This window comes from Arachis stenosperma, chromosome 6 (assembly GCF_014773155.1).
Source record: "Arachis stenosperma cultivar V10309 chromosome 6, arast.V10309.gnm1.PFL2, whole genome shotgun sequence".
Lineage (NCBI taxonomy): Eukaryota > Viridiplantae > Streptophyta > Magnoliopsida > Fabales > Fabaceae > Arachis > Arachis stenosperma.
Genome location: NC_080382.1, coordinates 79,061,774 through 79,133,862, shown reverse-complemented (window position 1 = coordinate 79,133,862; position 72,089 = coordinate 79,061,774). Strand labels below are relative to the sequence as shown.

Sequence of the window (72,089 nt, the reverse complement as noted above, 5' to 3'; positions counted from 1 at the left end):
ATAACCAAACCACTGTTCAAAATCCCTCTGAGGACAGTAAGAGCCCAGAGAGGAATGTTATTGGCGTTCAAACGCCAGAAAGGGAAGGAAAGTTGGCGTTAAACGCCCATTCCTTGCCCAGTTCTGGCGTCCAAACGCTAGAAAAGGGAGAGAAGTTGGCGTTTAACGCCCAAACTTCACCCATTCCTAGCGTTCAAACGCCAAGGGAAGATCAGACACCTGAGAGTGCTGACAGTAATCCCTCTAAAAAGGCTTCTTCAACCACTTCTGTAAGGAATAAACCTGCAGCATCTAAGGTTGAAGAATATCAAGCTAAGATGCCTTATCCTCAGAAACTCCGCAAAGCGGAATAGGATAAGCAATTTGCCCGCTTTGCAGACTATCTAAGGACTCTTGAAATAAAGATTCCGTTTGCAGAGGCACTTGAGCAAATACCCTCTTATGCTAAGTTCATGAAGGAAATCTTAAGTCATAAAAAGGATTGGAGAGAAACTGAAAGAGTGTTTCTCACTGAAGAATGCAGTGCAGTCATTTTGAAAAGCTTACCAGAAAAGCTTCAAGATCCAGGAAGCTTTATGATACCATGCACATTAGAAGGTGCCTGCACCAAGATAGCCCTATGTGATCTTGGAGCAAGCATCAATCTAATACCTGCATCCACTATCAGAAGGCTTGGGTTGACTGGAGAAGTCAAACCAACCCGGATATGCCTCCAACTTGCTGATGGCTCCATTAAATACCCATCAGGCATAACTGAGGACATGATTGTCAAGGTTGGGCCATTTTCCTTTCCCACTGACTTTGTAGTGCTGGAAATGGAGGAGCACAAGAGTGCAACTCTCATTCTAGGAAGACCTTTCCTAGCAACTGGACGAACTCTTATTGATGTACATAAAGGGGAAGTAACCTTGAGAGTCAATGAGGATGAGTTCAAGTTGAATGCTGTAAAAGCTATGCAGCATCCAGACACACCAAATGACTGCATGGGCGCTGACATTATTGACTCTCTGGTAGAAGAGATCAATATGGCTGAAAGCCTAGAATCAGAGCTTGAGGACATCTTCAAAGATGCTCAACCTGATCAAGAAGAACCAGAGGAGGCAAAGGAATTTTCGAAAATTCCTCAGGAGGAGGATAAGCCTCCTAAGCCTGAACTCAAACCACTACCACCATCCCTGAAATATGCATTTCTGGGAAAGGGTGACACTTTTCCAGTAATTATAAGCTCTGCTTTAAATTCACAGGAAGAGGAAACACTGATTCAAGTGCTAAGGACACACAAGACAGCTCTTGGGTGGTCCATAAGTGATCTTAAGGGCATTAGCCCAGCTAGATGCATGCACAAGATCCTATTGGAGGATAATGCCAAACCAGTGATCCAACCACAGAGGAGGCTAAATCCTGCCATGAAGGAGGTGGTGCAGAAAGAGGTCACTAAATTACTAGAGGCTGGGATTATTTATCCTATTTCTGATAGCCCCTGGGTGAGCCCTGTCCAAGTTGTCCCCAAAAAGGGAGGCATGACAGTGGTTCATAATGAAAAAAATGAACTGGTTCCTACAAGGACAGTCACAGGGTGGCGCATGTGTATTGATTACAGAAGACTCAATACAGCCACCAGAAAGGATCATTTTCCTTTACCATTCATAGACCAAATGCTAGAAAGACTAGCTGGGCATGATTATTACTGCTTTTTGGATGGCTATTCAGGCTACAACCAAATTGCAGTAGATCCTCAGGACCAAGAGAAAACAGCATTCACTTGCCCTTCTGGCGTGTTTGCCTATAGGAGGATGCCTTTTGGTCTGTGCAATGCACCTGCAACCTTTCAAAGGTGCATGCTATCTATCTTCTCAGATATGGTAGAGAAATTTCTGGAAGTCTTCATGGATGACTTCTCAGTATATGGAGACTCATTCAGCTCTTGTCTTAATCACCTAGCACTTGTCCTGAAAAGATGCCAAGAGACTAACCTGGTCTTAAACTAGGAGAAATGTCACTTTATGGTGACTGAGGGAATTGTCCTTGGGCATAAAATTTCAAGCAGGGGAATAGAGGTGGATAAGGCAAAGGTAGAGGTAATTGAAAAATTACCACCACCTGCCAATGTTAAGGCAATCAGAAGCTTTCTGGGGCATGCAGGATTCTACAGAAGGTTATAAAGGATTTTTCGAAAATTGCAAAACCTTTGAGTAATCTATTAGCTGCTGACACACCATTGTGTTTGACACACAGTGTCTGCAGGCATTGAGACCCTGAAAGCTAAGTTGGTCACAGCACCAGTTATCTCTGCACCAGATTGGACATTGCCATTTGAACTAATGTGTGATGCCAGTGACCATGCCATTGGTGCAGTGTTGGGATAGAGGCATAACAAGCTTCTGCACGTCATTACTATGCCAGCCGTGTTCTAAATGACGCACAGAAGAACTACACAACCACAGAAAAAGAGTTCTTGCAGTGGTCTATGCCATTGACAAGTTTAGATCCTATCTAGTGGGATCCAAAGTGTTGTGTACACTGACCATGCTGCTCTTAAATACTTACTCACCAAAATTCAGGAAGCTCCATGGTTTGCAGATATTGCAAATTATAAGCTGTGAGGTTCAACCCAAAGAGTACAGCTACGTGCAGAGAAAGAAATTAATTTCAGATGCCAAGTACTACCTCTGGGATGAACCATATCTCTTTAAGAGATGTGCTGACGGAGTGATCCGCAGATGTGTACCCAGAGAAGAAGCACAAAGGATCCTATGGCACTGCCATGGATCACACAGAGGACATTTGGAAGTGAGCGAACAGCCACTAAAGTCCTCCAATGTGGCTTCTACTGGCCTACTCTCTATAAAGATTCCCGAGAGTTTGTGCGTAACTGTGACAGTTGCCAAAGAGCTGGTAACCTGCCTCATGGATATGCCATGCCTCAACAAGGGATATTAGAGATAGAATTGTTTGATGTATGGGGAATTGACTTCATGGGTCCATTCCCACCATCATACTCAAACACTACATTCTGGTGGCAGGGACTACGTATCTAAGTGGGTAGAAGCAATTGCTACACCCACTAATGATACCAAGACCGTGCTAAAATTCCTCCAGAAACACATTTTCAGCAGGTTTGGCGTTTCCGAGTAATAATAAGTGATGGGGGCACTCATTTCTGCAATAAACAGCTATACTCCAGAGTAATAATAAGTGATGGGGCACTCATTTCTGCAAACAGCTATACTCTGCTATGGTTAGATATGGAATCAGCCATAAAGTGGCAACTCCGTATCATCCACAGACAAATGGGCAAGCTGAAGTCTCTAACAGAGAGCTAAAAAGAATCCTAGAACGGACTGTGATAGCCCCGGAGAAAGGATGGGCAAGAGCTTGGATGATGCTCTGTGGGCATACAGAACAGCATTCAAGACTCCTATAGGAACCTCTCCATACCAATTGGTGTATGGGAAGGCCTGTTCTGCCCGTGGACTGGAACATAAAGCCTATTGGGCAACCAGGTTCCTAAACATGGATGCACAGTTAGCTGGTGAAAAAAGATTGCTCCCTAAATGAGCTAGAGGAGTTCAGACTCAATGCCTTTGAAAATGCAAAAATTTATAAGGAAAAAGGCAAAGAAATGGCATGACAAGAAGTTGTCAACCAGAGTCTTTGAGCCAGGACAAAAAGTTCTGCTCTTCAACTCTAGGCTCAAATTGTTTCCAGGAAAACTCAAATCCCGGTGGAGGGGTCCGTATGTGATTACAGGAGTTTCACCATATGGATATGTTGAGCTTCAGGATATTGATTCTGACAAAAAGTTCATTGTTAATGGACAGAGAATCAAGCATTATCTTGAAGGCAATTTTGAGCAGGAATGCTCAAAACTGAGACTTGAATAATTCTCAGTGAAAGTCCAGCTAAAGACAGTAAAGGAGCGCTTGCTGGGAGGCAACCCAGTCATTAGTAGATTATATGTTTGTTTTTACAAAGGCAAGTATCAAAATGAAGGAATTCACAGAGTTACAGAAAGATTCAGCTCAAAAAGGCAGAGAAAATGAGCTTACTGGCGAAAAAAACGCCATTAAGGGGCATTTTGGCGTTAAACGCCAGAATGGGTACCATTCTGGGCGTTTAACGCCAGTAATGGTACCATTTTGGGCGTTAAACGCCAGAATGGGCACCATTCTGGGCGTTTAACGCCAAGTGTGCAGCATCCTGGGCGTTTTGGAAAAACGCCCAGTGATAAAGGAATTCTGGCGTTTAACGCCAGCCAGGGCACCTGGCTGGGCGTTAAACGCCCAAAAGGGGCATCAATTGGGCGTTAAACGCCAGAATGGGTGCCATTCTGGGCGTTTAACGCCAGTAAGGTGGGGGGACCACAATTTTGTTTTCAATTCAGATTTTTTCAAACTTTCCTTTTCTTACCCATATTTTTCTACAAAAATACATTTCAATCTCTCATCATTCACTTTCAAATTTTCAAATATCTAAAATCACTCTTCAAATCTTTCAAATCATTCCCAAATTTTGTTCAAAAAAAAATCACCCTTTTCTCAATTTCTCTCCATATCTTCTCAAATCTCCTTTCAATTTTTCGAAAAACTCCCCTCCCCACCTTATAAATACACGTTTGGTTCCCTCTCTCCACCACACCATTCGAATTTCCTCTTCCTCCCCCTCTCTTCTCTCTTTTCTTTTGCTTGAGGACAAGCAAACCTCTAAGTTTGGTGTGCTTTTCCGTGATCACTAAGCCAAGATTCATCAATATCATGGCTCCTAAGGGAAACACAAACCAATTAAGAGGCAAGAAAGAGAATCCAAAGAACTTTGGAATCAGAGAAGTTATTAACCAAAGAACATGAGACCATTATCACAAAATAATGGGCCTGAGTCAGTGATCCCGGAAGTGAAATTTGATCTGAAAGAAGATGAATATCCGGGGATCCAAGAGCAAATTCGAAACAGAGGATGGGAAGTTCTAACCAATCCTGAAATAAAGGTTGGAAGGAACATGGTTCAGGAATTCTACTCAAATCTGTGGCTAACAGATAAGCAGAGAATGACTGGAACTGCTTCCATACCTACAGAACCATGGTCAGGGAAAGTTATGTACTTCCATCTGGACAAAATAAGAGAAATCTTCAAACTACCTCAACTGCAAGATGATCCTGATTCCTTCAATAGGAGGATGGTGAAAGCAGATAAAGGGTTGGATCAAGTTCTAGAGGACATATGCCTCCCTGGGACTAGTGGTAACCAATTCAAAGGGTGTCCCAAACCAACTCAAGAGGAGAGACCTCAAGCCAATTGCAAGAGGTTGGCTAGACTTTATTGGGCGTTCCATATTGCCCACTAGCAACCGTTCTGAGGTCACCATCAAGAGGGCAGTGATGATTCATTGCATTATACTTGGAAAAGAAGTGGAGGTCCATCATGTGATTGCTTGTGAGATTTACACAATTGCAAATAAGAATTCCACTGAAGCCAAACTGGCTTACCCAAGCTTGATCTCCTTGCTCTGTAAAGAGGCTGGGGTGAAGATGGGAGTAGATGAGTTCATACCCATTGAACACCCAATCACCAGAAGTCAATGGAAGGACAATGCAAGACAACTCTATCAAAAGGAGGGGCGCAGGAGTTCCTCCCTGAATTCCCTAAAATTGGCTATTGGGCCAGCCTAGAAGCATCTATCACCAAGTTGCAAGAAACTATGGAGCAACTGAAGGAAGAACAGCAGAATCAGAACTGCATGCTCTGCAAATTGCTGAAGGAACAAGAGAAGCAGGGGCGTGAACTCCAAGAGATGAAACGCCAAAAGCTCTCCTCTCAAGCTGAGGGAGCATCCACTTCTCAAAATCAAGGTTGTTGAGACCTAACTCTATGAAAACCTCTATCATTAGGAGCCTATTTTTGAGTCTTGTTCTTAATTCATAATTAATAAAATTTAAAGACTATGCCTCTAAGGACCTATTTTTGAGTCTTGTTCTAATTCATAATTAATAAATTTAAAGACTATGCCTTAAGGTTATGAATGTCCTATGAATCCATCACCTCTCTTAAATGAAAAATGCTTTGATCACAAAAGAACAAGAAGTACAGGATTTTCGAATTTATCTCTGAAACTAGTTGAATTAGTTTGATGTGGTGACAATACTTTTTGTTTTCTGAATGAATGCTTGAACAGTGCATATGTCTTTTGAATTTGTTGTTTTGAGAATGTTAAAATTGTAGGCTCTTGAAAGAATGAGGAGAAAGAGAACTGTTATTGAGGATCTGAAAAAATCATCAAATTGATTCTTGAAGCAAGAAAAAGCAGTGAATACAAAAAAAAATTCGAAAAAAAAAAGAGAGAGAAGAAAAAGAAAAAGAAAGAAATAAAGTTGTGAACCAAAGCAAAAAGAGTGTACTTAAGAACCCTGGACACCTCTAATTGGGGACTTTAGCAAAGCTGAGTCACAATCTAAAAAGGTTCACCCAATTATGTGTCTGTGGCATGTATGTATCCGGTGGTAATACTGGAAGACAGAGTGCTTTGGGCCACAGCCAAGACTCATACACTAGCTATGTTCAAAGAATCAATATACTTAACTAGGAGAATCAATAACACTATCTGAGTTCTGAGTTCTTATAGATGCCAATCATTCTGAACTTCAAAGGATAAAGTGAGATGCCAAAACTGTTCGGAGGCAAAAAGCTACTAATCCCGCTCATCTAATTGAAGCTATGTTTCTTTGATATTTTGGAGTCTATAGTATATTCTCTTCTTTTTATCCTATTTTGATTTTCAGTTGCTTGGGGACAAGCAACAATTTAAGTTTGGTGTTGTGATGAGCGGATAATTTATACACTTTTTGGCATTGTTTTTAGTATGTTTTTAGTATGATTTAGTTAGTTTTTAGTATATTTTTATTAGTTTTTAGCTAAAATTCACTTTTCTGGACTTTACTATGAGTTTGTGTGTTTTTCTGTGATTTCAGGTATTTTCTGGCTGAAATTGAGGGTCCTGAGCAAAAATCTGATCCAGAGACTGAAAAGGACTGCAGATGCTGTTGGATTCTGACCTCCCTGCACTCGAAGTGGATTTTCTGGAGCTACAGAAGCCAATTGGCGCGCTCTCAACGGCATTGGAAAGTAGACATCCTGGGCTTTCCAGCAATATATGATAGTCCATACTTTGCCCAAGATTTGATGGCCCAAACCGGCGTAGCAATTCGGCCTCAGAAATTCCAGCGTTAAACGCTGGAACTGGCATAAAACTTGGAGTTAAACGCCCAAACTGGCATGAAAGCTGGCGTTTAACTCCAGAAAAGGTCTCTACACTTGAAAGCTTCAATGCTCAGCCCAAGCACACACCAAGTGGGCCCGGAAGTGGATTTTTCTGTCATTTACTCATTTCTGTAAACCTTAGGTTACTAGTTTACTATTAATAGGATCTTTTGACATTGTATCTGTACCTCATGACACTTTACACGTTTCTTTGTGTACCTTCCACAGTATGAGTCTCTAAACCCCATGGTTGGGGGTGAGGAGCTCTGCTGTGTCTTGATGGATTAATGCAATTACTACTGTTTCTCATTCAATCATGCTTGCTTCCATTCTAAGATAATACTTGTTCTTAATCCGGATGAATGTGATGATCCGTGACAATCATCATCATTCTCAACTATGAACGTGTGCCTGACAACCACCTCCGTTCTACCTTAGATTGAGTAGTTATCTCTTGGATTCTTTAATCAGAATCTTCGTGGTATAAGCTAGAACTGATGGCGGCATTCAAGAGAATCCGGAAGGTCTAAACCTTGTCTGTGGTATTCTGAGTAGGATTCAATGACTGAATGACTGTGACGTGCTTCAAACTCCTAGCAGGCGGGGCGTTAGTGACAGACGCAAAAGAATCGATGGATTCTATTCCGGCCTGACCGAGAACCGACAGCTGAATTCCGCGTGCTGTGACAGAGCATATGCAATCGTTTTCACTGAGAGGATGGGAGGTAGCCATTGACAATGGTGAAACCCTACATACAGCTTGCCATGGAAGGAGCCTTGCGTGTTTGATGAAGAAGATAGTAGGAAAGCAGAGATTCAGAAGATGGAGTATCTCCAAAACCCCAACCTATTCTCCACTACTGCAATACAAGTAACCATTTTATGCTCTTTTGCTTTTTTACAATCAATCCTGGTAATTTCTGATATCCTGACTAAGATTTACAAGATAACCATAGCTTGCTTCAAGCCGACAATCTCCGTGGGATCGACCCTTGCTCACGCAAGGTATTACTTGGACGACCCAGTGCACTTGCTGGTTAGTTGTGCGGAGTTGCAAAAGTGTGATTGCAATTTCGTGCACCAAGTTTTTGGCGCCGTTGCCGGGGATTGTTCGAGTTTGGACAACTGACGGCTTATCTTGTTGCTTAGATTAGGACTGTTTTATTTTTGTTAGTTTAGAGTCTTTTAATTGAGTCTAGTTTCATATTTTAAGTTTGGTGTCAATTGTATGCTTTTATTTTTTTCTTTTGATTTTCGAATTTGCATATTCTTAGTCCCTTTTTGATTCATAAAAATTCTAAGTTTGGTGTCCTCTTTGTGTTTTCCTTTAAAATTTTCGAAAAATTAGTGTTTGATTTTCTAAAAATTTTAAGTTTGGTGTCTTTTTGTGTTTGTCTCTTTCCTCTTTTCAAAAATCAAATATTTTTCACAAAAAATTTTTCAATCATATCTTTTTAATTGCTATTTTCAAAATCTTTTTAAGTGACTAATTGATTCAGTTCTCAATTTACTTTGATCTTATTTTCTTTTTGATTTTCGAATTTTTATTTTAATTTTCCTTTGTTTTATTTTATTTTTTTTCGTTAATTCAAAAAAAAAAAACAAAATTTATCTGTTTGCAATCTTTATCATTTCCCTTTTGTCCATTATGGACATAAGTGGGATTGATCAGTCCAAAAGGACTCTGGGGTCATATGCTAACCCCATTACAGCTGCATATGGGAGTAGCATCTGTATACCTCCCATCAAAGCACGCAGCTTTGAGCTAAACCCTCAACTCATTATCATAGTGCAGCAAAATTGCCAGTATTCCGGTCTTCCACAGGAAGAACCTACTGAGTTTCTGGCACAATTTTTACAAATTGCTGACACAGTACATGATAAAGAGGTGGATCAGGATGTCTACAGATTATTACTGTTTCCATTTGCTGTAAAAGATCAAGCTAAAAGGTGGTTGAATAACCAGCCTACAGCAAGCATAAAGACATGGAAACAGTTATCAGACAAATTCCTGAATTATTTTTACCCTCCAAAGAGGATGACACAGCTAAGGCTGGACATCCAAGGCTTTAAACAAGAGGATAATGAATCCCTTTACAATGCCTGGGAGAGGTATAGAGGTATGCTAAGGAAATGTCCCTCTGAAATATTTTCAGAGTGGGTACAGTTAGACATTTTCTACTATGGCCTTACAGAAAAAGCTCAGATGTCTTTAGACCACTCAGCTGGTGGATCTATACACATGAGGAAGATAATTGAAGAAGCTCAAGAGCTTATAGACACTGTTGCTAGAAACCAATATTTGTACTCTAGCAATGAGTTCTCTCCAAAAGAGGAAGTCATGGCAGTAGTCACTGACCCTAATCCTCAAGAACAGATAATTGAGCTTAATCAACAACTACTCCTGATGACAGAACAGTTAGCAGAATTTAAAGAGATGCTCTATGAAACTAAAGTTGCTAACAAGAGCATAGAACTACAGTTGAATCAGGCAAAACAACAAATATCTAAACAGATAACAGAGGAGTGTCAAGCAGTTCAACTAAGGAGTGGGAAGACACTGAATACCACTGCTCAAAAGAACAAAAAGCCAAACAGGGAACAATTGACAGAGGATAACCAAACCACTGTTCAAAATCCCTCTGAGGACAGTAAGAGCCCAGAGAGGAATGTTATTGGCGTTCAAACGCCAGAAAGGGAAGGAAAGTTGGCGTTAAACGCCCATTCCTTGCCCAGTTCTGGCGTCCAAACGCCAGAAAAGGGAGAGAAGTTGGCGTTTAACGCCCAAACTTCACCCATTCCTGGCGTTCAAACGCCAAGGGAAGATCAGACACCTGAGAGTGCTGACAGTAATCCCTCTAAAAAGGCTTCTTCAACCACTTCTGTAAGGAATAAACCTGCAGCATCTAAGGTTGAAGAATATCAAGCTAAGATGCCTTATCCTCAGAAACTCCGCAAAGCGGAACAGGATAAGCAATTTGCCCGCTTTGCAGACTATCTAAGGACTCTTGAAATAAAGATTCCGTTTGCAGAGGCACTTGAGCAAATACCTTCTTATGCTAAGTTCATGAAGGAAATCTTAAGTCATAAAAAGGATTGGAGAGAAACTGAAAGAGTGTTTCTCACTAAAGAATGCAGTGCAGTCATTTTGAAAAGCTTACCAGAAAAGCTTCAAGATCCAGGAAGCTTTATGATACCATGCACATTAGAAGGTGCCTGCACCAAGACAGCCCTATGTGATCTTGGAGCAAGCATCAATCTAATACCTGCATCCACTATCAGAAGGCTTGGGTTGACTGGAGAAGTCAAACCAACCCGGATATGCCTCCAACTTGCTGATGGCTCCATTAAATACCCATCAGGCATAACTGAGGACATGATTGTCAAGGTTGGGCCATTTGCCTTTCCCACTGACTTTGTAGTGCTGGAAATGGAGGAGCACAAGAGTGCAACTCTCATTCTAGGAAGACCTTTCCTAGCAACTAGACGAACTCTTATTGATGTACATAAAGGGGAAGTAACCTTGAGAGTCAATGAGGATGAGTTCAAGTTGAATGCTGTAAAAGCTATGCAGCATCCAGACACACCAAATGACTGCATGGGCGCTGACATTATTGACTCTCTGGTAGAAGAGATCAATATGGCTGAAAGCCTAGAATCAGAGCTTGAGGACATCTTCAAAGATGCTCAACCTGATCAAGAAGAACCAGAGGAGGCAACGGAATTTTCGAAAATTCCTCAGGAGGAGGATAAGCCTCCTAAGCCTGAACTCAAACCACTACCACCATCCCTGAAATATGCATTTCTGGGAAAGGGTGACACTTTTCCAGTAATTATAAGCTCTGCTTTAAATTCACAGGAAGAGGAAGCACTGATTCAAGTGCTAAGGACACACAAGACAGCTCTTGGGTGGTCCATAAGTGATCTTAAGGGCATTAGCCCAGCTAGATGCATGCACAAGATCCTATTGGAGGATAATGCCAAACCAGTGGTCCAACCACAGAGGAGGCTAAATCCTGCCATGAAGGAGGTGGTGCAGAAAGAGGTCACTAAATTACTAGAGGCTGGGATTATTTATCCTATTTCTGATAGCCCCTGGGTGAGCCCTGTCCAAGTTGTCCCCAAAAAGGGAGGCATGACAGTGGTTCATAATGAAAAAAATGAACTGGTTCCTACAAGGACAGTCACAGGGTGGCGCATGTGTATTGATTACAAAAGACTCAATACAGCCACCAGAAAGGATCATTTTCCTTTACCATTCATAGACCAAATGCTAGAAAGACTAGCTGGGCATGATTATTACTGCTTTTTGGATGGCTATTCAGGCTACAACCAAATTGCAGTAGATCCTCAGGACCAAGAGAAAACAGCATTCACTTGCCCTTCTGGCGTGTTTGCCTATAGGAGGATGCCTTTTGGTCTGTGCAATGCACCTGCAACCTTTCAACAAAGTTCAAAATGAACGAAGAAAAAGGGGAAGTTACAACAAAGAAACAGAGAAGAGAAACTATTTTTGTGAAAAGTTCAAAATGAACGAAGAAACAGAGCATTAAAAGTATTAATGAGGTTATTAAACCCTCGCGCATTCCCAAAGCAAGGAGACGCACATTTTGAAAAGAATAAAAATTCAAAAGAAAACGTTCCACATTCAAAGGAGAACTCTACAAAGAAGAAGTGGACAAAATGCTCGAGTTCGACTTCACCATAAAAGGATCGAAGTCCTAAAACTGAAGACTCGACCTCAAAACAGAAGACCGAGCTCGAGCAGGGGCACTGTTCATACCCTGGGTCGAGCTGTTCGACCCGAGATGTTATACTGACAAGTCGACCGACCTCTTCAGGTCAGAACAATCCGACCTCTTCTCAAAGAGCTCGGTCAAATCACCAAGAAAGCCCAAAAAGGGCCCAAACGGAGGACCACACCCTAAATCCTAAGGCAGCCCAAGCCTACAGAGAGAAGGGCAGTTCCCTTGAAGATAAGATGACGTCACTTGAAGATAAGATAAAGATAAGATAACTAACTTATCTTATCTAAGAAGGTCACTCTACGCCATTATAAATACAATGGAGCACCCAGGTATAACTCATACTCTGATTCTACTATAAACCTGCTTAATACCCTTGCTAACTTAAGCATCAGAGTCCCTTGCAGGTACCACCACCCTCCGGTGACGAAGGATCAACACCATCACCAAGTCCAACAAGTCGGACACAGCGGCTCCGACTGCCACCATCAAGTCGGACACAACAGCTCCGACTAGTACAGAAGATCTCGTCCGAGATCGACCTAGAGTTTCAGGTAACCCTCGGAACAAGGCTCAAGATTTTCTTCCAAACTACGCTCTTCAGTTGATCCTTCATATTCATCAACGGGAGTGCTTTGATCGCTCGAACGTAGGAAGACTAAGTGGTTCACGGCTTCGGCTATGGTAGCCATCATGGTTTCTTGCCTCTTTTGCTCTTCTTCTTGCTCTTGGAGAAAAGAGCGAAGCTCTCCTTGTTCTTGAAGTAAGGGTTGGAGGACTTCATATTGAGGTGAAAAAGAGAATTCATTGTTTGGGAAAGAGGTTTCATATGTGGGAGATGGTTGATATTGGAGATTAAATTGAGGTGGTATATATGGGAGTGGTGGTTCTTAGGGATATTGGTGTTGGAATGGTGGTGTTCTAAATATGGTTTGTATGGAACATATGGTGGTTCTTGAGGCATATGTGATAAACCCCATTTTTAGGGATTATCTTGTATTGAATTTAGAGTATTTTGATGACCTTTTCTTGCACTTAGCCTATGAATTAGCATGGTTTTGTAATCTCTCCCGTATTTGTGCTCAAGTGTAAAAACATGCTTTTTAAACCTTATTTTGATGAATTCTAATTCCTCCTTGATTCCATAAGATGCCTTGATGTGTTTGCTAGTAATTCCAGGATTGAAATAGGCTAGGCATGGATCAAAAGGAGCAAGGAAGAAAGTATACAAGTGGAGAGAAGCATAAAAAGACAAAGAAAAGAAACCAGCCATGCACGTGCACGCGCACAAGGTGCTCGCGCGCACATTGCAGAATCGGCCAGGGACGTGCACGCGTACCGTGCGCGCACGCGTCGCAATCCGCACATGACTTCATTAAAGCAGCACGTGCCTGGCGATCTTGGGGAGTTTCTGAACCAACTTTGGTGCCAAAATGCATTAAAAGGACCAAGGAATTTAGCATCATTAGGATTAGGATTAGTTAGTTTTAGAGAGAGAAGCTCTCACTTCTCTCTAGAATTAGGATTAGGTTTAGGTTATTCTCTCTTCTTAGATCTAGGTTTAATTCATGCTATGATTCACTTCTCCTTTATCAATTCTCACTCTTCTCATTTCCTCTTTCTAGTTATGTGCTTTGATAATTGTAATTCTTCATTTTGTTGTGGATAGATTATTGTTCCTTTGTTTTCTTTCAATAATGCAATTTGAGGTAATTCATGATAATTGTGATTTTCTTGATTGTTGTTGTTAATTCTTTGCAATAATTGTTGTTATATTTTGTTCTTGTTGTTGATTCACTATGCTTTCCTTTTATACCTTCCAAGTGTTTGATGAAACGCTTGGGAGAATGTTAGAATAGAATTTTATGTTCTTGGCTTGAGAAAGTAACTTAAGATTTCTTGAATTACTAGTGTCCAATTGATTGATAGTTGATAGCCATTGACTCTAGCCTTCACTAATCCAATTAGTGAGAAGCTAGGATTTATGGACTAGGATTGATATAGCTCACTTGACTTTCCTTTGTTAATTGATTTAAGGATAACTAAGTGGGATTAATCCTTGCAACTACCATACTTGTGGCTAGTGATAGTGATGAAAAACCTTGACAACCAAACCTTGCCAAGACCGTTTTGTTAATAAAATTCCATTGCCATTTATCTTTCATGTTTCTTATAAAAACCCCAAAATAACTCACAGCCAATAACAAGACACTTCATTGCAAGTCCTAGGGAGAACGACCCGAGGTCCAATACTTCGGTTTATAAATTTTAGGGGTTTGCACTAGTGACAAACAACTTTTTGTATGAAAGGATTATTGTTTGGTTTAGAAACTATACTTTACAACGAGACTTCATTAGTGAAATTCTAAACCGTCAAAAATATAATCATCAAAATGGCGCCATTGCCGGGGACTTGCAATGGTGTTATGTTATTGGTTATTGTACATATGTGAATATTGTAAATAGCTTGTCTTTTGCTTGTTTACTAGATTTCGTTAGTTTTATTTTGTTTTTCCATAATGAATTCTCACTTTGGCTATAAGTTTGGTTCTAATTGTGCTGTAGGAAATGTGGACTTTAATGGTAACATGTACCAAGGATGGAACCAACAAAGATGGGAGGAGCCTCAAGGAATTGATCACTCCTATTGGCAACAACCTCCGGATACTTATAGGTATAATTCACATCCTAATGCATGTTAACTCAATGGCTATGGTGACTCTTTTTGTGACAATCAACCACCACCATATGCCTATGAATCTTATCCTCAACATGAACCTCAACCGTAATCACAAGCCTTTCCATACCAAGCACCTTCCTATGATCCATATCCACCATATGACCAATCACCCATACCATATTCTTATGACCATTATGAGCAAGAACCCTTAGAACCACCACAACCCTATCAAGATTACTACCAAGAACCACCTCAGTACTCACCATCTACATACCCTTACCAAGAAGAACCACCTTCCTACCATGAACCCTCTCTCCAAAATAATGAACCTTCCTACTCACCCCAAGCCCCAATAGACGATCCTCTCATTTTGTTACTCTAAGGACAAGAAGCCATGAAGCGGGATACACTTGAGTTTGTGACCAATTTGACCAAGGTGGTGCACACTTTAGCCCACCAATGCTTGAATACTCAAGGTACTTCCGTGACCACATGTGAAAAGTCAAAAGAAGAGCAAAGCATGAAGAAGAAATTGGAAAATCCGGTGGAGAAGGAGGAGTCGAATTTTATGTTGGAACAGTTGGAGGAGCCTATGATCATTAAAGAAAAGGAAGAATTGGTTGAAGATTTAGGAGATGTTGAAAGTCCATGGGAATGTAGCATCATGGAGAACTCTTCCAAGAAGCTTGATATTGATGTTGAGGAGGGTGCGCAACCTCCAAGGTGTGTCATAGTTGAAGACTTGGAAGAGGTTTATCAAGAGATGGATTCAATCATGGATGAATTTCTATCTACAATCGAATCCTCTCCCATTGGACATGGAGTTGAAATTATAGAAGAGCGTGCACAACCTCCCATACCCTTGGTGAGCAATGAGAAAGAGAGTGAATCGAAAGAGAGCTACCAAGAGGAAAAAGTTGGCATGGTGTATATTGAAATTGAAGAATATGAAGAGGTTGATCAAGATATGGATCTATTCATCAATGAATTAATATCCAAAATTGAATCACCTCCCATAGGGCAAGAAATCGAAGTTCTTGAAGACAACACCAAGCCAAGTAATAAAAGGAAAAAAATTGAAATTGAAGAAATTTGTCAAGAGGTGGAAATACACAAAGAAGAGCACAAGGAAGTAGACCTCGCATTGTCTAAGTGTGGGGAAATCTCGCTTCCCAAGTCACCATCCAACACAACATTCAAGTGGGTAAAATTCTTATCCCTAACCTTTACTTTCTCACTTGAATATGGTTTAATTGAAACAGATGGCCAACTTAGAGCTTTTTGTAAAATTAAAAGCAAGAACGAGCTATGTAGTGGTTGGAAAGTAGGAATTAGGCTCGTTGAGGTCAATGTTCCAAGGTATAGGAACCATGATTGGAAGAATGCCACTTTGTATGGGTCTAGAAAGAAGCATTGGTGGACTAAAGAGAATTCTACGTGTCAACCACATTTAAGTCAACCACCCGTACGGAATAGTCATGAAATCCAACTCACGGATGGGTGTGAAGACAAGATATGGGATCCCGGTTTGCCATATGACGATCAACTATGGGGACTCATATCTTGGGTGGAACTCTACCCAAGCTTGATGAAGATGGTTGGAAATTATGTCAATCAATTGAGAAGCAAAGATCCTTAGAGATTCAAGGATGATTACAAGCACAAGCCACCATGACAATGAGCTCCTCAAAAATGTCCAAATTAAGGACTTAAAATAAAAGTGGTAGGTGGGAGACACCCCACCATGGTAAACTCTTTCCACTCTCTTTTAATTCTACTTAATAAGTGATTTGAGTTGCCATTGTAGGTAGATGTTTCATATAGATTTGTTTGTACAACTTAATTGTTAGCATAGTCACATGTATATTGTGTTTAGTAGTAGATGAATAAAATCAAATTGCATTTTTTGTGAACTATATGATTTTTTTTATTGAATAAAGAGTTGTGAGCATTATAGGAAGCACTGGTGCACAATTTTTCTGCTTCAAGGGTAAAAAAAAAAGAAAAAAGGGGGGGTGGACGCGCGCCCACGATGTACGCGCACGCGTCCCTGAGTAGGTGCATCATTACCCAAATTCCAGAGAGTTGAGCCTCTCCTAGGCCAACGTTGTGCCTCGCGCCCAACTCATTACACTCTGACGCGCACCACGTGCGTGCGCGTCCATACAGCTATAAGGAAATGCACGCGGACGCGCACCTACCGCGTTTGCGTCGATCTACTGCTGCAACTTCTGACTCAATATCCAGAGAGTTACGCTGGATCTGTGCCAACTTTAAGCCCACAGCCCAACTCACCTCGCGCGGACGCGCACTTGCCGCGTGCGCGCCGTTTTGACGGTTTATCTTGTATTGATTTTAAGAGATTTTAATACCTTTTACCCTCATTTATTCAATGAATTAGCATAGTTTTGCGATTGTCTCCTTATTTGTGCGTGCTTAGATGTGAAAACATGCTTTCTAGACCTTAAAGTAGCTAAATTCAATTCACCTTTGATTCCACTAGACGCCTTGATATGTTTGTTAGTGATTTCAGATTGAAAAGGCTAGGAATGGATCAAAGGAGTGAAGAGGAAAGCATGCAAAGTGGAGAAATCATGAAAAGTCAAAGAAGTTGAACTCGCCCATGGACGCGCGCGCGCACCTTGCGAATTACCCCATGGACGCGTACGCGTGATGTTCGCGTACGCGTCAGTGTTGGTTTATGATTTTTTAATAAAAACATGGCCAACAAATTCTCAAGGGTTGTGGGGCCCAATCCCAACCAACTTTGGCGCCAAAGATGCTATTTAAAGCCAAGGATTGAAGAGCAAAGGGACATTAGTTCATTCCCACTCATTAGGATTAGTTTAGAAGTAGTTTCTAGAGAGAGAAGCTCTCACTTCTCTCTAGGATTAGGATTAGGATTAGGTTTTGTGGTGGACGAAATTGTGATCATCAAAGTTGGTCTCTTTCTTATTGTATGGAATCATTATTGTGGCTCTATGCTATGTGTGGACACAACTCCGTTCAACTTAACCAGCAACTGTACTGGGTCATCTAAGTAATACCTTACGTGAGTAAGGGTCGATTCCATAGAGATTGTTGGTATGAAGCAAGCTATGGTCACCTTGTAAATCTCAATCAGGCGGATTATAATTGATTATTGGGTTTTCGAAAATAATAAATAATAAACTTAAAATAAAGATAAAGTTACTCATGTATTCCCATGGTGGGAATTTCAGATAGGTGTATGGAGATGCTGTGCTCCTTCTGAATCTCTGCTTTCCTACTGCTCAAATTACAGTTTTCTTACATCATTCCTTTCCATGGCAAGCTGTATGTAGGGCATCACCGTTGTCAATGGCTACATCCCATCCTCTCAGTGAAAATGGTCCAAATGCTCTGTCACAGCACGGCTAATCATCTGTCGGTTCTCAATCAGGTTGGAATATAATCCCTTGATTCTTTTGCGTCTGTCACTAACGCCCAGCCTTCAGGAGTTTGAAGCTCGTCACAGTCATTCAATCCCGGATTCCTACTCGGAATACCACAGACAAGGTTAGACTTTCCGGATTCCCATGAATCCCGCCATCAATTCTAGCTTATACCACGAAGATTCTGATTAAGGAATCCAAAAGATATGCGCCCAGTCTAAGGTAGAACGGAAGTGGTTGTCAGTCACGCGCGTTCATAGGTGAGAATGATGATGAGTGTCACGGATCATCACATTCATCAAGTTGAAGTGCAACGAATATCTTAGAATAGGAATAAAGAGAATTGAATAGAAAATAATAGTAATTGCATTGAAACTTGAGGTACAGCAGAGCTCCACACCCTTAATCTATGGTGTGTAGAAACTCCACCGTTGAAAATACATAAGTGAAAGGTTCAAGCATGGCCGAATGGCCAGCCCCCATGATCTGAGAACTAAACGTCCCAAGATGTCTAATACAATAGTAAATTATCCTATTTATACTAGACTAGCTACTAGGGTTTACATGAGTAAGTAATTGATGCATAAATCCACTTCCGGGGCCCACTTGGTGTGTGTTTGGGCTGAGCTTGATCTATCCACGAGCTGAGGCTTCTTTTGGAGTTGAACGCCAAGTTGTAACGTGTTTTGGGCGTTCAACTCCGGGTCATGACGTGTTTCTGGCGTTTTACTCTAGACAGCAACATGGAACTGGCGTTGAGCGCCAGTTTACGTCATCAATTCCCGAATAAAGTATGGACTATTATACATTTCTGGAAAGTTCTGGATGTCTACTTTCCAACACCATTGAGAGCACGCCATTTGGACTTCTGTAGCTCCAGAAAATCCATTTCGAGTGCAGGGAGGTCAGATTCCAACAGCATCAGCAGTCCTTTGTCAGCCTCCTATCAGAGTTTTGCTCAAGTCCCTCAATTTCAGCCAGAATTTACCTGAAATCACAGAAAAACAAACAAACTCATAGTAAAGTCCAGAAATGTGAATTTAACACAAAAACTAATGAAAACATCCCTAAAAGTAGCTTGAACTTACTAAAAACTACCTAAAAACAATGCTAAAAAGCGTATAAATTATCCGCTCATCACAACACCAAACTTAAATTGTTGCTTGTCCCCAAGCAACTGAAAATCAATTAGGATAAAAAGAAGAGAATATACTACAAATTTCAAAATATCAATGAATATTAATTTTAATTAGATGAGCAGGACTTGTAGCTTTTTGCTTCTGAACAGTTTTGGCATCTCACTTTTTCCTTTGAAGTTCAGAATGATTGGCTTCTCTAGGAACTTAGAATTTTGGATAGTGTTATTGATTCTCCTAGTTAAGTATGTTGATTCTTGAACACAGCTACTTATGAGTCTTGGCCGTGGCCCTAAGCACTTTGTTTTCTAGTATTACCACCAGATACATAAATGCCACAGACACATAACTGGGTGAACCTTTTCAGATTGTGACTCAGCTTTGCTAGAGTCCCCAGTTAGTGGTGTCCAGAGCTCTTAAGCACACTTTTTTTCTTGAGCTTGAAAGGGTCCTCTAGGATCACCTTCTTCTTTGCCACAACATCATAGAAGTGGTCTTGATGGCTTTTGGAGATGAATCTTTCCATCTCCCATGACTCGGAGGTGGAAGCTTTTGTCTTCCCTTTTCCTTTTCTAGAGGATTCTCCGGCCTTAGGTGCCATTGATGGTAATGGAAAACAAAAAAAGATTATGCTTTGACCACACCAAACTTAAAATATTTCTCTCCCTCGAGCAAGAGAAAAAAGAAGAGAAGAAGAAGAAGAAGAAAATATGGAGGAGAGTGAGGGGAGATGGATTCGGCCAAGGTATAGAAGAGGGGGTTTTGTTGTGTGAAAATGAAGTAGAATGGAAGGGTATATGTACGTAGGGGAGAGGGTGTAGATTCGGTTATTTAGGGTGGGTTTGGGTGGGAAAGTGTTTTTAAATTTTGAAGGTAGGTGGGGTTTATGGGGAAGAGTGGATGGATGTGAGTGGTGAAGGGGGTAATTGGGAAGAGAGATTGAAGTTGTTGGGAAGTGTGTTTTGGGGAAGAGTGTTATAGGATTAGGAGGTAAGGTAGGAATATGTTAGGTGGGGATCCTGTGGGGTCCACAGATCCTGAGGTGTCAAGGATTTACATCCCTGCACCAATTAGGCATGTAAAATGCCTTTGCATACCATTCTGGCGTTTAAACGCCGAGATGATGCACACTCTGGGCGTTCAACGCCCATGTGTAGCATGTTTCTGGCGTTCAGTGCCAGCTTTCCTCAAGGCACATTCCTAGCGTTCAAACGCCAGAATGTTGCTTGTTTCTGGTGTTCAGCACCAGATTCATGCTCTGTTCTGGCGTTGAACGCCAGTATGTCCTCCCTCCAGGGTGTGATTTTTCTTCTGCTGTATTTGATTCTGTTTTTAATTTTTATATTTTTTTCGTGACTCCACATGATCATGTACCTAATAAAACACAAAATAACAATAAAATAAAATAAAAATTAGATAAATAAAAAAATAAAAAATTGGGTTGCCTCCCAACAAGCGCTCTTTTAATGTCATTAGCTTGACAGTGGGCTTTCATGGAGCCACAAAGGTGATCAGGTCAATGTTGTATAGTCCCAACACCAAACTTAGAGTTTGGATATGGGGTCTTAACACCAAACTTAGAGTTTGGTTGTGGCCTCCCAACACCAAACTTAGAGTTTGACTGTGGGGGCTCTTCTTGACTCTGTACTGAGAGAAGCTCTTCATGCTTACTCTCCTTTGTCACAGAGGGATGGCCATGTGTCTTAAACACAAGGTAGTCTCCATTCAATTGAAGGACTAATTCACCTCTGTTGACATCTATCACAGCTCCTGCTGTGGCTAGGAAAGGTCTTCCAAGGATGATGCACTCATCCTCTTCCTTCCTAGTGTCTAAGATTATGAAATCAGCAGGGATGTAAAGGCCTTCAACCTTTACTAACACGTCCTCTACTACTCCATAAGCTTGTCTTAATGACTTGTCTGCCAATTGTAATGAGAACAAGGCAGGTTGTACCTCAATGATCCCCAGTTTCTCCATTACAGAGAGTGGCATAAGATTTATCCCTGATCCCAGATCACATAGAGCTTTTTCAAAGGTCATGGTGCCTATGGTACAAGGTATTAAGAACTTTCCATGATCTTGTCTCTTTTGAGGTAAAATTTGCTGAATCCAGGTATCTAGTTCACTAATGAGCAAGGGAGGTTCACTTTTCCAAGTCACATCTTCATGCTCATCAGAGGAAGAATAGTCTTCAGAGCTCATGAATGGCAGAAGGAGATTTAATGGAATCTCTATGGTCTCTATATGAGCCTCAGATTCCTTTGGATCCTTACTAGGAAACTCCCTCTTGCTTGAGAGACGTCCCAGGAGGTCCTCCTCACTAGGATTTTTGTCCTTCTCCTCCCTTGTGCATTCGGCCATATTGATCACATCAATGGCCTTGCACTCTCCTTTTGGATTCTCTTCTGTATTGCTTGGGAGAATACTGGGAGGAGTTTTAATGACTTTCTTACTCAGCTGGCCCACTTGTGCCTCCAGATTTCTGATGGAGGATCTTGTTTCACTCATGAAACTGAAAGTGGCTTTTGACAGATCAGAGACTAAATTTGCTAGATTAGAGGAGCTTTGTTCAGAATTCTCTGTCTGTTGCTGAGAAGATGATGGAAAAGGCTTGTTATTACTGAGCCTATTTCTTCCACCATTATTAAAGCCTTGTTGAGGCTTTTGTTGATCCTTCCATGAGAAATTTGGGTGATTTCTCCAAGATGAGTTATAGGTGTTTCCATAAGATTCACCCATGTAATTTACCTCTGCTATTGCAGGGTTCTCAGGATCATAAGCTTCTTCAGAAGCTGCCTCTTTAGTACTGTTGGATGCATTTTGCTATCCATTCAGACTTTGAGAGATCATGTTGACTTGCTGAGTCAACACTTTGTTCTAAGCCAATATGGCATTCAGAGCATCAATTTCAAGAACTCCCTTCCTCTGAGGCATCCCATTATTCACGGAATTCCTCTCAGAAGTGTACATGAATTGGTTATTTGTAACCATGTCAATGAGTTTTTGAGCTTCTGCAGGTGTTTTCTTTAGGTGAATGGATCCACCTGCAGAATGCTCCAATGACATTTTCGAAAACTCAGATAGAACATAATAGAATATATCTAATATGGTCCATTCTGAAAACATGTCAGATGGACACCTTTTGGTCAACTGCTTGTATCTTTCCCAAGCTTCATAGAGGGATTCACCATCTTTTTGTTTGAAGGTTTGAACATCCACTCTAAGCTTGCTCAGCTTTTGAGGAGGAAAGAATTTATCCAAGAAAGCCGTGACCAGCTTATCCCAGGAGTCCAGGCTATCCTTAGGTTGTGAATCCAACCATATTCTAGCTCTGTCTCTTACAGCAAAAGGGAAAAGCATGAGCCTGTAGACTTCAGGATCTATTCCATTTGTCTTAACAGTCTCACAAATCTGCAAGAACTCAGTTAAAAACTGGTAAGGATCTTCAGATGGAAGTCCATAAAACTTGCAGTTCTGTTGCATTAAAGCAACTAGTTGAGGTTTAAGCTCAAAATTGTTGGTTCCAATGGCAGGAATGGAGATGCTTCTTCCATCAAATTTGGACGTTGGTTTTGTGAAGTCACCAAGCATTCTCCTTGCATTATTGTTGTTGGGTTCGGATGCCATTTCCTTCTCTTGTTCGAAAATTTCTAAAAGGTTACCTTTAGATTGTTGTAATTTAGCTTCTCTTAGTTTCCTCTTCAGAGTCCTTTCAGGTTCAGGATCAATTTCAACAAGAGTCCCTTTTTCCTTGTTCCTGCTCATATGAAAGAGAAGAAAACAAGAAAAGAAGAGGAATCCTCTATGTCACAGTATAGAGATTCCTTTATGTTAGTAGAAGAAAGGGGAGAAGAGTGAAGAAGAATGGGTTCGGATTTTTAGATGAAGAGAGGTGAAGAGAAGTGTTAGTAAATAAATAATTAAATAGAATAAGAAAAGAGAGGGAGAATTTGAAAATTAATTTTTGAAAAGGAGTTAGTAATTTTGAAAATTAAAGATAAGATATGATTAAAATTAAAATTTAAAACAATTAAAAAGAATTTTTGAAAAAGAGAGAGGTATTTTCGAAAATTGAAGAGGGAAAAGTAGTTAGGTGGTTTTGAAAAAGATAAGAAACAAACAAAAAGTCAAATAGTTAGTTGAAAAAGATATTAAAATCAAATTTGAAAAAATTAGAAGATAAGAAGTTAGATAAGATATTTTGAAATCAAATTTTGAAAAAGATAAAATTTTGAAAGAGATATGATAAAAGATAAAAAGATTTAATTTTTAAATTGAAAAAGATAAAATTTTGATTTTTTGAATTTTTAATGATGAGAGAGAAAAACACAATTATGACCCAAAACATAAAAAATTTTGGATCAAAACACATGATGCATGCAAGAACACTATGAATGTCAAGATGAACACCAAGAACACCTTGAAGATCATGATGAACATCAAGAACATATTTTTGAAAAATTTTTGATGCAAAGAAAACATGCAAGACACTACACTTAGAAATCCTTAATGCATGGACTCAAACAAACGAAAAATGCATATGAAAAATAACAAACAACACAAAACAAGAAATCATCAAGATCAAACAAGAGGATTTACCAAGAACATCTTGAAGATCATGAAGAACACTATGAATGCATGAAATTTTCGAAAAATGCAAGAAAAAAAATTTTAAAGCATGCAATTGACACCAAACTTAAAAATTCACTCAGGACTCAAACAAGAAACACAAAATATTTTTTGTTTTTATGATTTTCTAATTTTTTTGGATTTTTATTAATTTTTTTTCGAAAATATTTTTGAAAAAAAAACGAAAAAGAAAAGAAAAATTTTGAAAAAGATTTTTGAAAAGTTTTTTGAAAAGAAAATTACCTAATCTGAGCAACAAGATGAACGCCAAGTTGTAACGTTTTGGGCGTTCAACTCCGGGTCGTGACGTGTTTCTGGCGCTTTACTTTAGACAGCAGCATGGAACTGGCATTGAGCACCAGTTTACATCGTCAATTCCCGAATAAAGTATAAACTATTATATATTGCTGGAAAGCTCTGGATGTCTACTTTCAAATGCCGTTGAGAGCGCGTCATTTGGAGTTTTGTAGCTCCAGAAAATCCATTTCGAGTGCAAGGAGGTCAGATTCCAACAGCATCAGCAGTCCTTTGTCAGCCTCCTATCAGAGTTTTGCTTAAGTCCCTCAATTTCAGCCAGAATTTATCTGAAATCACAGAAAAACACACAAACTCATAGTAAAGTCCAGAAATGTGAATTTAACATAAAAACTAATGAAAACATCCCTAAAAGTAGCTTGAACTTACTAAAAACTACCTAAAAACAATGCCAAAAAGCGTATAAATTATCCGCTCATCATTTAGTTCTTAGATCTAGGTTTTAATCTTTGCTTTCTTCCACTTCTATCTCTCAATTCTTTGTTGTTAGATTCATTCTTCTTCTATTCTTTTGTTGTAATTTCCTTTATGTTGTTTCTATGTTTTGTTGTAGATCTACTTTTGTTCTTTCTATTCTCTTTCAATTCAATTAGAGGTAATTCATAATAATTGTGTTCATTTGATTTGTTGTTGTTAATTCTTTGCAATTAGTTGTTGTTAGATTCTATTCTTGTTGTCAATTTACTATGTTTTCCTTTTGTGCCTTCCAAGTGTTTGATGAAATGCTTGGTTGGATTTTAGTATAGATTTTGTTCCTCTTGGCCTAGGTAGAGTAATTAGTGACTCTTGAGTTATCTAATTCCTTTGTTGATTGATAATTAGAAGTTGCTAATTGATTTGAATGCCTCTAAAGCTAGTCTTTCCTTTAGGAGTTGATTAGGACTTGAGGAATCAAATTGATTCATCCACTTGACTTTTCTCCATGGTTATAGGTTAACTAAGTGGGAGTAATGGACAATTTGTTATCACAATTGAGGAGGATAACTAGGATATGACTTCTAGTTCTCATATCTTGCCAATAGCTTTGTTAGTTGTTAGTTTATTTTCTTAGCCATTTCTATTTCTTGTCTAAAATCTCAAAAAACCCCAAAATAACTCATAACCAATAACAAGACACTTTATTGTAATTCCTAGGGAGAACGACCCGAGGTTCAATACTTCGGTTTATAAATTTTAGGGGTTTGTACTAGTGACAAACAACTTTTTGTATGAAAGGATTATTGATTGGTTTAGAAACTATACTTACAACGAGAATTCATTTGTGAAATTCTATACCATCAAAAATCTAATCATCAAAATGGCGCCGTTGCCGGGGAGTTGCAATGGCGTTATGTTATTGGTTATTGTACATATGTGAATAGTGTGAATAGGATTGTCTTTTGCTTGTTTTCTAGTTTTAGTTAGTTTTATTTTGTTTTTCCACTATGAATTCTCACTTTGGCTATGAGTTTGGTTCTAATTGTGTTGTAGGAAATGTGAACTTCAATGATGACGCTCATTGTGGATGGAACACTCCAAGATGAGAGGAGCCTCAAGGAATTGATCACTCCTATTGGCAACAACCTCCGGACACTTATAGGTATAATTTTCATCCTAATGCATGTCAATTCAATAGCTATGGTGACTCCTTTTATGATAATCAAACACCACCATATGCCTATGAACCTTATCCTCAACATGAACCTCAACCATACTCACAAGCCTCTCCATACCAAGCACCTTCCTATAATCCATATCCACCATATGACCAATCACCCATACCATATTCTTATGACCTTTATGAGCAAAAACCTATAGAACCACCACAACTCTATCATGATTATTACCAAGAACCACCTCAATACTCACCATCTCCACAATTCTACGAAGAAGAACCACCTTCCTACCATGAACCCTCTCTCCAAAATAATGAACCTTCTTACTCACCCCAAACCTCAATAGACGATCCTCTCACTTTGTTACTTCAAGGACAAGAAGCCATGAAGCGGGATACACTTGAATTTGTGACCAATTTGACCAAGGTGGTGTATACTTTAGCCCACCAATGTTTGAAGACTCAAGGTACTTCCGTGACCACATGTGAAAGGTCAAAAGAAGAGCAAAGCATGAAGAAGAAATTGGAAAATCCGGTGGAGAAGGAGGAGTCGAATTTTGTGTTGGAACAATTAGAGAAGCCTATGATCATTGAAGAGAAGGAAGAGGTGGTTGAAGATTCAGGAGATGTTGAAAGTCCATGGGAATGTAGCATCATGGAGAACTCTTCCAAGAAGCTTGATATTGATGTTGAAGAGGGTGCGCAACCTCTGAGGCATGTCATAGTTGAAGACTTGGAAGAGGTTTATCAAGAGATGGATTTAATCATGGATGAATTTTTATCTACAATTGAATCCTCTCCCATTGGACATGGAGTTGAAATTATAGAAGAGTGTGCACAACCTCCCATACCCTTGGTGAGCAATGTGAAAAAGACTGAATCGAAAGAGTGCTACCAAGAGAAAAAAGTTGGCATGGTGTATATTGAAATTGAAGAATATGAAGAGGTTGATCAAGAGATGGGTTATTCATCAATGAATTCCTATCCAAAATTGAATCACCTCCCATTGGGCAAGAAATCAAGGTTCTTGAAGACAACACCAAGCCAAGTGATGAAAGGGAAAAGATTGAAATTGAAGAAGCTAGTAAAGAGGTGAAGATAGTCAAGAAAGAGCACGAGGGAGTGGAGCTTGCAAGATCATTGAGACCACCCCTTCCCAAGTCACCATCCAACACCACATTCAAGTGGGTAAAACTCTTATCCTTAAGCTTTAATTTCTCACTTGAATATGGTTTAATCGAAAATGACGGTCAACTTAGAGCTCTTTGTGGAGATAAGAGTAGGAAAAATTTGTGTAGTGGTTGGAAACGTCATTCTAAGCTCATGACGGTTGTAAGCTCAAAACTCAAGAGCAATGGTTGGTGTAGAACCAAATTGCATGGGTCTAGGAAGTTGTTTGGAAGCTTCTTTGAGAATTCCAAGGCCATGCCACCCGGATGGAATAATGATGACCAACTCAAGGACGGGTGTCAAAACAAAGTGTGGGACCCCAGATCGCACAAGAAAAATCAAATTTGGGAGCTCATAGCTTGTGCGAAACTCCATCAAAGCTTGAAGATGTTAAAATTGAAGAATGGAGCTTATTGGAGATTCAAGCATTGGTGGATGTTCAAGGATAGCTTCAAGCACAAGCCACCTTGAGAGGAGCTCCCCATAAGTCCAACTTAAGGACAATAAACAAAAGTGCTAGGTGGGTGTTCCGAGGGTTACCTGAAACTGTAGGCCGATCTTGGATGAGATCGTCTGTGTTGGTCGGAATCGACGTGTCCGGTAGGTGTACGGCGGCCGGAGCTGATGTGTCCGACTTGTTGGACTTGGTAGTGGTGCTGATCCTTCGTCCCCGGAGGGTGGGGGTTACCTGCAAGGGACTCCGATGCTTAAGTTAGCAAGGGTATTAAGCAGGCATTGAGTAGAATCAGAGTATGAGTTATACTTGGGTGCTCCAGTGTATTTATAATGGTAAGATGTGGCCTCCTGCGGATAAGATAAGTTAGTTATCTTATCTTATCTTATCTTTAAGTGAGGTCATCTTATCTTTAAGGGAACCGCCCTTCTCTCTGTAGGCTTGGGCCGTCTTAGGATTTTGGGGCGTGTTCCTCTATTTGGGCCCTTTGTTTGGGCTTTCCTGTGACTTGGCCGAGCTCTTTGAGAAGCGGTCGGGTTGTCCTGACCTGAAGAGGTCGGTCGCTTTACCTGTAGAACATCCCGGGTCGGACAGCTCGGCCCAGGGTATGAACAGTGCCCCTGCTTGAGCTCGGTCTTCTCTTTTTTTTAGGCCGAGTCCTTGACTTCGGTCCTTTTTTGACGAAGCCGAACTCAAGCATTTTGTTGATTCCTTTGTAGTAGCTTTTGAATGTAGAACGTTTTCCACTAGAAAATGCGCGCCTTTTCACCGGCGCTTTTTTGGGAACGCGCGAGGGTTTAATGCTTTTAATTTTGAGCATTAATTGCCCCGTTTCTCCTAGGCTCTTTACTTTCGATTTTTAAAAAACCTGAAAACGGTTTCTCTCCTTTGCTCTTTCGCAACTTCTTTTCTCAGTTCTCTCCACTCTCTGCTTCTGTACTTCTGTTTTCCTTTCGTTGCGGCGTCATTTGGTGTTCTCTGGCGCTTGGATCTTGCATTGGTTCCTGCGACATTTACTTTTGTGCGCATTCTTCGTGAGAAGGCATTTCCAGATTTCGTCTTCCCTCTTTGAAGCTTGCTGCTCTTTTCCAGGTTGGTACTAGCTTTTCTTGCTTTTTCCGTAGCTTCGTCTTTAATTTTGGTGAATGTTCTGGTTTTGCATGTTTGAAAGTTTTGGATCTTTTTGCGATCTTTTATTTGTTGCTGTGATATGCTTTTCTTATCTTCCTTCTTGTGGTTTTTCTTGGAATTTCTATTGAGGCTTTCTGGGGTTTTACTGTTGCTTTCTAGTTGCTTTTGGTATTGGTAGAAGATATGTATCTGTTTCTTACTTTTTGGAGATTGCTTCCTGTCTGATCTTTTTCAAAAAAGGTTGCGTCTTTAATGGTCCCATGCTTTGTTGCTTTGGGAATGTCTTGTTTGGTAGGCTCTGTAATGATTTGCCGTGTTCTTTCTTTGATGAAAAGCGCTTGTTGTTTTGAATCCTTTTTTGAGAAATGCTTGGGATGTGATCTGGAAACCTTGCATTGTTGCTGCCTCCAAAGGATGCCCCGAGACTTTTGGTTTGAGTCTTGGGGTTTTCCTTTTCTTGCTTTTCATTGCCTCAGAAGTATTGACCGAGTTGTTTTCCCTTTTGTCCGAGATGTTTGTAGTAACCTCATTTTCTTTTCTTACTTGTAGGATTTAGTTGGCCTCATGTCTTCTCGCAATAACATTGTAGAGATGTCTTCTAGAGTTCCCGAGGGGATGTCCAATTGGCTGGACTCCCTTGTTTTGTTGTGTTTTTCCGTTGTGGACGCTGAATTTTGCACAGAGCTGAGGAAGCGTCATAGGATTTGTGGTAACAATGCTCGCGAGGGGGATTACGAGCTTGTTGCTCCTGATTCTGATGAGAGGGTTTGCTTTCCGACTTCCATTGAGAGGGAGCGTCCCTTCTTTTATGCCTATGAATACTTTTTCAGCCAGTTGAATGTTACTTTTCCTTTTACTGCTTTTGAAACCGACCTGTTGTGGTCGTGTAATATTGCTCCATCCCAGCTTCACCCCAATTCCTAGGGTTTTATTAAAATTTTTCAACTTCTCTGCCGTGAACTAGATGTAACACCTTCCCAGACTCTGTTTCTTTACTTGTTTGTTTCTGCCAAGCCTGGCGGTTCTTCAAAAAAGAAGGCTTCTTGGGTTTCCTTCAGGTCCGCCCAGGGCCACAAAGTTTTTGCTATGTATGATGAGTCCTTTAAGGATTTCAAGAATTACTTCTTTAAGGTTCGTGCTGTCGAGGGGATTCCGGTTCATGCTACCAAATCTTTTATGGAGGAGGCCAAGTCAGAATTTGATCGAATCAAGGGTCTGAAGGAGGAGTTGGAGGTGAAGTTGGCCAAGGTGGAGAAGGAACTGGATGGTGAGAAGGCCAGCTCTATTGCCCTTGCTGCTTCTCTGAAGCTGGCCGAAGACATGGCTTTGAAACATAAGGATAGCTATGTCTCGGCTTATAGGGAATTGATGCGTCTTCGGGAGGAGTTGGAAACAGCTCGGGTTAATTATGGTGAGCTTCAGGGTCACCTTGTGGGTAGCGTGACTGCTGCCTCCGAGAACCTGATGGAGCAGTTCCGGGTTGTTGCTCCTGATGCCGACTTGACTCTCATCAGCCTGGATAATGTCGTGAGAGATGGTAAGATTGTCCCTGATGACCAGGATGATGAAGAGACTGATCCTCCCCCAGTGCCTTCTCTTAAGGTGTCGACCTCCTCTGTTCCTCCCGTTACATCTGATCCGGATTGCCAGATTCTGAACCGGGATGATGGAACCGTAGATGCCGTGCCCCTTCAAACTCGTCCTCCTTCTCCTCATACTGATGCTGTTGGGAAAGCTCCCGATCTTTAGCTGATCTTTTTCTGGATATTTTGTGTAAATAGCCCGGTTTTTGGGCTTTTGAACTTTGTTTTGTTTGACGCTTCTAGTTGTCTGTCTTGCAACTCTTTTTGAAAAACAAAAGTAGCTTCCGAGGTTGGTTTTGTGGTGACCTCTTGAAACTTTTATCGTATTATGCATGATATCTGTTGAAATGTTGCTGTTCTGGCCTCTTTAGGTTGTTTGCGTGCTTTATCGTTTGTAGCTTGGATCCTTTTGAGGCCGTGCCTGTGGGGGGTCTGACTTGTTTCTCGGTTTCCTCACTCTTGTTTGTATTTTTAGCGCCTTATGACCGATTTCTTTATGTTGGTCCCCCTCAAAAGTTATTTTTGAGATCCCCTTTTCTGGGCCTTTACTCGGTCTCTTTCAGGGATTATGTTGATAACTTTTTAGTGGTAGGAGTCCGACTTAGTTATGTCGGTCTCCTTTAAGTTATTTTTCGTAGTCCTCTTTTTTGGATCTTTGTCAGATCTCTTTCAGGGACTACTTGTATAACTTTTTTAATGGTAGGAGTCCGACTTGGTTATGTAGGTCTCCTTTAAGTTATTTCTGTAATCCTCTTTCTTGGATCTTTGTCAGATCTCTTTCAGGGACTACTTTGATAACTTTTTATTGGTAGGAGTCCGATTTGGTTATGTCGGTCTCCTTTAAGTTATTTCTGTAATCCTCTTTCTTGGATCTTTGTCAGATCTCTTTCGGGGATTACTTTGATAACTTTTTAATGGTAGGAGTCCGATTTGGTTATGTAGGTCTCCTTTAAGTTATTTTTCGTAGTCCTCTTTCTTGGATCTTTGTCAGATCTCTTTCAGGGACTACTTGTATAACTTTTTAGTTTTGGGCTGACTTTGTTATGTCAGGCCCTTCTAAGTTAAAGTAATCCTCTTTAATAGGGTTGGCCAGACCTCTTTCCAGGGTTTACTTATAACTTGGGTTGACTTGGTCCGATTTCTAAACATCGGCCAGTCTTTTAAGTTATTATATTAGCTATCCGTAAGACCTCGTCAGGTTTTTTTTTGGATTGCTTTCGATAACTTCTTACATTATTCTGTGTTCATCTTTGCCGATTTGTAGAAAATGGTTGGCGTCTTTAGATCGTCTTTTGGGTGAATCGCGTTTTCAACTTTATCGGACGATTGTCTTTATCATGGTCGCGCAGTGAATTTGTTTTTCACTTTCTGCTGACCTGTTGCTTTATAATCGGACGATGAATACTTCAGATTAATGCGTCTTGGAATCTTGTAGAATATCTAAATAAACTTTATTCAAAGAAAAAATGCAAATATATACATGTGGGAATTTCCTTGTCCCTTTAAGTCGGGTACGATCTAGGTCTCGATATGGTGCCTCATTAAAAAACCTTTTCAGGAAAAAGAGCGCATCCATTTAGTGAGATCCTTTACCTTTTCTAACTGTAGTACCTTCTTAGGTTGCAGGCGTGCCATGATCGGGGAAGCTCTCGTCCATCAAGCTCGGACAGTCTGTAGTAGCCCTTCCCCAGTACTTCAATGACTCGGTAGGGTCCTTTCCAGTTTGCTGCCAGCTTTCCTTCTCCGGGTCGAGTTGTTCCAATGTCATTTCTGATTAGGATGAGATCATTCTCTGCAAAACTTCTCGGCACTACCTTTTGATTATATCTGGAAGCCATTCGTCGCTTTAGGGCTTCTTCCCTGATCCGAGCTCTTTCTTGGATTTCGGGTAACAAGTCGAGCTCTTCTCTCTGAATTTGGGAGTTTGCTCATTCATTGTAGTGGACTACTCGGGGACATCCTTCTTCGATTTCTATTGGAATCATTGCCTCCGCTCCGTATGCTAGTCGGAATGGTGATTCGTTTGTAGTAGAATGGGGGGTTGTTCGATATGCCCATAGGACCTGTGGAAGTTCCTCGGCCCAAGCTCCCTTTGCTTCTTGTAGCCTCCGCTTTAATCCGGCCAATATGACTTTGTTGGCCGCTTCGGCTTGTCCATTGGCTTGGGGATGTTCGACGGAGGTGAACTGGTGTTTTATGTTTAAGTCGGCCACCAGTTTTCTAAAGCCTGCCTCTGTAAATTGGGTACCGTTGTCCGTGGTGATGGAGTATGGTACCCCGAACCTCGTAATAATGTTCCTATATAGGAATTTTTGACTTTTTTGAGCGGTGGCGTTAGCTAGGGGTTCTGCCTCGATCCATTTTGTGAAATAGTCTACTCCTACTATGAGGAATTTTACTTGTCCCGATCCCTGTGGGAAGGGTCCGAGAAGGTCGAGTCCCCATTTCGCAAATGGCCAGGGTGAGGTCACGCTGATGAGCTTTTCTGGTGGGGCAATTGTGAAAGTTGGCATGCTTCTGGCATGGTGGACATGTCCTTACAAATTCTATAATCTCCTTTTGTAGAGTTGGCCAATAGAATCCCGTCCGGAGTATCTTTTTGGTGAGAGCTTGCGCTCCGAGATGATTACCACAAATGCCGCTGTGTACTTCCTCCAAGACTTCCTTTGTGTTGGAAGTTGGTACGCATTTTAGTAAAGGTGTTGATATCCCTCTTTTGTACAGCATGTTGTTTATGAAAGTGTAGTACTGTGCCTCCCTTTTCAACCTCTTTGCCTCATTTTCATCTGTAGGGAGTTCTTCTGTTTTGAGGTAGTTTATTATGGGGGTCATCCATCCTTGATCCCGACCTATTATGGCTAGGATTCTTTCTTCTTCCGCTATTGATGGGTTCTGTAATACCTCCTGGATGAGGCTTCTATTATTGCTCCCTGGTTTGGTGCTGGCTAATTTTGAAAGGGCGTCAGCTCGGGCATTTTGCTCACGAGGTATGTGGTGGATCCTATATTCCCCGAGTTGTCCGAGCTGTTCTTTGGTTTTATCCAAATATTTTTTCATGGTCGGATCTTTGGCTTGGTAGCTTCCTGTTATTTGTGAGGTGATGACTTGTGAGTCACTGTAAATGTTGAGTTTCCGACCTCCCACCTCCCTAGCCAGCTTCAGACCAGCTAATAGTGCTTCGTATTCTGCCTGGTTGTTTGAGGCCGGGAATCTGAATTTAAGGGCGAGCTCAAGTTGAGTTCCTTGGTTGCTTTCAATTATCACACCCGCACCGCTTCCTGTTTTATTCGAGGATCCGTCTACGTATATGTTCCATTCTATGGGGATTTCCGGGATATCTGTAAATTCTGCGATGAAGTCGGCCAGGTGTTGCGATTTGATTGCTGTACGCGCCTCGTATTGGAGGTCGAATTCGGACAACTCGATTGCCCATTGTAGGATTCTTCCTGCTAGATCTATTTTCTGCAATATCCCTTTTATGGGTTGGTTGGTTCGAACTTTAATGGTATGCGCTTGGAAATATGGGCGAAGCCGCCGGGATGTGAGGATCAGAGCGTAGGCAAACTTTTCTATTTTCTGGTAGTTCAGCTCGGATCCCTGTAGTGCTTTGCTAACGAAGTAGACGGGTTTTTGCCCATGTTCGTCTTCTCTAACTAGTGCTGAGGCTATTGCCCGTCTCCCTACTGCGAGATATAATATGAGCATTTCTCCTTCTCGTGGCCGAGATAGGATAGGTGGCCGTCCTAAGAACTCCTTGAAGTCTAGGAAGGCTTGCTCACATTCTGTCGTCCATTCGAACTGTTTTCCCTTTCTTAAAGTAGCATAGAAGGGAAGAGATCTTATCGCAGCTCCTGCTAAGAATCGGGATAGAGCGGCCAACCTCCCGTTGAGTTGTTGTACTTCTTTGATACAGGTTGGGCTCTTCATGTTGAGTATGGCTCGACACTTGTCTGGATTTGCTTCAATCCCCCTTTGTGTGAGCATGAAGCCCAAGAATTTGCCGGCTTCTACTGCGAAGGTGAATTTTGCGGGATTGAGCCGCATGTTGTGTTTTCTGATAGTGTAAAACACTTGAGTCAGGTCGGATAACAATGTATCTTCGCTTTGTGTCTTTATCAACATATCGTCTACATAAACTTCCATGATTTTTCCGATGTGATCTGAGAAAACTTTATTCATTATCCTTTGATAAGTAGCTCCTGCGTTCTTGAGACCAAAAGGCATCACTATGTAATAGTAGTTTGCTTTCGGTGTTAGGAACGAGGTTTTTTCTTGATCTGGTGGATACATGGGGATTTGATTGTACCCTGAATATGCGTCCATGAATGAGAGATACTTATATCCTGATGAAGCATCCACTAGAGTGTCGATGCTTGGGAGTGGGTAGGGGTCTTTTGGGCAGGCTTTGTGAGGTCGGTGTAGTCGGTGCACATTCGCCACTTCCCATTTGACTTTTTCACCAAGACGACGTTTGCTAGCCATAGTGGATATTTGACTTCCCTTATGAACCCGGCCTTAAGTAGCGCTTGTACTTGTTCTTCTACAGCCTGAGCTCGTTCTGGTCCAAGTTTTCTTCGTCTTTGTTGTACCGGCCAGGATCCCGGATAGACTGCCAATTTGTGGCTCATTAGTTCGGGATCAATACCTGGCATGTCGGCAGCTTTCCATGCGAAGAGATCAACATTATCTCATAGGAACCGTATTAGTGATTCCTTTATGTCTCCTTTCAGGATCGTGCCAATATTAGTTGTTTTATCCGAGGTGTCTCCGATCTGGATTCTTTCTACTTCTCCTTCGGGTTGTGGTCGGAGTTCTTCTCGCCTCTGAACTCCACCGAGCTCGATTGTGTGGAACTCTCCTCCTTCACCTCGGAGGTTTACGCTTTAGTTATAACAGCGACGTGCCATCTTTTGATCTGCCTTTATTGTAGCTATCCCTTCCGCAGTTGGAAATTTCATACATAGATGTGGAGTTGAAACTATTGCACCGAGTTGATTTAACGTTGTCCGACCTATTAAGGCATTATAGGCTGAGCTTACGTCGACCACGATGTAGTCTATCTTGAGTGTTCTGGATTGGTTCCCCTTTCCGAAGGTTGTATGCAGCGATACGTATCCCAGCGGTTGAACTGGGGCATCTCCTAGTCCGAACAGGCTGTTCGGGTATGCTCTTAGCTCTTTTTCTTCTAGACCGAGTTTGTCGAAGGCAGTTTTGAATAAGATGTCGGCAGAGCTTCCCTGGTCAATTAGTGTACGGTGAAGGTTGGCGTTTGCCAGTATGATCGTATTGACCATGGGGTCATCATGTCCCGAGATGATTGCGGATGCGTCTTCCTTGGTAAACGTGATTGCTGGGATGTCTGGGGCTTCCTTTTTTCCTTCGACGTGGTATACCTCTTTGAGGTGTCGCTTGCGAGATGATTTGGAGATTCCTCCTCCAGCAAATCCGCCGTGTATTACATGAACGTGTCTTTCCGGTGTGCGAGGTGATCGTTCAGATTGTCCAACATCTTCATCCCTTCTTCTTTTTCTTGGGTCGTCATCCCGATTAGCCAAAAACCGATCTAGTTTTCCTTCCCTTACTAGTTTTTCTATGACGTTTTTCAAATCGAAGCATTCATTGGTGGAATGCCCTCGAAGTCGGTGATATTCACAGTATTCATTCCGATTTCCTCCTCCTCTTTTACCTTTAAGTGGCCAAGCTGGAGGGATTTTCTCTGTATGGCAGACTTCTTTGTAAACATCTACCAAGGATACCCTAAGAGGAGTATAGTTATGATATTTTTTATTTTCTCTCCGGAGCGATCTTCCTTTTTCTTGGATTCTTTATCTCGGTAGGCAGAACCGAACCTTGAGGTTTCGCTAAGTCGAGAGTTTTCCTCCATGTTGATGTATTTTTGTGCCCGTTCTTGTACTTCGTCTAAGGATGTCGGGTATCTCTTTGATATAGATTGGCTAAATGGTCCTTCTCGTAGGCCATTTATGAGGCCCATAATGGCAGCTTCTGTTGGAAGATTTTGTATGTCCATGCATGTTTTGTTGAATCTTTCCATGTAGTTGCGAAGGCTCTCCCGATCTCCTTGCTTGATCCCTAGTAGGCTAGGTGCGTGTTTGGCTTTATCCTTTTGTATGGAGAATCGGGCCAGGAACTTCTTGGCCAGGTCGTCGAAACTCGAGATGGATTTCGGAGGTAGGTTGTCGAACCATTTGATGGCTGTCTTGGTTAGAGTTGTTGGAAAGGCTTTGCAGCGAACTGCATCTGAGGCATCAGTGAGGTACATTCTACTTCTGAAGTTGCTGAGATGATGGTTGGGATCCGAGGTGCCGTCATATAGAGTCATATCCGGAAGCTTGAAATCTTTTAGAATTTTGGTTTTCATAATTTCTCTGGTGAATGGATCTTGATCTTTCTGAGAGCTATCCTCTATGGCTGGTCGAGTAGCTTTAGTTTTGAGATCAGCTTCGAGTTTTATAAGCTTATCTTCTAATTCTCGGTGCCGCCTTATTTCCCGGCGTAGATCTTCTTCTTTTTCACGTTGATGTTGGGCTTCTTTCTCAAGTTGCTCCAATCGATTTTGAAGTGCTTCTATTACTCCTGGATTTGATGAATTTTTGTCTCCGTTGGTTTCTGGAGTATCTTTGAGTATCGTGTCCGTGTTTTTATGCGGCGTTCTGTCTTCCAAACCTGAATCGTGGTCGTTGTCATGGTCATCTGCCATGTTAATGGGATGACTTCCAGGTTCCCCGGCAACGGCGCCAATGTTCCGAGGGTTACCTGAAACTGTAGGCCGATCTTGGATGAGATCGTCTGTGTTGGTCGGAACCAACGTGTCTGGTAGGTGTACGGCGGCCGGAGCTGATGTGTCCGACTTGTTGGACTTGGTAGTGGTGCTGATCCTTCGTCCCCGGAGGGTGGGGGTACCTGCAAGGGACTCCGATGCTTAAGTTAGCAAGGGTATTAAGCAGGCATTGAGTAGAATCAGAGTATGAGTTATACCTGGGTGCTCCAGTGTATTTATAATGGTGAGATGTGGCCTCCTGCGGATAAGATAAGTTAGTTATCTTATCTTATCTTATCTTTAAGTGAGGTCATCTTATCTTTAAGGGAACCGCCCTTCTCTCTGTAGGCTTGGGACGTCTTAGGATTTTGGGGCGTGTTCCTCTATTTGGGCCCTTTGTTTGGGCTTTCCTGTGACTTGGCTGAGCTCTTTGAGAAGAGGTCGGGTTGTCCTTACCTGAAGAGGTCGGTCGCTTTACCTGTAGAACATCCTGGGTCAGACAGCTCGGCCCAGGGTATGAACAGTGAGAGACACCCCACCATGGTGAAATCCTTTCATTTTCTCTTTTGTACATATTGATAGAATTAGTTTAAATTCATGTTTTGATTAGTTAGTTGAGTATATTTGGTAGTATAATATGTTAAATAAGGTTTTATGGTGTTTTGGTAGCTGTTTGGAGGTTTGGAATGCTTGGATTGGTGCAAAAACATAGCAAAAATTTTTGAAAAACAGAGCACCATCCACGCATACGCGCACTGCGTGCGTACGCGTGCATCAAGCATTTTGGACCATCCACGCGCGTGCGCAAGGCGTGCGTATGCGTGGATTGAGAAGTTCCACCCTCCATGCATTTTTCAGAGAGTTGTGCCTGCGCCGCGCCAACGTTGTGCCTTTGGCACAAACCTATTCGTGCGCACGTGCACATGACGCGTGCGCGCCACTCTCGGAATAATCCTTCGATGCGGACGCACCCTGTACGCGTACGTGTCGGGTCCATTGCACCACAACCCACGCGCACGCGCCATGTGCGCGTACGCGCAGATCCCCTTTTCTCAACACTTCTCTTTTCTTCCCCTCTTTCCATTTCTTTCCTTCTCCTTTCTTCTTCCCTTCTTCTACCCCTCATCCAACACTTCCAAACACCATTGATAACCATTTATTTTAGTTAGTTAATTAGTTAGTTGGGTAGTTAATTAGTTAGTTTTAGTTTAGTTTTCATTTCATTTTTCTCTCTTTCCATTATAAGTGTTGGATTATGGATTTTGCTTACCATATATTGCTGCTTATTACTAATTGAATGCAATCTTAGCATAATTGTTTTAAATATTCTTTGTTGGATTCTATCGTTGAGGTTATATTTTGCTACTTGGTTTTGAGTTTTTTTATGCTTACCTTTTGAAAAATACCAAGTGATGAGAATTGCCTTCGAGCTTGTAACTCTTCTTGAATCACATGATTTGGCCACCATGTGGTTTGGGCCTTATTCTGTGATTAGGAAACCTCTTGATGGATGATGTTGTGCATTTACCTTAATTCCTTATGTTATGATCATATGCATCCATAAGCTTTGACTTGAATGCTCTCATGCTTCTTTAATGCTTATTTTATCTTACAAGCTTACTTAAAGCATCTCAAGTACACTAGGATAAGTGAAGTGCATGCTTCTTTTGTGACATAGCTCTTTATACTAATGTGTGTTCTAAACCGCGCAATTTAGATTTCACACACTTATTTGTCATTCATGTCACACTAATTCACTCACTCATTTCTAGTGAGTACCTCATTCCAACAATGTATGCTTCCTTGCTTTTATATCTTCTCATCTTATGGTGTTATATTTTTGTTTTTCATGATTGATGCACCATAAGCAAACATGGAAACGGAAGCAAGACTAAGAACACGCAGCAATACGGAGAGTCGCCGTACCCCCTTGCTCATCTTTGAATGCACCGAGGACGGTGCAAACTTTTAAGTGTAGGGAGGTCGTCCGACCGGTCGGCGATTTTGGGTGACAAATTTCTAATCCCAACACTTTTGCATTTCATTCTAGGATTTTATGGTTTTTACTTGCATTTTCTTATTTTTGCATATGCTTAGTCAAAATAATGAAAATTTTCAAGATTTCTATCTATAGGACATCTCAATTGATTTGAGTGAAAACTTTTCATAGAACTTGCTTGAATTATATATATTGTGAAACATGGTTTTTGAGCTAAGAACACAAGCAAGAGAGTTTTGAGCCTATTGATGTGGTTACATCTTATAACCACTTATTTTCCTTCTTGTGTGCATTATTCTCTTTCTATGATTGTAATCTTTGAATTGTTTGATTCTTTATGTCCATTATTTTGTGTATTCATGCATTTATATGATTGAGGCCATCATTTCATTTAGCTCACTTACCCAAAAAGCCTTGCCTTTTATCTTCCATTGTTAGCCAACTTTGAGCCTACGCTTAACCCACTTTGTTCTTAATTTTAGCATATTACAAGCCTTAAAGCGGAAAACAATAAATGTCCTTATTTGGATCTTGATTATCTTAGGCTAGTGTGTGTGTATCATTCAAGTGTGGGAACTTTGGGACATTGGGTGAATAAAAGGGTGTATTTTGTATTGCTATTAAAAATATTGGGAATTGGGTACATACTCATGTATTGCTCAAGTGTAAAACCTTATGCATTGATGCTCTTGTATATAGAAAGAAAAAATGAGAAAAACAAAAGAAAAAGAAATAAAAGTGAAAAAAGAAAACAAAAGAAAAAAATGTATATAGAAAAATAAAAGAAAAAGAAAAAGCAATAAAAAGGGGACAAAATGCCCCAAAGCAAAGTGAAGCTCAATAAAGATCAATGCATAAGTGTTGTGAAATGAAAAGAAAATGCATGAGTATGTGGAAAAGTGAGGAATGGGTAGTTAGGTTAGAACTTAATTGTATAGGTTGTCATAGGTTAGGTGGGAAGTTTAAGCTTATCAAAGATTCAAATTTCAAGCTCACGTAACCATATATGCATCCTACCTTGACCCTAGCCCCATTACAACCAAAGAAAAGACCTCATGATACTTGTATGCATACATGAAATATATGTTGATTGTTAGAAGAAAAACAAATCTTAGAAAGCATGATTAGGAGAGAATTGAGTGAATCAACCCTAAACACTTGAGCGAATAGAGTGTAAACACATCCGGTGAGGGTTCGATGCTCGACTACATGTTTCCACCTACAATCATCACTTTTCATGCAAGTTTGTAAAAATATTTAATAGCTCAATTCAATTATGGATTAGACTTGCTAGTCCTTAGCCCTTGTGCATATATGCTTCTTGGGAGATGATTTATTTTGACCAAGCAATTGCATTCATCTAGATAGTTGCATATAGGTAGATTGCATTTAGTTAGTTTCCATTTGAATAAACGCCATACCCTTACTTCATTCTTGGTTTAAGCATGAGGACATGCTTGGTTTAAGTGTGGGGAGGTTGATAAACCCCATTTTGACGGTTTATCTTGTATTGATTTTAAGAGATTTTAATACCTTTTACCCTCATTTATTCAATGAATTAGCATAGTTTTGTGATTGTCTCCTTATTTGTGCTTAGATGTGAAAACATGCTTTCTAGACCTTAAAGTAGCTAAATTCAATTCACCTTTGATTCCACTAGATGCCTTGATATGTTTGTTAGTGATTTCAGATTGAAAAGGCTAGGAATGGATCAAAGGAGTGAAGAGGAAAGCATGCAAAGTGGAGAAATCATGAAAAGTCAAAGAAGTTGAACTCGCCCATGGACGCGCGCGCGCACCTGGCGCTTGCGCTCACCTTGCGAATTACCCCATGGATGCGTACGCGTGATGTGCGCGTACGCGTCGGTGTTGGTTTATGATTTTTTAATAAAAACGTGGTCAATGAATTCTCAAGGGTTGTGGGGCCCAATCCCAACCAACTTTGGCGCCAAAGATGCTATTTAAAGCCAAGTATTGAAGAGTAAAGGGACATTAGCTCATTCCCACTCATTAGGATTAGTTTAGAAGTAGTTTCTAGAGAGAAAAGCTCTCACTTCTCTCTAGAATTAGGATTAGGATTAGGTTTAGTTCTTAGATATAGGTTTTAATCTTTGCTTTCTTCCACTTCTATCTCTCAATTCTTTGTTGTTAGATTCATTCTTCTTCTATTCTTTTGTTGTAATTTCCTTTATGTTGTTTCTATGTTTTGTTGTAAATCTACTTTTGTTCTTTCTATTCTCTTTTAATTCAATTAGAGGTAATTCATAATAATTGTGTTCATTTGATTTGTTGTTGTTAATTCTTTGCAATTAGTTGTTGTTAGATTCTATTCTTGTTGTCAATTTACTATGTTTTCCTTTTGTGCCTTCCAAGTGTTTGATGAAATGCTTGGTTGGATTTTAGTATAGATTTTGTTCCTCTTGGCCTAGGTAGAGTAATTAGTGACTCTTGAGTTATCTAATTCCTTTGTTGATTGATAATTAGAAGTTGCTAATTGATTTGAATGCCTCTAAAGCTAGTCTTTCCGTTAGGAGTTGATTAGGACTTGAGGAATCAAATTGATTCATCCACTTGACTTTCCTCCATGGTTAGAGGTTAACTAAGTGGGAGTAATGGACAATTTGTTATCACAATTGAGGAGGATAACTAGGATAGGACTTCTAGTTCTCATATCATGCCAAGAGCTTTGTTAGTTGTTAGTTTATTCTCTTTGCCATTTCTATTTCTTGTCTAAAATCTCAAAAAACCCCAAAATAACTCATAACCAATAACAAGACACTTTATAGTAATTCCTAGGGAGAACGACCCGAGGTTCAATACTTCGGTTTATAAATTTTAGGGGTTTGTACTAGTGACAAACAACTTTTTGTATGAAAGGATTATTGATTGGTTTAGAAACTATACTTGCAACGAGAATTCATTTGTGAAATTCTATACCATCAAAAATTTAATCATCAAAATGGCGCCGTTGCACCATGAGAGGACCGGTGAACATTTTCAGCTACTTCCTAGTTATCCTATTTTGCGCACTTTTGTATATATTTGATGCATTTGAGTTTATTTTGGATACTCTTACTATTTTGGTCCGTTCTAGATACTTTTACTGCTTATTTTGGATTTTAGGTATTTTGGATACTAGATGTTTTCCTCTTTAGCTTATGGTTGTGATTAGAAATTGTTTGTGAATTGTTAAAACTTTGTCACCTTTTTGCATGAGAAATTGGTCTTAAATTGAAAAGAAAGAAAGAATAAACTAAGGAAATTTTTTGAAATTTTTTAAATTTCTCAATCACAATAATGCTTAGTCAAATATTGAGATTTTCCAAGAAACTTAATTATAGGGCACCAACCCAATTGATTGAAGAAAATTTTTGGTGAAACTTGCTTGAATCTATACTTTGTGAAGCATGTATTGAACTAAGAACACAAACTTGTGAGACTTGAGCCTATTGATGTGGTTACATTTTATAACCACTTATCTTCCATTCTTGTGTGCAATTGTTCTCTTTCTATGATTGTGATCCTTGATTTGCTTGATTCTATATGTCCATTTATTTCTTGTATCCATGCATTTGTATGATTGAGGCCATTACTTCATTAGCCCACTTACCCCAAATAGCCTACCTTTTACTCTCCATTGTTAGCCAATTTTGAGCCTATACTTAACCAACTTATTCTCATTTTAGCACATTACAAGCCCAAGGCGGAAAACCAATGAAAGTCCCTTGCTTGGATCTTTGATTAGCTTAGACTAGTGAGAGTGTTTATTATTCAAAGTTGGTAAGGCTTGGGAACATTGGATGGGATAAAAAGGGTAGTACACTTCCATATTTAGGAATTGGGAACATATTCATGTATTGATTGAATGTATAAGACCTTATGCAATTGATGTCCCTGTACAAAGTATAAAAAAAAGAAGAGAAAAATAAAATGAAAGAAAAAAAATATAGAAAAAAAGAGAAGAAAAAGAAAGAAGAAAATGAAAAGAAAGCAACCAAAGGGGACAAAATGCCCCGAAGTGAAGCACAATAAAAGGGAATCAATGCATAAGTGTTATGAATCAAGGAATAGAATGCATGAATATGTAAGAAAAAGTGAAGAATGGGTAGTTAGAATAGTTTGAACTTGTATAGTTCATTATATAGGTTAGGTGGGAATGTCTATGCTAATCAAAGGTCTAAACTTTAGTCCACTTAACCATAAATGATCCTACCTTGACCCTAACCCCATTACAACCTAAATGAAAGACCTCATGATGAATGTATGCATGCATTGAATAGGTGTTGATTGTTAGAAGAAAATCAAATTTTGGAAAGCATGATTAGAAGGGAATTTAGTGAATTAACCCTTAAACACTTGAGTGAATAGAGCGGATACACATCCGGTGAGGTTCAAAAGTTTAATCACATGTGTTCACTTATATTATCTATATTCTCGAAAGCTTGAATTTCTTTTGATAGTTTCAATACAATTGTGGTTTGGACTTGATTCCTATTGCTCTAGTTCTTGTGCTTACACATGTTTCCTTGGAAATTGAGTTGTTTGGACTAAGTATTTGCATTCACCTTAGGTAGTTGCATTTAGATAGGTTCATATAGTTTAGTTACATTTAATAAATGTCATACCCCTTAGTTCCTTCTTATTTTAGCATGAGGACATGCTAAGGTTTAAGTGTGGGGAGGTTGATAAACCCCATTTTTAAGGATTATCTTGTATTGAATTTAGAGTATTTTGATTACCTTTTCTCGCACTTAGCCTATGAATTAGCATGGTTTTGTAATCTCTCCCGTATTTGTGCTCAAGTGTAAAAACATGCTTTTTAAACCTTATTTTGATGAATTCTAATTCCTCCTTGATTCCATAAGATGCCTTGATGTGTTTGCTAGTAATTCCAGGATTGAAATAGGCTAGGCATGGATCAAAAGGAGCAAGGAAGAAAGTATACAAGTGGAGAGAAGCATAAAAAGCCAAAGAAAAGAAACCAGCCATGCACGCGCACGCGCACAAGGCGCTCGCGCGCACATTGCAGAATCGGCCAGGGACGCGCACGCGTACCGTGCGCACACACGTCGCAGTCTGCACATGACTTCATTAAAGCAGCACGTGCCTGGCGATCTTGGGGAGTTTCTGAACCAAATTTGGCACCAAAATGCATTAAAAGGACCAAGGATAGAAGGGGAAGGCATCAATCTATCATTTAGCATCATTAGGATTAGGATTAGTTAGTTTTAGAGAGAGAAGCTCTCATTTCTCTCTAGAACTAGGATTAGGTTTAGGTTAATCTCTCTTCTTAGATCTAGGTTTAATTCATGCTATGATTCACTTCTCCTTTATCAATTCTCACTCTTCTCATCTTCCTCTTTCTAGTTATGTGCTTTGATAATTGTAATTCTTCATTTTGTTGTGGATAGATTGTTGTTCCTTTGTTTTCTTTCAATAATGCAATTTGAGGTAATTCATGATAATTGTGATTTCCTTGATTGTTGTTGTTAATTCTTTGCAATAATTGTTGTTAGATTTTGTTCTTGTTGTTGATTCACTATGCTTTCCTTTTATACCTTCCAAGTGTTTGATGAAACGCTTGGGAGAATGTTAGAATAGAATTTTATGTTCTTGGCTTGAGAAAGTAACTTAGGATTTCCTGAATTACTAGTGTCCAATTGATTGATAGTTGATAGCCATTGACTCTAGCCTTCACTAATCCAATTAGTGAGAAGCTAGGATTTATGGACTAGGATTGATATAGCTCACTTGACTTTCCTTTGTTAATTGATTTAAGGATAACTAAGTGGGATTAATCCTTGCAACTACCATACTTGTGGCTAGTGATAGGGATGAAAAACCTTGACAACCAAACCTTGCCAAGACCGTTTTGTTAATAAAATTCCATTGCCATTTATATTTCATGTTTCTTATAAAAACCCCAAAATAACTCACAGCCAATAACAAGACACTTCATTGCAAGTCCTAGGGAGAACGACCCAAGGTCCAATACTTCGGTTTATAAATTTTAGGGGTTTGCACTAGTGACAAACAACTTTTTGTATGAAAGGATTATTGTTTGGTTTAGAAACTATACTTTACAACGAGACTTCATTAATGAAATTCTAAACCGTAAAAAATCTAATCATCAATATATGGTTGGTGATATGATGGTGGATTAGGATTATATGGAGGTATTTAGTGATAGTGTAAGGCTTGTGAGTAAAATGGTTGAGGGCTATGTTGAGGAGGTGGTTCATATGCATATGGTGGTTGAGATTGGTAACCGTAGTAAGGTCTATCATATCCATTGGATTGGTATGCATTACGAGGCGGGTTGTAATTATAATATACCGGAGGAGGTTGTTGCCATGAAGATTGTCCATATGCTTGAGACTCCTTCCACCTTTGATTCCCCATTCCTTAATGCAAATCCTATTGAAATTTTTGTTTCCTACAACATAGTTGGAACCAAACTCAGCAAAATGGATGAGATTCATAATGAAAGGAGAAAATAAAAACAAAAGCTAATAAGAAACAAAGAAAAACAAACTCCTAAAACTAGCAAAAGCAAGCAAACAATAAAAAATAAACTATTCACAATATTCACATATGGACAACAACCAATAACAAGCACACATTACAACTCCCCGATAATGGCGCCAAAAACTTGATAGAGGCCAATCGTCGGTTAGGGAATTCACAAGTTATAAAACTCGAAATTTCATTCCAAGCATAGTCCCAAACCGGCAAATGACCCTTATCAGAGTTTAATATTTTTTGTCACGAATGCAAACTAATAAAAACCAAGAGTATTAGATCTCGGGTCGTCTCTCAAAGGAGTTGCAGTGAGGTGTGCATATTATCGGTTATGAGCATAAGGGGTTTGAAGGAAAAAAGGCAAGAAATTAAATGACAAGAACGTAAAGCTAACAAATGCTAAAAGGGCATCTTGGCTAGGATTGAGAATCAAGATTTTCTACCCTTGTCATTAATTATAACATAACAATTATCAAGAATAATTCTATTTCTCCATCTCCAGCATTGGGAGAAGGTCAAATAGGCATAGTTAATCCGAATTCATAAGTCCTAACCAATTTACTAATTAAATTAGCAAACAATTAAAGTCAATGGAGTGGAGATTAACTAACAACTCTAGATTACCAATCCAAATTGGACATTAATGACTCAATGTCACCTAATTTTTTAATTCCAAGCCAAGAATGCAAAATCTACTCTAAAGCTAAACCAAGCATTTTATAAAACACTTAGAAGACATAAAAGAAAAGCATATTGAATTGCAATAATAATAATATCCAAAGCTACCAAATGCAAGAAACTAATAACAATAACTCAAACAAGTATCAAGAAAACATAAAATATCAAACTGCATTAAAGGAATATCAAATTCAGCAAGAGTATTCATAAACCAAAAGTGTCAAAAATGAGAAACTAACAAGAGAAACTAAGAGAATTAAACCACAAGGACATGAAAATATAGAGAGAATTACACTAGAACAAGATCAAAATCTGAAATTAAAGAGAAAACTAAGCTAAGAACTTCAAATTCTAGAGAGAAGATGGAGCTTCTCTCTCTAGAAAACTACCCTAAAACATGTTCCTAAGCTACACTAAGTCCCCTCCCCCCCCCCCCCCTTGATTCTCCTTGAAAATTGCATCAAATACTTCAGAAATGAGTTGGATTGGGCGCAAGAAAGCCCTAAAATCGCAACCCACGTATTTACTTAAGTAAATCACGTGCTGACAATCATGTGTATGTGCAAATTGGTGATTTTCCAAAAGATGCGTACACATGAGTCATGCGTATGCACAACTTGAAAATCATGCGTATGCGTACGCATCTGGCCATGAGGAACTCCAATCTTCATTTCTTCTTGAATTTTTTTCTTTTGCATGCTTTTTCTTCACTTCTTCAAGTCATCCTTGCCTTTTAAACCTGAAATCACTCAACAAATATATCAAGGCATCGAATGGAATATAAGTGAATTAAATTTAGCAATTAAAAGCCTAAAAAACATGCTTTTAATCATTAAGCACAATTAGAAGAAATTTATAAAACTATGCTATTTCAGTGAATAAATATAAGATAAGTTAATAAAATAAACTCATTTCAATACAAGATAAACTATATAATTATAGTTTATCAACCTTCTAGATCTCTTTTTTCAAATTTAATTTTTGTTTTTTTAAACCTTTGAGCCTGCGTCACTATTTTTTTGTTGCGCTGTGGTTCTAGATTTATAAGATAAATTTGAAAATAGCTAAAAAATCTATTTACTGAAAATCAAATTTTTATACCTTACACTATTAATTAAGATGTCTTTGATATTCAAGAAAAAACTAAATTATACACCAAATCCTTTCCAATCCTATAAATAATTTTTATAAGCCAATTAAGGATTTAATTTTTATAGGCCAAATATAATGAAAATATCTTTTTTTTAACTCACAATAATTGAGAACAAAATGAAAGAATTAATTTTATTTTTTAACATTATTTTAAGTTTGTATTACTTAAAATATTATCTGATAGAATAAATTAAAAAAAATATTAACAAATATTTTTATTTTATACTATTTAAATTATTCTTTTAAAATATATATATATATATATATATATATATATATATATATATATATATGCAATAAATATTTTGATACCAACTTCTTTTATATTGAATTTTAAACCATGCTTCCTCTCCAATGATACCACACCATCAATTTTAATTACTTGGCAAAGCTTAGAAATTAATAAATCAATTTTTAGTAAAATAATTTTTAAAAAATAAAAATTAAAACCATAACTCTCATAATTAATTAATGTATTACATATTATTATTCAATAAAAATATAGAATATTAATTAAATATAATAAACATATATATTAAAAGTATCATAATAATATTATCATGACAAATTTTAAGTTATAAAATATTCAAATCCTATATTATTTGACTTACTTATATATCATATATAAAACTCTTACTACTATTACTTCATTTTACAAGTAGTTTGTCTATGAAAAATATTTATACAAACAAATGAAAAAGAACTTATCTACTTAAAAATAATTCTATTAGATTATTATATATAAAATAAAACATTTTTTGCATTTTTAAAACAAATTTATGAAGAAAATATTCTTATTATTTTTACTATTTATATTCTTTTATTATTTTATAATACTTTATATATAATTATATTTTAAGATTCTTATAATTATACTTATTTCAATATACTATTGGTAGTTATTGCTTTTGTAGTAATTAAACAAATTAAATATTAACAATTTTATTTATTAATTTTTGACTATGTTTTACTCACAAAAAGAAAACATCTCTTCATAAAATTATAAGAAAAAATATGATAAAAAAATAAATGTTAATAATTTTATTTACTAATTTTTAACTATAGTTTACTACCATCGCAGAAAACACCTCTTTATATAACTGTAAAAAAAAAATGTAATGAACAAATTCAAATATTTGTTAAAAATAAACACTACTATAAAATCTTAAAAAAAATTACATAATTTATATAGACCATACAATAAAAGTATCTTTTTAACTCAGCAATAATTGAGAATGAAATAAAATAATCAATTTTAATCATTTTTAATACTATTTTAAGTTTATATATTGTCTATCAGAGCATATTAAAAAATATTAACAAATATTTTTATTTTATGATATTTAAATTATTCTTATTAAAAAAAATATATTCAATATATATTTTAAAAAAAATTATTATTACTATTATAGATGTTATTGAAAAACTGTGTACTAAAAGAAGAACAAATAGATGTCAAAAGAAAACTCACAAAAAATACGAAAAAACTTTTATGCTAAAACATAAAAAATTAATAGAGATTCAAATTATAAAAAAATCCATCAAATTATATTTATGATAAAAAATTTTATCAAATTATAGATTACTAACTCAATAATTATTATAATTCAAAACTAAAAGGTTTGGAATCATGGTGCTACAACTTTTGTACTATTTGATAGAGAAGAAAAAAATTATTGAATACAACTGTCTTAAATCTAATGACACTCCAAGACAGCAATGATATTAAAACACCATCCTAATTAAAAAATTTATACAACCTTACACTTATATTTGAAATCAAAATAAATAATTTTAACTTTAAAGAAGGCTCTCAATAATACCGTTACCAAAATATCTATCTCAACAAAAAAATACTGAAACATAACTTCTATTACAACAAATAAAACATACAATACTACGAAAATTTCAATTATTTAAAACACCATTTATATTCTTCATTGATTATAAAAACCAATTTCATCAATACTAATATCATCAGACTTAGATGTCAGATCAATCAAGAAATTAAGATTAAGAAGAAAGAAAAATAAACAAATCCAAAACACATTTCTAGATAAAGAACATACATACAAAAATAAAATAAAAAAATAAAAAATATATATAAGTCAACCGTTCGTCAACCGTTCAAAAAAAATGTCTTTACAAGAGCAGAAAGAAGAAAGAAACAACCACTGAAAATAAAAAAGAAAGACATACACTCCATAAAAAGACTAAATCCGTCAATTAAAAGAAATGCAAAAATAAAAATAACAATGAACATGTAGCTTTATATAATTTAAATATCAAATACTTATATTATAAAATATTTTAAACAAAAAATACATCAAATTTAATATTAGTTTGTATATATTTTAATTAATTTCTAAACAATATAATACTTGTTAAAATATACTATATACCATCATTAATTTATCACCGCGCACATTGCGCGAATGGCACCCTAGTTTTGAACAAAGTTTGATTCATTGTTAACATGTTGCACATGAAAATAGCGTTTGATACAATGTGGAGAACATACATTATGCTCTACCAGGTCGCGAACTAATATGTAAATACAACGCAGAAACAAGATGACGAATTACTTGAGAGAATAAAACAAGTATGGGCAATATAAACCGGACTAATGAATTCATGATGAAACAGAGCATAGTTTTATTAAAAGAGATTAAGAATAAAAGAATGTAGGAGACAATTATACAACTTATTCAGTTGTAACTTTTAGCAGAAGCAAGAATCTTCATATTAAACTTATATAAGAATTTGACTTCCTAAAACCAAACACTAGTAGTAAAACTAACCCTTCATCTTTGGAGAGAGGTGATGTGCCCCCAATTGCTCAGACGAGAATCTGCTAAAGCCGTTCCTTCACCACGGTTCTGGTGAGATCTCTGCAGTTCCACACAAGCACCAGACTTTCCACATGAACAGATCTTCTTGGAGGGGCTGGGAGATTAAATGCGCATCTTTGAGATTTGCACCTTGCTATCTTTACCGTACTCAACGAGTATCTGTTTGCATACTGAAGCCAAGATAGAGGAAGAGAGGGGGGGAGGGGACTTTAGAGCATGTGAATACATAGTTAAACATACAAACGACAACAGAGTTCACTAGGTATCTTTCAGCATTAACATACAGTGATTTCAAGTATCTACCCAGATTGGGATGATAGCTCAAGAACTTGAATAACAAATAATTACTAGAAACGATGGTGCTGCAGTGACTTACATCAGGAATGTCAAAATCACCTTCACTCGCATCACATACATCCAGTGACAATTTTCGAAGCAATGGCATCTGTCACTTATGATAGAAGATTCAGTGCAGATAATTTTTTTTTAACCTTACATGTAAAAGGGGAGAAAAAAATAAACAAAGAAATGATAACAAAAAAAAAGTGCAACCTCCGAAGCAGCTTTAAAAATGAAGTTTCTCTGTAGCCCATGACCCTGCATGAATAGTCAAATCATAATCAATGACAATTTTTAATACATGATTCGGAAATTCAGAGGGTGCCAGAGCACACATGCTAACTTCATTTTCCAAAATGGTAATGGGTTAAATAAATTCATTTTGGATGACAAAGCTTCAGGGATAATCTATTGTCAAAGATGGAGAAGTAAAACCAAGAACATCAAATTCCTCAAAGCATGAAAAATGACAGCTATTTGTTCATTGTAATTGTAAGCAAACCATGTTTCGGAAGGAAGTTCCCACATAATCACAGGGATTGAGTGGCAAAAGCCAAGTAGCCATAGATTACTTTGAGCATATAGACTGGAAGAAGGCTTAGTGAGATTGCAATTTTGATTCTTCTTTTTCTTGTTTTTATCCTACATTTTACTTGGTTGAACTTTTCAAAGTAGAAATACAGTTCATGACCATTGATGTGTAATCAAGTGATGTGTAATCAAGTGATCTGTAATCACCATATCTAATAACCTTCATTTTTACACTTTCTTTTGCAAGAATAATCTTCAAGAATAATACTTGTGTCATACTGATCTTAAATTTAGTAACAAAAGAAGATGCTACACTAACCTGATGATTATAAAATACATGCCGGACAATAAATCAATAAGATGGAAGCAATTGAACTGAATTCTAACTGGAAATTGTGAACAAATCACCTATCATCTATCATTCAACCAGCATCAATAAATTTAAGTGTAAATGAAATATGCACCGAATTTTTAGCTGGAAAAAACAAAAAGCTCTAAGAAAGCTCACATTATGACGCAACAGGAGATCTTCAAGAGCTTTGCAGTAAAAAAAAGCAGAGACCCCATTTGATGTTACTTCTCCACATTCCTGTAAGAAGGTATACATCTATTTATAGTATATTAAAACAGAAACCAAAATGGTGTATATTGAGTGACTGACATATAGTAGTGAAGTTGGCACATTCTCCTTCATCCACTTCTACTTTACATAGTATCACCAATATTATTTTTCTTTATCTTTCCTGATCTGTTTTAAGGTGCTTAGATTTCAGGCTATGAAATAAAAATTACCAAGGTATTAAAATCCAAATTACTATAAATTCGCCCAAATAGAAGTTACATAAAAAGTACAGGTTTTGAAACAACACCACCTTTAATTTACAAAATGCATATAATTAGTTATGTCTAATTATACTTGGCCATGAAACTAATGCTCAAGACAAATAGTTAAATAGATGATAGCTCATGAGAGCTATTCTTTTACTATGTAAGGTGGATTTTAATGATAAAAAGTACAATAACGTTAAGATATTGTATGTTAAGCTAACACAACTAAAATATTGCCAAGTAGAAGTCTCAACATAAATAGTTCTAAATAAACACAATGCGCAAATAATTTAACCAAAGTAGGTTTTACATTAATGTTTAAAGTATTATTTACTATATATATATATATATATATAGTCTGCATAATACACAGGTCTCAGTCTAGTTCAAATGTTCAATTAAAAATACATATACAGACCAAAAGGATAGTATGAAACAGTTTCGACCAAATGATTATATATCACTTTCAATAACCTAAAAGGTAAGGTAATTCTGATTGATCCTAAATTGAAAAAAATGGAGATAAATAAAAATCAGCAAACCTCTAAATGGATAGAGACCAAGCCTGGCCAGCCATGTGAAATTATCTCTTGAGAATCTGCAAGTAAAGAAGCAACAACGTTGACAAATAATTTAATAATTACCAGTTGATTAAAATAACAATGGTTAATCACTGTGTCATACTTCTACCCCCAATATTGAAAACCCACAGTATTACAATTGTTTCCGTTTTCAGTTTTCCTGCACAATCGATCTTGGCTGCAATCATTATTTTGTCTTAACAAACAAAAGGACACGAATTATCTGCTTAAAGCTTATTTATATTATATCTATATTATATACAACTTGATCAAGTCAGAGACATATGTTAAAGAACTACATCTATTGACTTAAGTTAATTGCAGTTATTCATCTCAGCAACCAAGAATTCTAACCTGAGTTAAGACTAGGACATCCTAGCAATGAAAGCTCAACCAAATTTTTGCAATTCTGACTTAAAATAAGCAGATCAGCATTTGTCATCCAAGGGGTTACTCTTTCAAGCCTCAACTTTGTTAGACTTTGCATGGAGAATTTGAAGCTTGACATGGATATATCACCAAAACAATAGCAGAGAGATAATTCTTGCAAGTTTACCAAGGATGAAACCATATTTGTCAAAATAGCATCTGATATTACCTATGAAAAATCAAAACAAAGAAAGCAACATTCTAAATTTTACAAATTACCACAGCATCCAAGAAATGGAAAACATAAGCAACCAAGAACAAAGCAACACCAACAGATGATAAAGGGATAGCTAGAACAAGAAACAAAATGCATCTTATATACATATATATGCCCCAGGAACTAGAAATGACACTTTGGCAATGATTGATGAGATTAATTCAAAGTATAAGGTTTGAATCGTCTGCTTGAAGGATTTATGGAGGTTGTAACGATAAAAAGTTCATGGATTGCATATGATGAATAGCAAATATCATTAAATTAATTGGAGGGATAAAATTTCTCCATTGTTTTTCCATACTATGAACAACAGGAATGAATTTTATGTTATGTTCTCTTTAGAAGAGAGAAGGAACCTCAAATCCACAGGAAGCATAATTATTACCTGAAAATGAAGAATTATTTTTTCCAGCAAAGGACAGGTTGAAGGTAATTTTCTCAGTGCATCTTCACCTAACATACCACCTAAACCTATATGGATGGTCTTTAATGACATCATTATAGGTTCCATAGCACTCAAAGATGAGGTAGAAAAACCCCATCCAAATTCAATTTCTTCCAAGCTATATGTTTTTCTGAACCCAGCATGTAGTTCTTCATGCAAAGAGAAAAAGCAGCATTCTCTTTTTTTAATACAACTGTTATCTGGAAACAGATTTCTACAATCTTTTGCTTTCAGACATTTCAAACTCAGATTTCTATGAATGACATGAGCTAACGCAGCTCCAGAAATCTACAGTTTCACAGAAAAAAAGAGAATAAACCAATTAGATAAAGCATTGATAGTAAGGAATCAACATACTGGATATGTGTTCTCCATGCTGTCACACAGTGAAAATGCTCTGCAAAACAATCTTAACCTATTGGGAACTATGAATGATATGGTATATTCCTATACAATTATATGCACAAAAGAAGCACTTGTACTAGAGGCAATGACATTGAGCAAAAAACATATTGCCCAACTTTATAACCAAAGCAATCATTTTTATTTGAATGCAACTAATTAATGAATCTAAAAAGTCCCAATTAGGAATTAGTAAAGCTTGTTTATTTTGTTGGTCATATTCATGCAACGAAGGTGGCATATACATCATTATGTAGGTATTTGCTGCGGAAACAAGCTGTGTAATTCTTAAACCACAATTCCTTGAACTTCAAGTAACATAAAAAATAACAATCAACTTGTATTTTGTGTCACTCTTGAGGCACATGAAACACAATCTTATGATAAAGTTGCAAATGAACCTTGGTATTTGAAACATCAAGCATCTCCAAGGAAGAACCTAGGAAATTATAAAGCGCCTGGTCAACCAGATCAGTCCCTCTCAGGCATAAACTCTTCAAAAGCTGTGTCTGAGACATAAGCTCAAGTAAAGATGAATCAGAAACACCTGCAAAACAACTAATTTATCATACAAAGAAGTAAAGTTCGTCAAAACACCTGTAGTTTGTTGTTGAATATTATAGAAAAGTTCCTTTATGTATCAATTAGGATCAATTAGGGATATTCAGTTTCTTCTTTATTAGACATTGTAATTATGAAGAATGATTAGTTTAGTTAGTGCATATAAATCCTACAAGCTGCGGAGTGTCTTTCCTTAAGCATACACAGAAGATCAGTACCTAAACATTTGTAATCCACTAGCTGTGGTCAACCATAAGAATTATGTATTGTTAAATTGTTATGTTCAAATACTACTTGGTCTGGCAAGCAACTCGGTGACTCCTTTCACCCCAAATTCAGGGAAAAGCATGGGATTAAAACCTTTTTTTCATATAAAAAAAGATAAGGATGAGAAAACCATTTACTTTTTCATTTAGAAATCACAAGGGTGATTCAAAACAATAGTAATAAATATTACTGTTTGGCTCAAGTGTGCATCATATCAAAACAAATGATACAGCAGTTAAATATAGAGTTGCACTCAAACTACACAATACAACATAACCCGAACCATATATATTTGTTACTCTTTTATTTAAGCCATCTTAACATGGTGTATACGAGGTAAAATATATTATGTGATTCCTTAATGATTCCTGAATGTTAAAAACATATGCAGCAATACAAACCAGAACATGGGGTCAAAAACGCAATTGAAACTATATACAAGTTAACGATTCACATATTAATTTTGGTACTAATGAACTCAGAGAAATATAGCTTACCCTTGCACCCACCCATATGCAGTTCTTGAAGATTAGATGCTACAGAATTCAAATGTTTCTCTCTAGAATGCATAGAGGAAGTATTGCCACCATCAGAAATAGCCGAGGAAAGAGCTTGAACTGAATTTATCCCAAATGATGTATCACAAACCACAATTGAATTAAGTTTTCTACACCTGCATATGAGATCTGATATGCCAACATCGGTGACAGAAATACATCCTTTAATATTCAGGTGACACAATGAAACACAGAATCTGGAGATATAGAGGAGAACCGAATCTGCCATGGACAATTAAGAAAATTGAGTGGCTGATAGCAGAACAAAAAAGATAAAACAGAATATTTAGGTCAAACATGAATGCTTATCACCAGAAAAGCATCCTACCACAAACATCAGTTCTTCCTTCCAATGTGAGTCTTGTAATATTGGAAAGTGGAGGTCCAAATTTATAAAATGGCATGATTTCCACTGCCTTGTTGTTAATAATAGAGGCCTTCTGTGGTACAGGTGGTATTAAAGCAGGATTGGAGGATAAAATGGTAAATAATGCTGGTATTACTGGGGTACTATCAACAGTCAAGTCAATTTCACAGACCAAAGGGAACCTCTCCAACAATTGTAAGAAACTGATTGTCCCAATGTTCAATAGATAAGCTGCTTTCAATATTCTTAAACAAGGAAATGACTTGCAGAAGTAGTCAACAGCATGTTCAATAAGCAATCTCCAGCACTTTGAGATATCCACCTCCTGAACTCCCTCAAAGGTAGTGGTTTGCAGGAGTCTTTGAGGGAATACATGTCTATCTTTTGAAGGACGTCCAGAGTTGATAAAGAACTTTTCTATAATCTTCTTTTTAGCAGGATCCATTATATACGATGAAGGGAGAAGTGATAGAAGCAGTATTGCAGGTGTTATTTGTGGACAATTGGAAAGGTCTACTTTCTGCATGCAATGAAACTTTACATCACAAAACCATACCACAATACCTAATAGCTCATCACAGACTCCTTGCATATGACTTAAAGACAGTTTATCTTAGACATTCATATGAGATCATGTTCCTGAATAGTATATGGAGCCAAATACTGAAATACTATAGGTAACCAACTTCCAGGTTCAAAAAAATTAAAAAAATATATATATTCACTAAAATTCAAATTGCACAAGGCAAGGAAGATAAGTGGTCAATAACCATAAGGACCTTATCATCAGAATACCTTATGGATCTCGTTTCATTATATAACAACAAATGAACAAAATATAACTTATACCAATGCAATATTTACCTGGTTAAAGAGGGACTATGCTATGTTTCTATTATATTTTTGTCCTCCTCAACAAAATAAATAAATATTATCCTAAGCATATCTACTTTGCAGTATAGAGTATGAAGGGATATTTCCAGTTCTTTTTCCAATCCGATTTTATATCATTCAATAAGAAAAATGTAGTGGAAATCTTTAAAACTAAATAAACCAAGCTTATTTTCCTTCCTTTACATAAGAATTAAGGAGTATTGTAAATGCCAGGCATTAAAGGGCTCCCTAGCTCAAACAAATTGACCACAACGAAATAAACAAGGCCAAAATCATTAAATGGCTTTCAATTATTAAATTCACCTTTGAATACTCTGTGAGCCGAATTTTGAGATGTTGCAAGTCACTATAACCAAAAATATCTTGTGAACCCATAAGTGGAATAGTCAAAAGTCTGAAAATTGAAGCAATGCTTTCCTCAGCTAGCTGCCTAAAATGAGAAGAGTTTCTTTTTCCTGTTAAAACAAATACAAAATTTACCTTACAGAATCTAGGAATTTCTTCCAAGAAAAAATAGACATTTCAGTGCTAGAGGGATCAAGAAAAAGCTCAAGAAAATGGTATACCTGCAGCAAACCACAAAGCCAAAAGGTCCAGACGAATCTGTTAAGAAAAATAAAAGACCATGGTGTTATGGACATTCAAGTACACAAACACACACATATAGCAAACTTATTATGTATAGAAATGTGAGAATATTGAGAAAATATTAGAAGCTTGATTGATTTATGATTATTTCCCAACATACTTAAAATAATGCAATTACATCTATACGATTTTAGTTAATGTTCAATTAAATGTGGAATTATCAATGAAAGAAATTACTTACACGTTACTGAAAAATCAGCACAATCTTCCAAGATGTTTGCTATGATAATCTTAATACTTTAATTTTGATATATAGTCATTGTACAAGAGTTTATACATGCAACCAATAATGAGACTAAAGAACTTACTATTTTGACTAATCTCACATTGATTATTATTGCACATTAATTATTTTTAAACCAAAACATAAATAGAAAGTGGATTAAGACAAATTACTTGTATTTAATATTAATAGTGTTAATGGACTAAGCTTGTATAGTTGTACTAGTTGTACTACACTAGTATTTGACCCAGATTATCAGTATAAAGAGGAATTTACTTTTTTTTTATCATGACATCAAAGCATCCACAATTATTCAGATTTCGGAATACAGTTTTTCTCCTTCCCATCTTTTCCAGTCATCTCTAGAATTTCAAAAGGTTACCTTGCCCGTAAATAACATCTCACTGATATTTCAATAATATGGTGAAGGGATGTGCTTTAGCAGATGGGGAGAAATGAATTTGTTATGACCTTCGTGGCTGCCTTCTTCTCCTAAGACTCAAATTAACGATTAACAAACAGATCAAAGAACTAACTATAAAAACAAAACAGAAAACCTACCTGTTTTAAAATTTCATAGCAGTTGTCTTCATCCTTGCTCTGGCACTCCAAATCTTCCATGTTACTTTCAAGCCAGAGAAGAAGTGCATCAGAAAGATGTGTTTCACTGTCAAGTTTCTATAGCATTATATTTTTGGATTTATATAATAAAAAAATAGCACAGGATTTAAAGAAACCTTTTCATAAAATACTAAATCAACCTGTCAACAGTCAAGTGTGGGTGCTTAACTGAAGACAACAGCAGTTCATGCGGGATTCTCTTGAAAAACATGTTGTGCTTTGCCCACATCTACAAGACAATAAATTAAAGAAAAGGCATAGTCCATGCCAGATTTAGCTAACTCGAAGAATACACTTCAGCATTTCATAAAAGATAAAAAGATTCTCAGAGATCAAGGGTTTGTGAATTTCATATAACTGAACTTAAAATCTTATTTATGAAACAAAATAATTTAAGGGAATTTACTAAAGCAGCTCCTTCATTGAAATATAAAAATCTTAACAGGAGAATGATAATTGCCTTTTATGTTCTAGTATCTCTTTTATCCAACAAATAATATCACTATCAGATCTTTAACAAATAAATCTACTTTTAATAACCACACTTCCCCATCTGAACTCTTAAGTTCAAAATACAAGATATGGCTAATGGCTCCATGATGGGGATAGAAATGCAGATGTCACTTCAGGCAACATGGCCTGAGTATGCACAAAAGGGGGAAGGAGAATGAAAAAGACAGCCCAAAGCATGAATTAAAGGAATTGTTCATAATTAAAGGGTATATGTGCCAGCACTTAGTATATTTCCTTCTGATATCATGATTTAGTAATCCGGACATCCTGAAAAACAAGTCTAAAGAAATTCCCACCAAAGAGATGCCAATCTAATAATACATGGGGATGCATTTCAACAATAACTAGAGCCCAATCAGTGCATATGTAAAATAGCATTATGAGATTTATTTATTTATTTATTTATTTATTTTTGAGGGGATGTATAACAATGTATTGTCATTAATTAACAAGTGGACAACATCATGACCAGGAAAAGATCTATAATTAAGATACACATTTTTACTGTTTGTTGTTCAAGCCTTAGTGTCTAGAAGTTGAGTACATACAAAATTTCTTGCCAGGCAGCCCACACACAAGTTCACAATAAAGTCACTAGCTGCAAAAAAACAACACATAAAAAAAAAGTTTGTTAGAATGAAATTGTCATATAAAAACCAAAACACCAAAGTGAATGAAAACAATTGTGAGGTTGAAAAATAACGGTGTTTTACCATGCTCTAAGCCAAACTTCCAAATCTGGATCATGTCCTCCATTGGCAATCGCGCTGACTGAAAACCTTCAGGTGAGGATACCTCAGAAAACCAAGACTCACACTTCAATATCAGTGTTTCCACTCCAAAATAGAACGCACCCTGTTACATACAAGAACAATTCACCAACAATATTAGCCATTAGACAGTGAAGAATGAAGTCTAGTAAAAAAATTGAAACTCCTCAAACAAAATAAAGAATCGGAAACATCACATTGAAAGGCATGTATGAATTGCCTGAACAATATCACAGCTACTCTTGCACTATAACCAAAAAATTAAAAACAAAAATTTGATGCATGCATAAATATATCCAAAAATCAATGGTACCTCATAAAGGGGGAGGAAATTCTCAGAAGTAACATCCAATGAACAATCATAGATATGCTTCAGAATCTGGATAAATACACCGATATCCCATTTAACAGTGATTGAGCTTAAGCACGATTCACTATAAAAAAATAAAAATAAAAATTAATGAAGCATGTTAAATGTTAAGAAAAAAAAAAGACTTCAAAAGAAAATCTTTTATACCTGAAACTCCGGCCGAGTAGACCACGGAAATACGAGGATTGCTCAATGAGCCTGTGGAGCACATAATTAAAAAGAATTCCAGAGCAATTTGGGTCAATACAGTTCATTTTTCCGAGAAAAAAAAAAAAAACAAATAGAGTGAGTGAATGAACGAACCTGGAGCGATGTGCATGAACTTTGAGGGTGTTGAAAGTGAGGATGTTAGGCAAGTCCCAGGTGAGGATATCTGTGGCGGTGAGGAGAAGGTATTCTTGGTCTGGAGTTTGAGGTTCGAGAGAATCGGGGTCTGTGCAAACAAGGATAACACATTCATCGTCTTCTACGACTGAGCTTGCCTCCATGGTCTCAGAATCGTGAATCCGATCACAACGCCACTCTCTCACGGAAACTGTCGCCTAAAACGACGACGGGGAATGACTTCACCGCCCTGCTTCATTTTCTAGTTTCTAGCTAATTTCTTTTTTTTTATTTATTTATTTGAAAGAACTTTCTAGCTTAATTATGTTTTTTTTTTTAACTAACTTATAAATAAGTTATTTTATATTTAGATTTTTAATTTTAAAAGAACTTATTTTATAAAAATATGATAAAAAAATAGGTAAAAGATTCAATGGTTCAGAATATTTGAACCATTAAATGGTCGCATAACAAAACATATTTTTTAAGTTTTTTAACAATTGTTAAATAGTCTATTTTTAATTTTAGTTACAAATTAACTCTATATATTTTATTTAATCATAAAAACTATTTTTTATTTTATAAATTATTATTTTATCATTCATCTATTATATTTATTAATAATAAAAACAAAAACAATAACGAATTAGATCTTCCATCGTAATAATTTTTTAGCGATCCCAATCGATTAAAAGTTTATCTTTAATCCATTACATCTGTCGAGGGTTTTGAAATAATCATATTTCTTAAAAAATCAATCGATTAGATTAACAAAACAATCGATTCAGTTTTCCATAACTCAATCAAATGGACTTCAGGTTACCACAAAACAATCGATTGAAAGTTGTAAGGTAGTATGATTTTCCGCAAAAATCAATCGATTGGTCATATTACCCAATCGATTGAACGATGACTAGAATATAGGTTTTTATTAATTCAATCGACTGTTTATATTATCTAATCCATTGATTTTTTAAGAAACACAATTTCAAAATCCTCAACGGATGTAATGGATCAAAAATAAACTTTTAATTGATTGGAATTGCCCAAAAGTTATTACGATCAATGGAAGATCTAATTCGCTATTGTTTTTGTTTTTTATTATTAATAAACATAATAAATAAATGATAGAATAATAATTTATAAAATAAAAAATAATTTTTATAATTAAATAAAATATATGAGGTTACTTTGTAATTAAAATTAGAAACGGACTATTTAACAATTATTGAAAAATTTAAAAAATCATGTTTTATTATGGGACCATTTAATGATCCAAACGTTCTGGGACCATCGAATTCGATGTCTTTTAGTATTATGCGAGAAGTAATTTTTTTAACCTCTTTATAAGCTCCTAAATAGCATCATAAAAAACTGTAATTTGATTTTAAAAATTACACCAGACATCAATACTGCTACTTTTCATAAGTCAAAAACTCAAAAAAAATTACTTTTAAAACTTCTCAAACGGATCCTTACATAATAACTAACTTTTACGTACCGACCAAATTTTAGTAGATGAGCTTATAATCTAGGTCGAAAAATTTTTGGTAATTAATTTGTTAATTAATATTTTTAAAATTATTTTGTTTATTTTAAATTTAAATTTTAAATTATAAATTTTTAATTTTAAATATTAAATTATAAATTTAATTTTAAAATTGATTAATGTTGACTAACTAAAAATTAATTTTTTATATTTTTTATTTAGAATTTATAGTTAAAAATTTATGATTTAAAATTTAAAATTTAAAATAAATAAAATAATTTTACAAATTTAGCTGAAAATGATTGGCTATCTAATATTATTGGGCACGAACAAATTATTTACATACTACCGAGACTATTCTTGTATTCTTTATTATAATATAATCTTTTTTTTCATTCATTGATGATATTTTTTTAGTTTAAATTAGAGTTAGAATTAATTAAATTATTTTTTTGTTTAATTGGTTTTTTTTAATCCTTTACAAATACTATTAGATATGAACTACTAATTCTTTGTCTATTTCAATTATTTTTATTAGATTTTGTTTTTATTTTTTTTGAAAAAAATTGCATCTCATATTTTCTATAAATATTTTTTAATAAAGTAAGTTAGTACTAATTCTAGTTTAATAATTTTATAATATAATATTCTATTTAAAAAAGTGTCATCAAGAGTCAATATGCTTTGCTAAGATCTTTAATTTAACAGAGTTTCTATATTATTAAGGTTAACATTTTTTACACATTTCACAATTTTATTCCTAACTCAGAGTCATCATATAACATTGGTTCTTTTCTATCCTTTTCTCTTGGCATTACTTCCCTAAATCATGGTAAAAAGTGGAGGGAATTTAATTGCCCTTGAATAATGAAGAAGGAGATGATATAATACAATTGTCAGAGGAGGATATAAAGGGAGTTATTCGCAACTGCATTAATAGTTTGGTTAAAAGACTTTTTGCTGATAAACCATTTCGCTTAAAGCATTTTAGGGGAGACCAATAGGGTTTCAAGTAAAGGAAATTGATCACAATCATTTTCATTTCTTCTTCGATAATGAGTGAAATGTTATGAGAATTGAGAGAGGCTCTCCATGACTTTTCAAAGACTATGCTCTCCATGTCCAGCATTAGAAAGAAGAAGTGTGCATTGGAGAACAACTAATCAATGAGATACCAATATAGGCCCAATTTTGGGGGTTTCTAAAACCTTTAAGACACTGAAAGTTGCTCGAAAGCTTGGTGAATGGCTTGATAAGGTAATAGATGTGGGACTGTTTAATTTTAAAGGGAGAGAGACGTGTATCATCAAAGCAAGAATAGTTATTGATGGAAATTGAACTGTGAAAGACTCTCTTAAGGTTGCTGGTCCTGACAAGTCTCCAATTGGAGTGGCAATTCGGTACGAAAGGCTAGGGACAGTGTGTACGTACTGTGCAATTATAGGCTATAACCACAAAACATATGTTGTGTTTTTAGAGGATATAAAGGAAAATAGGTTAAGGGAGAATAAGATAAGGGAATGAATCAGAGCTGATTAAATTGGTATAAGGCTGGAGATTAAGGAGGATGAAGGGAGAAAGGGAGAAAAGAGCTTTCAAGTGGGTCAACTCCTTCCCAGAAAGAAACGGCTCCCAAACTGCCTGGTAGATGGTTTTTAAACTTGAGTGTCAAAGACAAAAAAAAAAGTACAATCAAGGATTCAAGAGTCTTGCCACGAACAAAAGACGTGATGAGGAAAAGGAGAATGATATGAGTATAGAGGATGTTATGGTTAAAAGCTCGAATCAGATTCAGTTGGGAGGAACAAGTAGTTTCCAAACGAAGCATGCTAACACAGGAGTCTTAACTAAAAATCACATGCCAAGTACTCCTGCTACTGAATACTCCGTCAAATATAAAAGGCTGAAACAGATGACTAGATCAAATCATAGAGGGATGGAGATGCTATCCGGGACTAAAAGAAGGGCAGAAGATTAACTAGAGATATGGATCAAGAGATGGGGAAGGGCGCTAGCCGTTCAATGGCACCCAATGCACCATGAGAGTCCTAATGTGAAACTGTCAGGGTATGGAGAAACCCCTAACAGTCCACAATCTTAAAGGGATGTGACAATCTCATTTTTTTTAGGTGATTTTTCTCTATGAAACTAAAAACCAATCTCGAATGGTGGAACATAAAGTCAGATCATATGGATATCAAAGTTTCATATTAGTGGACTCAAATGGAACATTAGGAGGAATAGCTCTAGCATGAAAAGATCATGTAAAGGTACATAAGGACACTAATAACGGAAGTTTGGAGTATGGAAGTTAATGGCTCACCTATATACATTTTAGCACAGAAATTGAAGTATTTTAGCCATCATTTAGTGCTGTGGCAGCATCATAACAAATCCAATTCTAAGAAAGCAATTGAAGAACTAAATCTTAGGTTGGAACAGTTGAGAACAGCGAGTTATTTTGGTGGGCCAGAGTTGTCAGAGGTAGAGAAAAAATTAGAAGAGGAGCTATCAAAAGAAGAAAGTTTTTGGAAGGAAAAATCAAGATGCAAATGGATGAAAGAATGGGATAGCAACACAAAGTTCTTTCATCAGAAGTTCTAAGTTATAAACCAAAAAAAAATTTGGGGACTAGTTCGGAACGACGGTGAAATGGCTTCACATCTACAGAATATTGTTCTGGTGGCTGAAAATTATTTCAAGAAAATATTTTAATCTACTAACCCATTAGAATCTCGTGACGTATTCAGTGATTCCAGTCCTCTTATTACAGCTTTCATGAACCAGAGGCTAATGAGACCAATCTTTATGGAGAAAATCGAGAGATCCACTTTCAGCGTTTGTCCTTAAAGTGCTCCAGGTGAGGATGGCTTCACAGCATGATTTTTTCAGTTTTATTGAGACATAGTAGGTGGTGATGTTTTTAAGACGGTTCATAGCTTCTTTGGTGGAGATAAAATGCTCAATGCATTTAACCATACACAGATTTGCTTAATCTCTAAGATCCCGGATGCTAGAGACATGTCACAGGTCAGACCTATTAACTTATCCTCAATCGTTTATAAGATTATTTCCAAAATTCTAGTACATAGACTTCAAGAGTTTATTAATGAGTTAATAGTCCAAGCCACAGTACGTTTTTAAATGGTAGATTAATTTCTGATAATATTCTAATAGCTCATAAATATATGTACTACCTCAAAACTAAGAGTGCGAATTGAAATGTGAAATGGATATTAAATTGGATATGAGTAAAGCATATGATAGAGTTGAGTGGAGTTTTTTATGGTTCATCATGGAGATAATGAGTTTCGAAACCAGATGGATTTTTTGGATCAAAGAACTAGTCACTACTGTTTCTTGCTCTGTTCTTGTAGAAGGTCAACCTTATAGCTTTTTTAAGCCATCAAGGGATATCTGGCAAGGAAACCCCTTGTCACCTTATCTATTTTTATTCTGTACGGAAGGATTATCTTATCTATTATACAAGGCAGAGCAAAACAGGTCATTTAGATTCACAAAAGCTCTTCAATAGTCAATCATCTTCTCTTTGCTGACGATTCTATCTTATTTGGGAAGGATAATGAGGAATCATGCAACAATATCCTATCTCTACTTAATGAATATGAAATGTTTAGTGGGCAGAAAGTTAACCTCCACAAAACAGCAATTTTTTTCAGTCAAAATACCCCACTTGCCAGAAGGCAACAACTAGCAGAGTTACTTAACATAAAGCATATAGGAGCCCAAGATAAATATCTAGGCCTTCCATCCATTATTCAAATATCTAAAAGGGCTACATTCACTGCAATAAAGGATAAAATTTTGAAAATAGTTCAGGCTTGGAAAAGGAATCTATTATCAGCAGGTGGAAAACATATTTTAGTTAGAATTGTCAGAGAAGCTATTCCAATATATACGCTTTCATGTTTCAAGATTTTAGATTCTCTAGTGGAAGAAATACACAACATTCTAAGACAATGTTGGTGGGATCAGAAGGGAATGGAGAGAAAGATGACTTGGGTTAATTGGGATTGTATGACCAGACAAAAAAAAGGTGGATTGGGATTCAAGGATCTCAGAGCCCTGAACCTAGCCTTGCTAGGTAAACAATTTTGGCAAATTACTATTAAGCCTAATTTGCTACTTGCGCATATGCTCAAAGAAAAATACTATACATACACTGACCCCCTTTTTGCAGATAAAGGAAACCTACCTTCTTGGGGTTAGCAAAGTCTACTGGAGGAAAGAAAAGTGATAGAAAAGGATTTGGGATCGAGTATAGAATCTGGCACAAATGTTCGTATCTGGGAGGATCCATGGTTACCCCCACCCTACCCTTTTAGACTCAATAACAACAAGAATCAGTAACAGATATCAATTGGGTACATAATTTACTTACAGTGGATGGAAGATGGAATAGAGCTAGTTGAAGCAGTTTTTCTCCTTAGTTCAGTTCATAAATTCCCTCTCTGCCACTAAACGACGATGATGAGGACAAGCTTGAATGGGCCTAGAATAAGAGGAAGCAGTATGATGTGGCCTCGGAGTACTGGGTGGCTTAATTTTTTTCATTCGTTGGTTGAGCAGCTTCCAACGGTGATGATGAATTCAATGCTCTGAAAATCAATTTGGGGGTTAAAATTACCATCCAAAGTAAAAAAAATTCTGTGGAGAGAAAATCATGAAAAATTATCGGTACTCAATTTGATTAACTATAGATTCTCAGATACTTCAACAATGTGTCCAGGATGCAAAAATGGCAATGAAACAATCCTTCATGCCTTGGTGCAATACGGTCCCGTTCCTGAGATTTGGTATTTCTCTCCTTTTGTGAATGCTATAATACAAAGTGGAACCATAGAGTTTGCAGTTTGGTGGCAAACAACAAGTAGAGGCATTAGAAAAAGATAACCTTTTATGGCCCTCCTTGCATCTTTGTGTTGAGTGTTGTAGAAGGCGAGAAATTTGGAAGTCTTTGAAGGTAAGAAGCTAGCAGCAATAGTGATTGTGGAAACAGTAAGGAAGCTCCAACAAAGAATGACTCAAGTTATAGAGCATCGTTCTCTGTGAATCCCCAATCTCTTCTGTTAGTTTTTCTTTTACTAGTATTTGGTGTTTACTAAAGTGGAAGATCCTTTTTTTTATATTTGTCTCTATAACGAACAATGTATTTCTTTTTTACAAAACAATGCAATTATATATCTTTAAAAAAATGTAATATTCTATTTTCTTATTTTATTACCACCTAATATTATACATCACTCAAAAACTATCATTATATAGGTATAATTTCAATGGCTATATATAGTTTAAGGTATATATTACTATTTTTTCATTGTTTTATTCTTTTTCTCTATTATATAGCCAATCAAACATATATTTGTTTTTTAGTCATGTTACATATACAAATCTTTTTAGTAAACAAGTTGGTGGACGAAATTGTGATTTATGCTTGAATTGTTGTTCGAAATTAATTCCCCAGTAATGGCTCCAAAAAACTTGGTGCTCAATACCATGGTCTAAATATAACCTCACAACTTCGCTCAACTAACCAGCAAGTGCACTGGGTTGTCCAAGTAATACCTTACGTGAGTAAGGGTCAATCCCACGGAGATTGTTGGTATGAAGCAAGCTATGGTCATCTTGTAAATCTCAGTCAGGCGGATTCAACTAATTTAAGAGATTATTGGTTTCAATATGATTAATAAAAATAAACAGAAAGTAAAGATAGAGTTACTCATGTAATCCAATGGTGGGAATTTCGGATAGGTGCATGAAGATGCTGTGTTCCTTCTGAATCTCTGCTTTTCTACTACATCCATTCAATCCTTCTTACTCCTTTCCATGGCAAGCTGTATGTAGGGCATCACCGTTGTCAATGGCTACATCCCATCCTCTCAGTGAAAAAGGTCCAAATGCTCTGTCACAGCACGGCTAATCATCTGTCGGTTCTCAATCAGGTTGGAATAGCATCCCTTGATTCTTTTGCGTCTGTCACTAACGCGCAGCCTTCAGGAGTTTGAAGCTCGTCATAGTCATTCAATCCCGGAATCCTACTCGGAATACCACAGACAAGGTTAGACTTTCCGGATTCCCATGAATGCCACCATCAATTCTAGCTTATACCACGAAGATTCTGATTAAGGAATCCAAGAGATATGCGCTCGGTCTAAGGTAGAACGGAAGTGGTTGTCAGTCACGCGTGTTCATAGGTAAGAATGATGATGAGTATCATGGATCATCACATTCATCAAGTTGAAGTGCAACGAATATCTTAGAACATGAATAAATGAAATTTATAGGAAATAGAAGTAATTGCATTGAAACTTGAGGTACAGCAGAGCTCCACACCCTTAATCTATGATGTGTAGAAACTCCACCGTTGAAAATACATAAGTGAAAGGTCCAGGCATGGCCAAATGGCCAGCCCCCATGATCTGAGAACTAAACGTCCCAAGATGTCTAATACACTAGTAAAAAGTTCTATTTATAATAAACTAGCTGCTAGGGTTTACAGAAGTAAGTAATTGATGCATAAATCCACTTTCAGGGTCCACTTGGTGTATGTTTGGGCTGAGCTTGAATGTTACACGACCTGAGGCTTATCTTGGAGTTGAACGCTGATACGTAAAAATTTGATTTCACGTATAGCCGGTAAGTATACTGGGTCGTATCAAGTAATAAAACTCACTAAGAGTGAGGTCGATCCTACGGAGATTGGTAGATTAAGCAACTTTAGTTTAATGATGGATTTAGTCAAGCAAACATGGTTTTGATTTCATGAGCATTGTGATTTTTGAACATAATTGCATGAATTTAAATGGCAAGGAATTTAAAGAACTGGAATATAGAAATAAAATGAAAGTAAATAACTGAAACTTAAAATGCAAGAAACTTAAATGACATCAAAGATAAATTGCAAGGAATTAAAGGTTGCAGAAATTTAAAGAGCATAAGAGCAAAGAGCAAGAAATAAAGAGACAGAATGTAGATGACAAGAATAATAAATTGCAAGAATGTAGAAGGGAAATGGGGTAATGGGTGTTCAAACAACTAAGAACAAAAGAAATTAGAATTGATGATGGAAAGGATCATTAAGGATCAGAGATGCAAATTCTCATGAATTGATATTGATCAATTCCTTCTCAATCATGGGTATAGATCCATGGCAAGTGGGTAATTGAATCCCAATCTCTTGGTGATCCAATTTCTCTCAACATAGCCAATTGCCACTCTCGTGATCTAATTGTTCATGAGAAGAGATGAAGCTCAATTTCAAATCCAAGCCACACAATTTCCAGAATCTCAATTTAGGGAGGTTACATCTCACATACCAACCAAAGTGTATTGATTAAGGAGATTATGAAAGGATGAACTCTAAACTGAACTATGTGGTTCATTTCTCAAATTCACCACACAATTCATATAGATTAACCCCTCTCTCGATGGTGGTTGAATCTTTGAAGAACAAGAATTTCCTCTTGGATTAACCACTTGAATTGAGAAGGAGAAGATGATTTATCAATGCATTCAAACAAGCAGAGCTCTTTCCCCTAATGAAAGTGGGGTTTAGTGAATCATAGCTCCAATTTCAACAACAATTTCCATAAATGAAAATTAAACTAAGTGTGAAGAAAGATGAAGAAGAAGAAGAAAATGCTTAAAAACTCAAAAATGAAGAAGAAAAGTTCCAAGAAGAACCAAAATAGCTCTCCGGGTATCCTCCCGGAAGTGCTAGAGAGTTCTTCCAAGTACAAGTGCTAGAAAGTACTAAAAGTCTAGAAATCTAAGTGTCAAAAAGTTTTTCTAAAAGTACACCACTCTTTCCTATTTATACTACTCCTAAAACTCCTTTAAAGATCTTTGATTGGGCTAGCAATGTGGGCTTCATTCTTTGTTAAATTCTTGGCAATGGAAGAAGTCAATGGAGCAAGTGTTGCTAAACAGAGAAGGAAGAGCTCATTCATAATGCTCCTGGCCCAATGGGGTGTTACTGGCAAACACGCCAGTGTAAAGGCATGTTGGCAACGTGCTTATGAGTTTTCTGGGCTGGGAACTTTGTGCTGGGCGTTGTTAGCCTAAGTTGTTGCTAATAATTTGGCTTTTCTTCTTTTTGGCTCCACTTTCATGCTTAATGTTGCCCAGAATTTGAGTGTCAATCCTCTGCTTCAATATGGACTATCATATATCATTGGAAAGCTCAGAGTGTCTTCTTTCTAATGCACTTGAAATCATCTCAATCGGATTTTTCTAGCTCAAGTTATGCTTCATTGAAGAGGGCAAGGTCAAGCTGCCCTGGTTGGGCGTTTTTGTTAAATACGCCACCAATAACGTGCTCAACAACGCCCCTAGCCCAAATTTCTTGGCCTGGGCGTTGTTGCTGGAGTTGCCAAGGTACACGCCAGTTCATTTTGGCCCTGGCAACGTGTTCGACCCTCCTCTCTTGGCTCATTCATGCTGCCTTGAATTTCAACCTCATTTCCTTGTTTTTGGGGCCTAAAGATGACTCTGATTCGAGCTTCCATTTCATGCTCCACTATAAACTATTATATATGGTTGGAAAGCTCTGAATGTCAGCTTTCCAACGCGACTAGAAGCACTCAATTTGGATCTCTATAACTCATGTTATGATCGTTTGAAGGAGACAGGGTCAGGCTGCCAAAATCGCACACGTTTTTGGTGAAAACGCCCTTGTTTCCAGCGTTGCCAACGTGCTTAGATTCTGAAGCTCTAAATGAAGCCAGCTTTTGAAGCTTCAAATGAATGCCAATCCCATACTATGATATATGGTTGGAAAGCTCTGGATGTCTACTTTCAAATGCCGTTGGAATCACCTCATTTGGAGCTTTGTAGCTCAAGATATACTCCATTGAAGGAGGTAAGGTCAGGCTGCCAGGGTTGCCAGCATTTTTGGCAAACACTCCTTCTTCTCAGCACGTTGGCAACGTGCCAGCCCCTGCCCCCTTGCTCCATGCTTGCTTCCTGGCATTGCCACTACACATGCCAATGAACCTTCAAGTTAGCAACGTGCTTGTGGCTGCCTTCTTGCTCCAAGCTTTGCTTGCTACATTACCATTGCACACGCCTTTAGAAGCTGGCGTTGGCAACGTGCTCGAGCTTCTTCCCTGGGCAAATTCTTCTAGCTCAGCGTTGCCTTGAACAACGCCTATACTCCCTACGTTGGCAACGCCCTCGAAGCTCCTCCCTGGCCCAAGTTGGCAACGCCCAAATGTGCACTCCAATGTAGCTTGGCGTTGCCTTCAAACACTCACCCTTTCTCCAAGTTGGCAACGCCCAAATGTGCATAGTTCTCACAGGAGACCACTTTCTTGAAAGGTTGTTTGTTCTCTTCCTGAAGTAAGGTTTCAATGGCGTTGCCAACTTGAATCCCAAGTTAGCAATGTGCATATTGTTATTCTTGAAAGAGTTGATAACCACTTGCTTGCTTCATTCTTGCTTCAATGCTTTCTTGTTTCATCACCTATCATTAACAAGGGAAATTGCTTCAAAGTCTTACCAATCCATGCAATTAATTCCATGAGATTCATTCATACTCATTCATTTATGTATTCCTTAAATCATTTGCATGAATTTGGCTACAATCAACATGGTCTTTGGTATTCTCATGCATGAAGACAAAACTCATAAAAATACTTGTTTATTTAAAGAAAATGAGTGAAACTAAGCTAAAACCAAACTAAACTAACTAGCTAATATAGTAAATATGCAAATGTATCACAACACCAAACTTAAACCTTGCTTGTCCTCAAGCAACAAAAGAACTATGCACAAAGATTTCTTTTAATTGGAATGAGTTGAGGAAATAGCTTGTAATACCTTGGTGAGTGAAGTGATTAAGTGATAGGGGTGAACTCTGAATTATGTGTTCATGCAAGGGTCTCAGCTTATCAGTCCTTACATTTTGGAAGTCTTAGATCTTAGGACTTTCATTCAAATGATATCATGGAAATCTCTCTATAGGTAATCACCTTGAAACAGCTCATAGTTTATGTGTCTTGGCCTTGACTCTAAGTGTCATGTCTCAAAGGCTCTTTAGATAAGCTTTCAATCAATACTCCCAAACCAGTTGGTTTTAAGGTATTAGGTGTTGAAACACCCCTTAGGATTTACTTGCTCAAGCCTCTCTCTTTGACACAATTCTACCACAAGCATTTAACTAGGATAGTAACTCTTTGAGTTCTCATTTCCTTCTTTTCTTCCTAGTAATTGATGCTCAGAGCCTTTTGCCATGTTCTTTTGTTTTTTTTTTGCTGCTTTTGGATCAATAAGTGTTTGAGAATCTCCATAATACTTCTTTGAACTCTATTTCCTGCCTATGAGCTCCCATGCAAGTTTCACAAACATGCAACCTCAATACACAATCACGACTAGAACCACCACTTCTCTTAATCTTTTGCTTGCCTCAAAATAGATTTTTGACTCCTCATCATTCTTTTCAAAGAAATGTTCTCTGTTTGCATTTTCATAGGTATTGAGTACAAGCAATTTCAAGAGTATGGTGTTATGATATATCAAACATCTTAGTTATTGAACTACAAAGAAGTTATACTAAGCAAACAACAGGGGTACAATATCACTTTCATCATAGTAGTTTGAATACAACACAA

The 72,089-nt window shown here is 37.4% G+C and overlaps 1 protein-coding gene and 1 non-coding gene across 2 annotated transcripts; one reads left to right on the top strand and one right to left on the bottom strand.

The window, feature by feature from the left end:
* Nucleotides 1-22,350: 22,350 nt before the first annotated feature.
* On the top strand, nucleotides 22,351-22,454 carry LOC130937627 (small nucleolar RNA R71). The gene has a single exon (XR_009068837.1). It is a non-coding gene; the product is annotated as a small nucleolar RNA R71 (small nucleolar RNA).
* A 27,205-nt stretch (nucleotides 22,455-49,659) lies between these two features.
* Nucleotides 49,660-60,224, bottom strand: LOC130935318 (BTB/POZ domain-containing protein FBL11). Its single transcript, XM_057865013.1, has 19 exons — nucleotides 59,949-60,224; nucleotides 59,793-59,843; nucleotides 59,589-59,709; nucleotides 59,219-59,360; nucleotides 59,054-59,103; nucleotides 58,133-58,221; nucleotides 57,933-58,038; nucleotides 57,067-57,103; nucleotides 56,804-56,955; nucleotides 55,568-56,126; nucleotides 55,180-55,461; nucleotides 54,256-54,401; nucleotides 53,393-53,740; nucleotides 52,716-52,959; nucleotides 52,323-52,378; nucleotides 51,461-51,541; nucleotides 50,635-50,679; nucleotides 50,459-50,527; nucleotides 49,660-50,252 (listed from the first exon to the last, which is right to left on the bottom strand). The coding sequence occupies exons 1-19, from the start codon at nucleotides 60,131-60,133 to the stop codon at nucleotides 50,085-50,087; spliced, it is 2,931 nt and encodes a 976-aa protein (XP_057720996.1). The 5' UTR covers nucleotides 60,134-60,224; the 3' UTR covers nucleotides 49,660-50,084.
* Nucleotides 60,225-72,089: the final 11,865 nt, after the last annotated feature.

Excerpts from the sequence above, each read along its gene's own strand:
- LOC130935318 (XM_057865013.1), bottom strand. The coding sequence starts at position 60,133 with ATGGAGGCAAGCTCAGTCGTAGAAGACGATGAATGTGTTATCCTTGTT. Across the intron at positions 59,844-59,948 it reads GTTCATGCACATCGCTCCAG|GCTCATTGAGCAATCCTCGT; the intron begins GTTCGTTCATTC and ends TGTGCTCCACAG. Across the intron at positions 56,956-57,066 it reads GGCTTTGTGGTTTGCTGCAG|GAAAAAGAAACTCTTCTCAT; the intron begins GTATACCATTTT and ends TTGTTTTAACAG.